This window comes from Uloborus diversus, chromosome 2 (genome assembly GCF_026930045.1).
Source record: "Uloborus diversus isolate 005 chromosome 2, Udiv.v.3.1, whole genome shotgun sequence".
Classification (NCBI taxonomy): Eukaryota; Metazoa; Arthropoda; class Arachnida; order Araneae; family Uloboridae; genus Uloborus; species Uloborus diversus.
The window spans coordinates 210,920,768-210,981,715 of NC_072732.1; the positions used below are offsets into that span (position 1 = coordinate 210,920,768).

At 34.8% G+C, this 60,948-nt stretch overlaps 1 protein-coding gene across 1 annotated transcript; it reads right to left on the bottom strand.

Annotated features, from left to right (window-relative positions):
- Positions 1 to 1,130: 1,130 nt before the first annotated feature.
- Positions 1,131 to 59,388, bottom strand: LOC129216782 (cytosolic carboxypeptidase 6-like). Its single transcript, XM_054850998.1, has 7 exons — positions 59,368 to 59,388; positions 56,537 to 56,705; positions 52,921 to 53,035; positions 50,374 to 50,485; positions 20,695 to 20,897; positions 4,130 to 4,248; positions 1,131 to 1,405 (listed from the first exon to the last, which is right to left on the bottom strand). The coding sequence occupies exons 1-7, from the start codon at positions 59,386 to 59,388 to the stop codon at positions 1,131 to 1,133; spliced, it is 1,014 nt and encodes a 337-aa protein (XP_054706973.1).
- Positions 59,389 to 60,948: the final 1,560 nt, after the last annotated feature.

A 60,948-nucleotide genomic window follows, 5' to 3' on the forward strand; every position in this document is an offset into this window, starting at 1 on the left:
GAAGGCTAATAAGAATTAAAAAATAATAAATAACGCCAATTTAATCTATATGTGTAGTGAAATACTCAATGTAAGTAAAATTGAAATGAAAAATAATTACTGAAGTGATATTGCTATATAGAGACACTTCAAAGCTTGAAAAATGTTTTGATTTTGATAAGTTGAAAACTTATACTGGTGTATGTAGTGATGGTATCAAGTTTTGATATCATATTTATAATAAATGTGATTGTATTATATTATTCATAAACGTGCTTGGTCCTCGTAGTTAAAATCTTATTTAAATAAATCATGTTTAAATTACGGTTCAGTTTACATGCTTCGTGAACAAAGATAAAGTATTTTTTGTTAAAAAATGCAAAAAAGTAAGCTTTATATCTTGCTTGAAAAAATGAAACCAAGTAAATAACATGGAGAAAAAAAGAAAGAAAACTTTGTTATAAAAATGAAAAAAAAAAAAAAAAAAAAGTAGCAAACGCGAGAAAAGGAAACCTTTGTAAATAACTAAACTTTGTAACCCCGGTAGTAGAACTTGTTTCAGCAGTCTGTGACGCAGATAAAAAAATAATCTGCAATATAAACCGAAATTAAGTTATTCGTAAAACTTAAATCGTCTCCAAGAAATGCTAAAAAATAAGATGCTAATACTAATATATGCTACCCGTGGATTATATATCAGAAAATATGGTACAAGTCTTCATAAGCTGAAATTTAAGAATTTTTTTCTGTAAAAATTTGTAGTCCTCTCTAATTAAGAAAAAGTCTGATGACTTTCTCAAGAATCTGCGACGAACGTCGCAGGGCTGTTTCTGCTATCGGGTTTGTAATTAACATGAAAAAAAAAAAGAAACTTTGTACCTGACTTCTAACGTGCGAAAAAGTAACCTTTGTAAATAATACAAAAAAAAGTAAATTTTGTAGCCAACATGAAAAAAAAGGAAACTAGTAACTAACATGAAAAAAAAAGCAAACTTTGTAAAAAAAAAATAAATTTTTACAACTGACATGATTAAAAAAAAGAAAAAAATTCAGTGACTAACACATTGAGCAAACTATTAACATAAATAACATGGTGGAAAAAAAAAAAAAAAAAACTCCACTGCCTGCCTTACAACGTCATCAGCTGCCAATTAGGCCTTAACTTCTTCGGTCTTTCCTTGATACATTACATTTTTGGAAGGTACTTTTGGTTTGACATTTTTCGAGGGTTGTTCTTTCCCTTTGCCAGTTGTTTGCTTGGTAGTCTTCTTTGGCGATTTGGTGATGAGGTGCTGCAGTCGGCTCTTGGCTCCTTTGCTGCTAAAAGTGTCATGTAGGCAGGCAGGAATGTCTTCTGCGGGAATATACTTTATAGTCACGTAGTAATCCAGAAGTGAGTGGCAAATACTTTCACCCAGTCGTATGTCTGAAAATGTTAAGGAAAACATGGAAACTTCATTTTTTCTCACTTTTAGTGAAACTGAAATGCTCAGATAAAACTTAAACAGTTGGTAAATAATACAAAACGGCTCAGCTACAGCATTAAGAGGCTTCAGCTTCGTCGCTGCTTCTGGGATTGTCTATGTGTGTGTGTGTGTGTGGAGGCTCATGTCTCACCTATTTTCATATTTTTTCCTGAAGTGCCCTTAATTTTTAACTGATTTGGAAGGTTAAAAATACACGAAAATCTAATTTTCAACTAATAGCTCTGATTGAGGCAGACAACAATCACGTAACTATACAGAGTGCAATGGCATTGATTATATTAATTCAATGTTGTGAAATCATGTGTGAAAGAAAGCAACACACGGCAAAAAGGCGATTCTTCAAAAATTGAGTTTAAATTTTTGGAAACATGTTGTTAACAATGGCAGCTCCTAAAGGAAAATCCTTATAACTCGAGAAATATTCCAAATATTGGCAACATCTCAGTATTGTTTGACAGTTTACAGATTGGAGAATATTTTAAAACATTAAATAATATGACATTTTTGCCTATTTTCGCTATTTTAAGTGTATATTCCTACACAAACACTTCCAATAAAGTAAGAGCTAAACCAAAAAGGTTGTTCCATTTTTAAAACTAATTTACATACATCTATAAAATTGTTGTTACTCTCATATACTAGATGTTAGTTTCAGAGGCAGCATGAATTTCTAAACATAAAGCTGTGCTTAGATGTTCGTTTGCTGATCAAACTGTCCTACGTTTCACAATAACATCATAATATTTTCATCTTTAAATGTTCTAAGTATTTAGAAATTTAGTACTTTGTTTCCCCAAATTGTTTGCAAAGTGTGCTTAGAAAGACTTAACTATTAATATTGCAAGAAATATTTATTGAATAAAAAACTTCATTTATACCTAGATTTTTATTCTTTCTTTGCATGAAGAAATAAAAATCCTTCTTAAGAAACTGGTTAAGCTTTTACTGCTAAAACATTTGCCTATAAGTATCTGCACTCATTGTAAAAGTTCATTTGTAGATCACGCAAATATGACTTACTGCAAAAAGCTTAAAAAATAATGGGAAAAAAAAATCAAACTTTATTTTTTAATTAAGCTTCGTTTTTTAAATGCGAATTTTTTTCGATAAAATTTTCGTCATGCAAAGTGTTCAAATATTTGATTGCTCGAAATGATTTGCTCGAATCTATTGCATTGCTTTTCAGGGACACGGGAAATGATTTAAAATAGTTAATTAATTAAATTAATGATTATTGAACAATCCTCGTGGACAACAGCTAAATGAAGTGTAAGTGTGTATTGGTGACATTTGATGGAATTTGTGAAGAAACTAAAAGAGCTTGACGATTGCTACAGTCGCCCCATCCTTTGGTTTGAATTGCATTGTAAGTACTTTTAATTGCTTCTTTAATTTTCTACTCCATTTGTCCGTTACCATCCAGGATTTAGGACACCTTGCATTCAAAGGCGGCTTTTCATATCTTATTATGTACTAGTGGTACCCGCACGGCTTTGCCCGTAATAGAAAATTAAAAGGTCTTTTGGTTCGCCTGTATATTTACATATAATATATGGTGAATTTTCTCGCCAATTGGCTTGGTTACGGTTTCACGTAATGATAATTTCGTTTTTTTCTCGTCCATCTTATGAGAATTGTGTTCTTAAAATTGGAATAGAAAAAGAACCACATCGAATTTTCGAAAAATCGCTTCGAAGTGCACACCCCCATGCTACAAACTAACTTTGTGCCTAATTTCATGAAAATCGGCCAAACGGTCTAGGCGCTATGCGCGTCACAGAGATCCTGACAGACTTTCAGCTTTATTATTAGTAAAGATAAAGAAGATAAAGAAAACACAAAACACTTTCAAACTCATTACAAAAAATGAATAATACACCGCGAGCTCAGTCAATTCCAATCAAGGACTGCAGTTTCGTGCTTATTAGCACTCATCAGCACGCCATAGAAAGTGTATGAGCCGGAGGTGGAAAACCTCTTAAGGAAGCCAAGACTGCCACACAAACTGGTAGCTAATACAGAATTAGCACTGACCAGACGAGTGACCGAAGCAATGGTTCAGTTCAACTCGAATATTGAAGGCAAGGCAGGTATGTTCAGTAAGTTACAGTTTAACTTACTGAACATAGTGCACCTAATGCTGTTTATAGTATATCTCCAATTATTAAATTATTTTGTAGATAGAGATTGCTTTTCAAATAATGATTCACAAAGAAATATATAGATATTATTAAAAAAATAAAAAATCATCGAGTCGAGTTACCGGAGTACTACCATGGGAAAGTAAACGCAGAATCTGCCGAAATACGATTTTGGGATAGTTGAAGAAACGCGTTTTAGATTTCATATTAACAGTATTGAAATGTTTGTATTTCACATTTTTTTCGGGCTTTATTTTCAGCTTAAACCAAATAAGCAAGCTTGTACAATAAAGCTAAAATACGATAGAAGACAAAAAATGCAAAATAAATGAACAAATAAATGAGTGAGTAAATAAACAAATAAATTAAAAAAATATATATTTCTTGTATTGCTGTTTATTTTTCCACAGTAAAGTAATAGAAATTTTTCTTTGCCAGATTTCTCATATGTTGAAAAGTTTGATTTGTTTTCACTGTAAACAAGATGCAGTTTGTTACCGGCACAAAAACTACTAAGGATACATTCCTCTTCGTTGTAGACGGTGACTGTACTGGAATTTCCTTTCAGTACTTCGTATCCATGGAAACTGACTTCCAGAGTATAACAGTTAACTTTATCGTTGAGAAAAGAGGATAGAAATCTGAAAATATAAAGTAATATTTGAAAAGAACAGCATTACAGAATTCAAGCTTAAGAAAAGATTAATTTTTCTTATCAAAACACAATATAACTTCAATTTCAACAGACACGATTTAACGATTCAACAAGTTTCTCAATCTAACGATATCGATGATTAAAAAAGATTACTTGACTTAACGCATTATATCCCCAATATTCGTTATATTTTGAAACCATATTTCAATTCAAGGAGCATTTTACCTTAAGATCTGGTGAAAAGTGAATCAGTTGGCGAGTTAGGGTTTGATGTACAATAGGGTGGTTCAAAAAAACTTCTTTTTAACTAGAGTCCAAGACATGCCCCATTTTTTTACACTTACTAATAGTATTATGCTGTAAAAGTTTTAGCTTCTTACTCAAATTTTAAGAGGGTGCTCAATGGCCCCTTAATTTACCATTAGCCGTAGCATAAAAACTGTCACAAATTTAGAAACATTAAATTTCCTCAGCTTTTTTTTTATAAATAATAATTTTATTGTACTGTATATTCATACTAGTTGTGTATATTATTATATGCAGCACAGCATTGTTTTTTCAGTTCCATGTATTTTTAACCTTTTTCCCCCCATACTGATGAAGTTTGGGGGAGGGGTTGAGCACCCTCTTTCAGTTGAAATAAGAAGCTAAAATTCTACCAGTATATTACTATCCATAAGGCTAAACATATTGAGGGGTGTCCTGTTATCTAGGAGAAACTTTTTTTTACATGTATTTTTGAACCACCCTAATGTGCAAGTGGTGATTTTGACAATTTTGTTAAGGAAAATGCATAAATTATGTCTCAAGTTCCGCAGAGAAAAGATTCTATATAAAATTAAAAGGAAGTAAAGATAAAGGTTGATAAGTTATTGCTCAAGTATCTATCTCCATGATAAAAATGATTGTATTGAAATTTTTGTGTTTTGCTATAAAATTTAGTTTCAACAGGGGGTGCCCACCTAGGAGGGATCATGGCGCAGACTGCGCTAGTGAAATTTTTAAAGGGAGGGGGGTTCAGGGGTATTTTGCTCTTTTTACGGGGATTCTTGCGTTTGGGGGGGTCTTTGAGATTTTTAGGGGGGTGTGCTCATCTGGAAAGGGGGGGGGACACCCCTGGCTTCAAATCAAACGAATTTCTGAAAAAGTAGAAACCCGAAAAGAACAACGGTGAACTACCGCGCAAGGAACAAATGTTCAGGACTTTTTTTAAAATCCCTTTAAAGCTTCAATACTCTTTACGTCACACCATAGAACTTTTAATGATTAAAAAACGAATATCTGGTAAGAAATATTTATAAAACGCTTTAAATAAACAAATTGTTAAGCTACTGTTTCCACCACAGTAGCATTACTGAAAATGTATTTCTTGATTTTTTAAAGTTTTATATAATTTGGTTCCATACTTATTTTTACATTGACTTATTTTTTTATCATAAAACTTTTGACGAATAAAAATAATAGATTGTTGCCAAAAAAAAACCTAAATTAGTAAAATGATTATCAATAATTGCAGAAGAGTTTCCTTCTTGAAGATAAATTTGTTTTGCTTTGATAATCATTTCTTAATTCGAACATTTAAATTTTAAAACTTATGAGAAGCGAAAACAGTAATTGGTAGAAAAAAAGTTTTGTGACATTCAATAGTCTGTGGAGCTACTTTTACACGTGACATTAATAACAAGATAAAATTTCTCTTGCCCTTTCCGATGCTACCTACTCTACTTTCGATGATTCATCTAAGAATTCAACTCTAGGGAAAGAATTTCCGTTATTGTTTCAACATAATTGAAAGATTCTCATGAGATATACCTTTGAGTTAATTTTACTCGTGATTCAGGTCTGGTACAAACCGCGCGCACCCTTCCAATCCGCATTCTTTAAATTTCGTAAACGTTCCACGGTCGGGGAATAACAATGCCGGATGCGAGCGGGGGAAGATGGAATTTCGAACCCCGAATGGAATTATTAAATAGAGAATGGCGGGAACGTAAGAATTCGTTCCGTGGAGTCTTAGAAACCCCTCTCACTCGATGATATTTGTCAAGCTTAAAATTTCGCTTCGTGCTATTCGACCGGGAAATTTGAATATTCTGTACGATCGTCACGTTCGAAGGAATAATTGCTTCCGCAATTCTGTATTTGTTATGATTTTTTTTTTTTTTTTTTTTTTTAGGGAGTGCGATATGGTTTGTGTTTGGAGTAGATTAAATGTTATTTTTATTGCATTTCCGTGAAATAATAGAAAGATTTTAGAGAAAAAATATGCAATATATATACAGGGTGCTCCGTTTTAACCTGCAAGACCTTTATTTTCGCTACCGTTAGTCCAAGATGTATACTTCCAATTGCAAAAATGTTCAAAATCAGATGCAGAGTTAAGGTATTGAAAGTTTGAAGCTAAAATGAAAATGAGTCAAAAATACGAAATTTAACTTTTTATACGGGCTCTAAGTTCTCTAACTAATATTTAGAGAAATAATCTCCATTAAAAACTATTGCTAACACAAAAAACTTGACATTGGTGCGACCAAAACTCTAGGAGAGATTCCAGCTTAGAGTTTTAAGGGACCACACAGAAGATGAAATTGGAACTTATCGCCCTTTCAGAAGAATGAAAGGTTGTCAAAGTAAGAGAAACAAGGTTATTATATTTTTCATTGCTATTCAAAATAAATGCAAATGTTATGCCGCGATACGCAAAAACATACTACGAAACCTCGAATAATTTGGAAAATCTCACTCTATGCACACATGTAATTTTAAGCACTTGTTAACCACTACATTTCTCCTCAAAAGGTGTTATTGACGGCGAGTGAGAAGTGGTGTAAGTCACAAAACGCTGCGTTTCATATATCGGTGAATGTTGGTCGTACTAATTTCAAACCTTTTGTGTTGGAATTATTTTTCAATGAAGATTATTTCCCTAAATGTAAGTTAGGGGACCTGAAGCCCGTATAAAAAGTTAAATTTTGTATTTTCTGACTCATTTTTATTTTTGCTTCAAACTTTCAATATCTTAACCTTGCATCTGATTTTGAACATTTTTGCAATTGAAAGTATACATCTAGAACTAACTGTTGCGAAAATAAAGGTCTTGCAGGTTAAAACGGAACACCCTGTGTATCATGATCAAGTGTTTCTAGTGAGAGCTTAAAAATTACGTGCAATATATAACTTTATACAGTGGCGTTCCTATCACAGGTGTCATCCAGGCGATAGTTTTGTGTTGTCACCCTTCTCCGAAAATATAAACAAAACAAAACATTTTTGATGTTTTGTGTTAATACGAAATTAGTATAATTTTCAGAAACAGCTCATTTTTATTATGTGGTATAGCGAAAGTTTAATTCTACAAGTGCAAACTAGGTCCGCAATTTATGTAAAAATTTCCCTAGTTCCAAATGTAACTGTCCATCCGCAGGAATATTGAATTCTATTTTCATTGGAATTTGATGGATTAATTCGAGACATATTGTGGGAACGTTTCAGTATTTATTTAAAAGTGTGGGTCGAGATTTTACAATTTTTTAAAATTATTAAATTTACTTTGAGTGTTCCCCCCCCCCAGATGAGTGTCTCCTGGGATGGGAAACCCTATCGCTTTCCCGTAGAGACATTACTCCCTTTCTACACGTATCTTCATCTATGCGTAAAAGTATCACACTTGTACAAATAGATTGAGCAAGACCCAAACCAGTCGTTTTCCACCTGTAATTTGCGAATCATTAGCAATCCGCGAGAAACTTTTATGTGATTCACCAGCAGCTAAAAAAAATAATCTATATAATTTTTAAAATTGTTATTAAATGTATTAAAGACAACCTTTAGATTCATTTAATATAATTTCTGTGAAAATATTATTTCGATCACATGTGGTCACTTAAGATTTGAAAGGGTACCAAGTGGTCCTCAGTGGTGCAAAGATTGAGGACCACTGAACAAAACAGTACTTTTTGAGTAATATGAAAGGAAATCTCCGGTGCCTGCTTTTCGAGTAGACCAACTTAGCAAAGGTTACCGAAACAGGCCGCGGCACTTCTGGCTGTTTAAAAAGACATCCCGGTGTGTTTTGAAGAACATTCCTGAGAGGAAGAATTTCATTCACTTCCCTGGAGAGGTGGTTTGTTCATCTCCTCATATCAGGTCTCTCTCTCTCGACTTTGAAAGAGGCGATCTCATCTCACGTAACCTTGATGCCGTCATTTGCCGGAGAGGACTCGGAAGATCTAGAAGAGGGAAGAAAGAATACCCACTGGTGGGGGGCGAGGGGGGGGGGAGAGGTAGAGCGACATTCAATCTCGTCTGTCAAGGGAGAGAGACGTTCCGTTCTTCGCCCCCGTTCCGGAACGCTCCAGTAGAGATCCTGATGCAAGTTAAATTTAGCACGTGCCTTGGTACGTGATATGCCAAAATGATCGTTTTTTAAGATGATTTTGCTTACCCAGTACAAAAACCGAGGTATTTCCAGTACGCAAAATCGCACCATTCGAGTATATGCCTTTTTATTTATTTTTTGCAAGCATCACTCTTCAAGTGTACAGAAGATGAGAAGGAGGAGAAAGCTTTTAATATTTAGTTAGCAAAAATACTGTGAGTTAAAGTATATTTTTTTAATCCTAATTTGGATTTTCTTTCAATATAATAGTTCCTACCTTAAAGAAAAACGATTGGTTCCTAAATTTGAATTTTAACATGTTTACTTTTAGTGTTAAGTTTTTCTCATAAATATTCGCTAAGAAAACGACGCGTGTTATTTAACATCAGAATAAACTACACTGGTGTGCAAAAATTAAGGACGAGACGGTTTTTTCAATATAACTTTGTACAAAAGCTTTCCAAATCAACACATTTAATACCGTAAGATCCCCAATACGTAAGGACATGTGTAATGTAAGCAACACTTACTAAAAGAGAAATCAGAGGGATAAAAAGAAGCTTTATTGAAAAAGTAGCATGGAGCGCAATGCGACTGAAGGCCGAAACATCCCTGTGATGGGTGTCCAGCAAGAAACATCCGGTCTTTAGTTAAGGATATGATCTCCCCCGACTGCTAGGCAGGTTTCACAGCGTCTGCCCATGCTGAGAATGAGGGTGTCAATGAGTTGTTGAGGCATTGCTGCCCATTCGTCTTGCAGCGCCAATCGAAGCTCCCGAATCGTTACTGGTGGTAAGGTACGAGCTGCCAAGCGTCTGCCTAGAAAATCCCATACATGCTCGATGGGATTGAGATCCGGAGATCGTGCCGGCCAATCCATACGTTCAATATCCTCACTCTCTAAGAGCTGTTCGGCAGCTACTGTGCGATGACATGGTGCATTGTCGTCCATGAAAAGGAACTGCGGACCCATAGCGCCTCTAAAAAGACGCACATATGGAAGAAGAATCTCGTTACAATAACGGGTCCTGTTGACTGAACCTGCGTCGAAGATGTGAAGGTCTGTACGACTACCAAGCATGATGCCTCCCCAAACGAGAACACCGCGACCTCCATACCTGTCCCTTACAATGATGTTCGAGGGATGATTGCGGCTTCCCCGCTCTCTCCAGATGAGTATGCGATGATAATCGCTATTCAGACTGAATCTGCTCTCATCTGTAAGGAGTACTCGTCCCCATTCATTGTCTCTCCAACTCCGGTGTTCCCCGCACCACAGAGAACGCCTTCTCCGATGGGCAGGCGTTAGAGGTACACACCGTATAGGGCGTCGTGCAAACAGACCACCACCGTGCAGTCTTCTGGCCACGGTAAAACGCGATATCGGTCGTCCAGTCGCCTGTGTCGTGTGTCTAGCGATTTCTCCCGCTGTCTGCCGCCTGTTTCTTCTGGCCTGTAAGACAACATACCGGTCATCTGCGGGTGTGGTTCCTCGTGGACGACCACTACTGAACCCTCGGATAGCTGTTCCTGTAGTTTGAAATTGTCTCCAACGGGGGTCGTGAAACGATGCTGTGAGCAATTCCGAACTCTGCAGCCACACTTGTCACACTGCAGCCTTCCTCCAACTTCCCAATGATTCGACCTCGGGTAAAAGCATCCAGATGTCGTCTAACAGATTGATTATTCGCCATTTCTCGCTGAGGCAGCAACTCGGTGTGATTTTAACTGCTATACGGCGTGCAATCTCTTTGCCAGAAATACTGATCTTACACCGACAACATGCTTTATACTACTCAGACACTCTCCCATTACGTCTGCCTGCATATCTGCGCATGTGCTACCGTACATCACCTTAATTAATCTCCTGATTGGTCTTTCTGTCCGCTCTGCCTCTTCGTTCAGCTGATATGCTAATTTTTCGACTTCGTCCTTAATTTTTGCACACCAGTGTACACTTAGATTTATTATAACAAATTTTTTCAAAAATTAAACACTTAACTAAAAGTTGTGAACTTTTATGCATATAAACGTATAAGCATTGCTAAAAAAATTCGTAAGCTTTTCTATTTGACATTAAAATAATTTTCGTGCATGATTTTCTCACCAATTGAAATCAATTTGGCAAATATATTGATTCCAAGCCCTTTTTTTGGGCAGGTGATGAGGAGGGGTCAGTTGGTCAATTGCTCCCCTCAGTTTGGGAAATCAGTATATTTACATGTAAGTGGGCATGGTTTTTGCTTTTTTTTTGTTGTTATTTACACTGAGTGTATATACCCTTTGCCACCCGGCCCCCCTCTCCCGCTGGAAAAATTCCAAATGATGGGCTTGATTGATTGTAATTAAAATAATACGGACACCTAAGGGATAACTGTGACTCTACGTAGTACACCATCAATTCAAGCACGACGCAAGACGGCCATAAAATTTGATCTCCATGTACTGTAAGGGCAGTAGGGTGGTTCAAAAAAAAAAAAAAAAATGTCAGCTAGAGTCCAGGACATCTTCCTTTTTTTTAATATTTACTAATAGTATTATGCTGCAAAAGTTTTAGCTTCTTGCTCAAATTTTACGAGGGTGCTCAATGACCCTTCAATTTAACATTAGCCGTAGCATAGAAAATGTCACAAATTTAGAAACATTTAATTTCTCCAGATGTTTTTTTTATAAATAATTATTTGATTGCAATGTATAGGCATATTACGCGTGTATATTATAATATGTAGCATTGTTTTTTTTTCATTTCAATGTATTTTTTAACTTCCCGCCTTTTATGAAGTTTGGGGGAGGGGATTGAGCACCCTATTTCAGTTGAAATAGGAAGCTAAAATTCTTCCAGTATATTACTATCCACAAGTCTAAAAATATTTAGGGATGTCCTGTTATCTAGGAGGAACTTTTTTTTTTGCATGTATTTTTGAACTACCTTAAGTGGCAGTTTACATGTCATAGATTTTTGTTTTCTGGACGTTGTTTTCTGTGAATAAAATTCTCAACTTTCAACAGGGTTCTCTTCTGCGTGCCTACCCTCCCTGAATCGTTTCCGCGACAGCATGAAAGGCTCTTCGGAACGCGCTTTGGGGCAGGGGATTGAAGTTCCTTTGACGGCAGCGTACGACAAAATAAGTAGCTGAGCGTGACTCTCTTTTAATTTAGAGAGAGAGAGGAGTTGAGTTATCGATTGCCTGCTTCCATGCAGAAGTTAATATGGTACGGAAAAAAGAGATATGAATAACGCACGATCTTTGACGAAAGGAAATGTCGGGAGGACAGATTTATGGCACAAGGAGAAAGAAATTTGAGGGGTGCCTCTGTGCCAGAGTTGAATGAGAATGAGAAGATTATATTGTCGTTAGAGAACAGGTAATCTTGAATTCAGAAGCACTGTCTGAGAGACATCAAATGTATATAGAGGGTGTCTCATCACGGTAGTTAAACTTTCAGGAGAGATAGAGTACACCCTAGAAGATTCAGAATCACACTACATTTCATGGTCAGTAACGCCTTCTTCATGCCATAGTGGGCGTTCTACTTGAATTCGCAAGAACAAAAGTTAGGTTAGTGAGTAATTGAAATAGTTTGTTTTAAATCGTGAAATCCACGTTATTAATCCACAAAAAATTGACAACATTTTACATACACGTGTTTCGGGCATAGCTCATGTTCAAAAAAGTTCTGAAAGCTGGAGCAAACCTAACTGGCAGTACTGTGAAGGCTGCGCAGATCCTAATCACGGCATTACAACGCTGCCAGATTAGGTTTGCCCCAACTGTAAAAGATTTGTTTTTCACTTATAGGAGTAGCTTTAACTATTTGCAGTTTCTTATGAAAGATTCGAAAAGATGTTCTTTCGTGCTGTCAACAGAATACTTCTGTAAATGACGTTACTTTGAACTTGACGCTATGTAAATGCATTTCTCGACGTTTTAATAATGTAGTTGTTACTGATCATAGTAACTATTTACGGTTGAGTACAGAAGTTAAAAAAAAATTCAAAATTTTGTTTGAACTAAAAATTGTTGCGGGAAAACGTCTGTAAATTACTGTCGTTGCTTTGTTTAGTATTTTACCTCTGAATGAGACAATACATGGATACTGTTTCCCAATGTTTCAAAAACGTAATCGTTACTAAACTAACAGCAAACTTTTCACAGCTTGGTATAAAAGTTTAAAAAAAAAATGTTAAAAAGAATTTGTTTGCAGAAAGCGATCGTAAATGACGCTGCTTTGTTGAACATTTGACCTTTGCATTTGATGTAGTGTGGTTATGTACATGCCTTTTTTTTGGCATTTTACAAGGCTGTAACTGCCAACGATTTACAATTTCGTTCAGAAGATTTAAAGTGAAAAAATCTTACTTGAGGTAGTGGGCATGTTTACACTTTTTAAAGTTTGGGTAAAAAGCGTTCAATGTTCTGACAATAGGTAGGCTTTTGTTTTTTTTTTCTAAACCATGCCGTACAACAGAATTTGCTAGGGCAATTAAAAGCATCTCTTGTTATAAAACAGATGAGAGTTATTCCTATCAGTTGTACAGTTATCTCCAAGTTCTAAATTTTGGCACTTAAACTCTCTGCTTCTAGTGCTTCTAAAATGACCGTCAACAGAAAAGGGCTCTAAATGACGTGACCTTGTTTATTTGTCCTTGATTTTTGACCCAGTGTTAACTTGATCAATCAAAGTTAGATGAGCACGGTAATGACATTTTTTATGTTTAAAAAACGAAGTCTTAATTATGGCAACGCAAACTTTTTACAATTCCGTTGAAAATTTAAAAAATAAATAAAGAAATAAATAAAAAATCCCTTAAATGTTAAAACAAAACCAAGAACCAGTTAATTTATTGAGAGATATGTAAATACATAACTTATTGATAGCACTAAATTTAAAAGCATCATACCCAAAAGTAAATGATTTTAATCTTTTATGATTTTTTATTTATTTAATTAGCTCATATTATTTATTGAAAACTTGCTCGTGATCATGAAACATGATAATTATTACAATCTAATCGAACAAAATCTCGATTAATTGTGATCATTAACTTGTGTATTTACACGAAAATTCATGCTTTTACCGAAAACTTTTAATGCGCTTACAATGAATAAAAAGTCACTCCTTTCAGGTATTCGTGACGTTAACGTTGACCTTGTGACTTTTTACTTCCTGGAAGAGAAGTTATTCTCCCTACCTGCAACAAACATACTTCTTTTTTTTAAGAATAGATGCGTCGAAACTTAGTGACATTGTGCTCACAAAAAATACTTTCACTTTCGCTTCTTGTGTATCGCTCTGTCACTAGCTACAGTTGCACGGATAATACTTCAATGATGTTAAAGGGGTATTTCCCCCTTGTATCATGAGAAATGATCTTGGAAGTACCAACATAAAGGGTTGATGGTTTACAGAATATTTGTAACATTTACGGTTTCATTGATCAGTGGTTGATTCCGTTCGAATTGAATTAGAAGCAGTTGACCAAGATTTTTTTGTTTTAAAATTTGACTGTGTGTTTTTTTTTTAAGTTGCCGTTGACATGAACTATTCTTTATTCATGAGATATGAATTTTTTTTTAATCATTGACTTGTAATATGATTTTGGAAAGAAATTGGAAAAATCGACCAAATTTCAGCCTACAAAGAGTAATTCAAATTGGCGATGTTTCCTATTTTCTTACCTTCAAGCTGCCAACGGTATCGCTAAATGTTATATTGCTTGATTGATCCCAAAAGGTAATCCCAAAAGGTATAGTAAAGAAATTTAAATAGAAAGGCCCTTTCTATGGATAAAAGGAGATGAAATTGAAAAGGAGTTCAAAAACGTTCTTCGTGAACTTGCAACAATACAGTCAAGTTCCCATACTTCGGACAGTATCATAACTTGGGACATTTTTCCGAATTTAGTTTTGAGGGCTGGTACACCTGTTGGTATTTCACCAGTAAGAAATAAATGGTGTTACAGAATAAATAATTAGTTATCTTATGCGGCTATGTGAGTTGAACTTTGATGTATCAGCTTTATAGGTTTTTTTTTATGATTTTGAAAATTTCGAAAAATTATTCGATTTTTAAGCATGAAAATAATTTGGTTACCTACTTACTAAGATAAACATAGTCAAAAAAAGTTTTTAGTTGAAGGTAGTTTACTTGCCTTTTAGTGCATTTAATTTAATGTTTGCAATTTTTCTCCGTGTAAAGAAACGAGCTGATGTGTGTGCATCACATGACTTCCTTTTACTCCAATTTAATGTCATTCTCTCATTATTGGCAGTTTTAAGTGATTCAATAGTTTACTCTCTAAATATCACCAACAGCGGCCAAATTGACACCAGATTTAAAAAAAAAAAAAAATTTAAATCGCCAAATTCGTAGCCAAGTTGGCAACAAAAGTTGGCGAACGAAAGACTGGCGATATATCGCCAAGTGTCCACCAAATTATAACACCACTTGAGTTTACATCGAAATTAACAATGATTTCCCCTCAAAAACGGACAAAATACCCCTTTAGAAACACTCGAATGCAACCAAAAAAGGAGGTGCACAACTAGACCCTACTAGGAGTCTAAATATCAAATTTCAACTTTCTGCGAAATTCCGTTCTTGAGTTACGCGACACACCTATGCACATACATACGTACATACAGACGTCACGAGAAAACTCGTTGTAATTAACTCGGGGATTGTCAAAATGGTTATTTCGGGTGTCTGTACGTTCCTAGGCATACATCCACGTGTGGTCGGGTTGAAAAAGAGACTCAACATTCATTCGGGGGTGAGAAAAATGGAAATTAAGGCCGATTTTTGAGTGAATTTTTTTTTGCGAATACAATACTTCCTTTTTTGTAAAAGGAAGTAAAAAAGGATCATACCCCTGATATTTTATTGAGAAGGTAAAATACTAGATAGAAAATGTAGAGTCCAAAACATACAATGAGACAGCGTTAATTCACTGTATACACTTATTTTTCTTTAATACGTCAAATTTTATTTAACTACAATTTTTCTCTTGTAAATTATTTTGTTTTGCTGACAGATTCGCGTTTTCAAATCAGTTTCGAAAATCAGCTGTTATGAAAGAATTTGAAAAGCGAATTAGATTACAGTAACCGGCGAGAACTGTATACATCGATGAAAACGAAAAACAAAACAAAAGAGCTACATTACAAAACTGATTTGAAAGAATAGCACTCCAAAAAACAGCAAAAATTCACAGAGACGAAAACTGCAAACAATTTGGCTTCCCATTTTTTCTTTAACAGAGAAAAGATGAGTTGTCGCTAGCTTCTGCATCATTTCTCGTATTCCCCTCACGTTCAAAGTAGAGATCGAATTCTCTTCGATTCCATTTTATTCTAGATATATAGTTTTCTGGACCACCGAGAAATTTTGACGGTTGGAAAATCTCGAGTTCGTGCAGCTACGACAGCTGCAAACAACAGCGCCGTCGACGAGAGAATCAAAAATCACACGCTGCTCGAACAATGACATTTTATTCCAAACGTAAGAATTGTTATGTAAAAGAAATGGCTCGTGTGAATTCGTTTGAAAGCTTTGATGTATAATTCGTTCTAGTTTTTATTTTCCATGCCCATGCATTTATTCAAGGAAAGAAGTCTCAATTGAGTAAAAGGAAATGCGATGTTTGGAGAATTAACGCACTGACTTTTAACTGAATTGACTGAACGAAAAATTGGAATTTTTCTGTTTGATCAATTATGTCTTCCAGTGAATTAAATGCTGAATATCTCAATGGTACGTTGTGCAAGTTCTGTTAAAAACAAAATCAATAAGTTTATGCCTAATTTCTTCTGTTAGTTTCAATTGTTTCTTGCATTTTTAAGACAAAAAGATTGGTTTGGGATTGAATTTGTAATTTTTTTCAGTACCAGAACGCCAATGAGAATCCTAAACCATGTCAATCGTTGAATCCTAAACCGTGACCGATTTCATGTGAAAGGCAAATTTTTTTCTGTTTGTCAATACCAGAATAACAATAAATTTGGTAAAATATGAGCACTTTAAAGAATTAATTGTATTAAAAACCTGTACGTTTAGAAATTTCTTTACTTATTTACTGAGATAATAGCATTTTTAAGCTCTTTCAAAGAACATTCATATATTCTTTTAGCATTACAAGTTTGCTCTAACTTGTAAATAGCTGGTGGGTAATTTGCAAGCGATGGTAAGTGGGATGATATTCCTCCATCCTATTCCTCTCTATACATTGGATTAGTAAAAAGGATTTTTATGTCCCATTTCTTTGGTTCACGCTGGAAACAAGCGTATATTAACAAGTAGTTAAGTAAGAAAAATCTACAAACTGTTTTCCCTTGTTTTGTGAAAAGAGAAATGCTAATGATCTAAAGTACAAAAAAGTTCATAAACTAGAATCGGTTAAGTGCGAAGAAATTCTGGCATTGTACAACGTTTTGTTACTTTCTTCTATATTTAATATATAGAAGAAAGTATTGGATTCGTGCAAATTTTCAAATTTCGAATTTTGACGGATTCGAACGTTTTAAAGTGTGCTGAGTACATTTCGACCATTTTTGGAAAATGTCTGTCTGTCTGTGTGTGACCAGTTTTTTGTGGCCGCTCTACAGCAAAAACTACCGCATGAAATCGAACGAAATTCGGTACACATATGTGCCCCTATGTGATCTTGTGCCCATTGGTTTTTGGCGCGAATTCGTCCAAGGGGGGGTGGAGCAATAGAACGTTTTTTTGAGTTACGCGTGCTTGCTATTCCTCAAGAAGTAACTGCCGGAATCAAACAAAATTTGGTCCATATGTTGCCATTAACAGGAAAGGGTGCTGATTCAATTTTGTTGTCAATAACTCAAACGGGGGTTGAGCTATAGAACGTTTTTTGTCGTTAATTGTGACTGCTGTATCTCAAGAAATAATGAACGGAATGAAAGAAAAATTTATCGGCAAGTAGCCCTTAGTGGGTATAAGAGCGGATTTCATTTTGGAGTCAACAGTTAAAAAGGGGGTAGCGCAATCGGCCGTTCTTTTTTTCCATTGTGAGTGCCCTATCTCAAGAAGTAATGCTACGTTCTGGTTCAAATTTGAAATATATGTGAATCCATATGTAAACAGGCTTTGGTTCAATTTTGACGCCAATCGCTCCAAGAGGTGTTGATTTTTTTTTTTTGCGAAAAAAATAGCTTTATTAATACAACAATAAGAAAGATAAATCGAAATAGATTGTCGTCTGCGTATTTCTCGTGACTTTAATTGTATGGAAATGATCGGAAATATTATCTCAATGATTATAAATTTTTAACTGTTGCCATTTTATGTTTGTTAACAAATAAAATATTTGTAATTAACTCAAGCAAGGCTTTTAAAATAACTTTTAATTTTCGCTCTTTGCTTTGCTTTTGCAATAATTCAGACATTGGGATGGTCGTCAAGTTTTTGCATGTGTAATTTTGTTTTTGTTGGGAATATTGCTTCCTCGTCAAGCATGGGGAGGGATCAGAAAAAAAAGAAAAATGTAGAAGAAAGTTTTGTGATGGCCAAAACATACTAGTTACATAATGGATTTAATAATAAGAGGTAATTTTGGCACATAACTAATTACAGTTTTTGTTTTTTAAAATTTGAGTACTTAATTGTCACAACTTCGCTCAATTTTTTTTAAATTACGAAATGTACGTTAATTTTTTATGAATTATTACGAATACTATTTGGTTTTTCTAGCGAATAGATCTCAATGGTACATTAAAAAGCTCTTTCGCTCTAAGCAAGATCTATAGTCTAGAAGTCATAATATTGTGTTTCTGTTTAGTTCCATGTGGGACTACAGGGTCATAAAAATACATTAACCCGTTGGAAACTAGGAACCATGATGGACTTTGAACCCGTTGACTACGACTATGATTTTAACTCCCTTTCAGGGGTTCCCAACCTGTGAATCGTGACCCCCAAAGGATTCGCGATAATATCTGTACATTTAAAAGTACATCATTGTATAGTTTAAAAACTAAAATACACAGAGAAATAATAGCATTTTAGAGCAGTATCAATATTTGAGCTCTGTGGAGAATCCAGTTGAAAGGCTATGGGGTTGCAACAACTCTCCCCCCTCTCATACCAGATTACCTGATTCCCCAACGTACTCTCAAATTGTATTACATTTTGGTTTAGGAACTTCCATCCCTACAAATTTCCAAGAAAGAATTCCGAATTCACCTCTCTCCAATGTCATCTAAAATTATCTAAAATTTCGTTTTTGGAACTTAAATTTCGAATAATTTCTGTGAGAGATTCTCCTATTCTGCCGTGCTAAGCACAAAAGCCTTATCTGCTTTTTTTTTTAGCAAAATTGAGTTCCGGTCATCAAGTGATTCTTTGTCACATATTTTACCTAAATACAATGTTTTATGGTCATTTGTAGGTGAGAAATATTTTCTTTTAAATTTCTGAAAAAGTTGCATCTCTATCAAACACATTTAGTCACACAACTTTAAACGGCTATTTCTCATTTTTAACTGAGATGTAGATTTGACTTTTGCACTTAGCACGGCAGTATCGTTTTTGAAATTTTCAAAAAATTCCTTGGAAGTACGACCAATCTTCTCTTTCCCACTTAATTAAAACTAGTCTAAAATTTAGTTTTTGGAACTTCGATTCCGAAAAAAATTCAGGGGAGAGATTCCAAAGCCAAATCTGTTTTCTAACGTTTCCAAAGATGGCTTACTTTTGTGTTTTTCGGACATCAAATTCTAAAGTTCTTGGAGAAAGGTTACACGAACCCATTCTCTCCTCAAAAATTGAACAAAGATGGTCTAAAACTGAGCTTTTATTGGAAGTCTGATTTTCATTTTCAAAGAATTAGAGAGCATCCCCGATCCCCCTCTCGTTAAAAATAATCAGAAACATCATTTTTAGGGGTTCAATTTTGAAAAGTTTCAAAGGCAGAATCTCTAAGCTTGACTTTATGAGATTTTTATGACCTCAGCTCCTCTGGAAAACAAATCCTGCATTTGCCGCTGCTACGATGAAAGGATATTAAAAGTGTCACAATGTGCGTTTGAGATTATATTGACAATCTTTTTTTAATTTCTACAACCATTGTGTGTTACACCCATTAAACTTAAAAAGGTATATCAAGCGCCTTGAGTTATTGTGTAAAATATGCTCGCACACACACACACACACACACACACACACATATATATATATATATATATATATATATATTCGGGACAAATAGGAGGTGAAAAAAGGGTAGCGACATGAAAAAGGTTGGGATCCACTGTTTCATACCACGTGAATAAAAATTGCGTGTTGGAAATAAAAAAATGAATTCCACCAAAAGATTTTTTTCCCTTAAATGCTCTTCAATCCACAGCCTGAGCTGAGACATATCTATATATTCCAGTCGTAGTTAGTATTTAGACACATATGTCCCACTTAAAGCAGTCAACTTACAGTTTGTTCCTGTAGCTATTAACCTACTATTCATTTGTACCTGAACAGCCGAAACACTTATAGCATCTGTAGCAACGACCTGCTACTAATACCTGCAGTAATTGCAGTAGCCGACGTTCCATTAGTACCTGTACCTACATCAGGTGACAATTAGTACCTTACCTGTAGCTATAGAACTGATATTAGTACCGTAATAGTCAACCTAATACCAAAACCTGGTCACGTTAGATGACGCAAATACAATTGCCCGATATTGATTTAAAGCGAAAACCATCAAGGGGGATCACCAAATATGCGATATACATACTCACGGAGACAATTGCCAGATTGAGGACAGGCCACTTAGGTGGCATGAAAATAAATGCAGACAATACCAGTACTTTGGTAAAATGTGGAAATTACCCTGGTGAAGAGCTTTCTCCAGGTCATATTCTCATGTCCAGCAATGCTGGCACTTCTAACGAACATCGAAGCATATCTATTTGACGGCAGTCAACTTACAGCCATCGATCTATTACTAGTAAAAGCATCAATCAACCTACATACATGTATTTTGGAAAACTTCGTTTATGAACATTTCACGAACGTTCTGGTGACCAATAACCTTACCTTCTCGATGTTCCAGACTTGCTTCTGTCCTTGTTGTAGGCTGTATTTTCCAAAGAAAAGTCCTGGGCACAATAGCTGAGGTGTTTTGGAAAGAGTGTATGTCTCTGGAAGCGGTATACATCAGTATAGCTATTGCCGTATACAAAAGCCCCCAACAAGCCTGTGTGTGCGTGCAAATCGAGGTACATATCGAGATCTACGTCCTGTAACAAAGGAAAAAGAAAAACGTTGTTTACGTTGGTTAGCTTATCGCATATATTTACAAACACGTGTTTTGGGTTTACAATGAATTTTTCGGCTTTCTACACACGAGGCGGTAAGTTGAGTCAACTTTTCAGATAAGTTGATTGTGCCTGTCAACTAGTTGACTGCAGTTCTTCGTTCTGTTCATACGAGGCAACTTAGCTCAACTTTTCTTTAAATAAGCTAATTCTGTATTAGCTACCAATTTGTTTGGCTTCCTTATGAGGTTTTCCACCTTCAGCTCAGTCACTTCTATGGCAGGCTGATGAGTGTTAATAAGCACGAAATTGCAGTCCTTGGCTGGAATTGACTGAGCTGGCGGTGCATTTCATGTATTTCTGCCTTAGCCCTCGGTAACTTGCTGAATAAGCCAAATTTATTCGAGATGCTGCTCACGAAGCTGTTAAAACGGAGCCAAGTTGACTTATCGAGTTTACTCGTGTGTAGAGCAAACGCTTGGCAATACTCTGATGAGTTGAATCAACTAAAAAGTTGATTCAGCTCATCGGGTTGAGAATGGTTGCTGCACATGTGCCTGATGAGCAGTTGGCTGTCGCGCGAAGGATGCCGGGGGATTCCTTTACTTTTCTACCTGGTTACATTTCCTGATAACCGCCTGTTCGAAAGTTGATTCAACTTATTGCCTCGTGTGTAGGAGGCTTTCTTCTCCAAAGAAAGTCATGGCAGAATGACTGATATGTTTAGGGAATCGCGTATGTCTCTGGAAGCGGTGTACAGGTACATCAATATAAATGACAAATTACATGTATTTGCTTTGAGTTTACAAGGAACCCATTTGCCAATGCATAAAGAAGTGAATTTCTGAACAAAAATCATTTTGGGGAAAGTTGCTTTACTTGTAGGCAATTCCATTTTAATAGATAAATCATTTGTTTCACAAAACCCCTTGAAAATAGTCCAAAAGTGTTAAATTCTTGTTTCATTGCATAGACTTAATGAAGAAAATGGACTACTCTTACGTGTACAGTATGATTTAAAAATAAGTGAACTTTTAAGCCATAGAATAAAATAAGCGTGGTAGTATTTATTCAAAATAGGATCCTTTAACTCAATACAACGTTTTGAACGTTCGATTCAGTGCAAACGTTATGCATTATCCAAGAAGTGACATCCATTCTTTCATTTGGCACCTCTATCGGCGGATAGACATTAACACGAGAATTACCAACTTCCCCATCAGATGGAGCCACCAGTCATGTCTTTAATACAAACTTGCACTTGGAATTTAATTTTGCCGAGAAGATTAAAATCCAAATGAATAAATACTTAGTAGGTATTTTTCAAGTCGCACAATCATACGACATGGGCGGTTTCAGTTCTTTGCTTCTTGAAAATCCACCTACTGGAAACAGGTTTGAACCTGCGCCTAACCTCTACACCACTCTGCTGGCAAGGGGAAAGCGCAATGAAATGTATTGAGAGCAATTCATTAGCAAAACTTAAACATTACATGCTTTCATATGTAGCAAAAAAAAAAAAAAAAAAAAATATGATAGCAAAATATCAGCAGGACGGTGCAGAATTCCCAAAATAAAATTCACTGGGCTGATTTTTCTCGTTTGTTGGCGCATGAAGGAAACCTAAAACATCTGATGATTCTGATGAGAAAAAGAACAATTGAAATAGATGAAACAAAAGAAATATCGAGCCTTTGAAGGACTGAGATTAGCAACTAATCATTATATCACTGCCTATATGGGTCAATTTTGCATGGCAACATTTCCTGAGACCTTGTTCTGCTTCTTGAGTTATAGCAACCTAGTTTAACAAAAAACAGTAAACGGCAGTTTGGTGTCAGATCCTCATATATATAATAGCAAATGAACGAGTAACGTTCCTGACGTCATCAACAATGAAACTCGCTCCACGGGATGATTATTTGATAATATTTTTTGGTAATGTTTGACTTGCAGGGAAATGCTTTATTTTGACAAGGCTGAACTGGATTCGATATTTTAACTGTTTTACTGGTAAGACTCATTTTAAGAGAATGAAGAAACGAAAAAGAGGGTCAACAATGAACGCTATCTACTGGAGTTTAGGGTTCATCCACTGGAGTTAGGGTTAAAATTTCAACTATCAAAATATCACCATACAAACTATTACTTCGTTCAAATGTTGAAGCAATTTTCTACCGTCACACCTTGACGGGCGAGTTTCTAGTACTTAATATGAACAAATCGTCAATAGTTCCTATCAGGGTCCTTCTGCTTATCGGATATCGTTCAATTATTTTTCTTAGGGCACTTCCATGGCCGTTTCTTTCTCTTGTGCTGTAAGTCTGTCACGTGTATGTCCGGAGGCAAGGCGTTTTTTACGCTGTCTTCTATGGTATATGAAACTGTTTAGCTTCTATATAATTAAATTAAAATAATAATAATAGTTTAAAAAACTAAAAAAACACGCTTTAGTAGCAAAATGAACTAAAAAGTTAAAAATAACCTTTGGATGACAAGTATATAAAGTAATTGACCAAACACTTAATTTTACTGTAAAAAAAAAAGAAAGAAACGAGCTGATGTGTGTGCATCACATGACTTTCGTTTACTCCAATTTAAAGATAATAGTGCCTCGGAGTGAGCAAAAAAAACACTTGAAATACTTTCATTCCAAGTCTGTTGCGAACCGAAGCAAAGAAAACGTTTTATACAGATTAATTTTCCCAATACTGGCAATTTTAATGTGATTCAATGGCTTACTCTCTAAATATGGCCAATTGAAACCAAATTGAAAAGAAAAAAAACCGCCAAATTCGTCGCCAAGTCTAAATGTCACCAACAGTGGCCAAATTGAAACCAGATTAAAAAAAAAAAAAACTAAAAAAATCGCCAAGCTGGCGACAAAACTTGGCGACCAAAAGCTTGGCGATATATTGCTAAGTGTTGGTCAAATTATACCACCGCTTGAGTTTATATTGAAATTAACAATGATTTTACCCCAAAAAGGTGTAAAAGACCCCCTTTGGAACATCCGAATACAACCAAAAAAGAAGGTGCACAACTAGACCCCACTTGTAGTCTATGTACCAAATTTCAACTTTCTAGGACATACCGTTCTTGAGTTATGCGAGATACATACACACATACACACATACGCATATACGCACATACATACAGACGTCACGAGAAAAATCGTTGTAATTAACTCGGGGATCGTCAAAATGGGTTCTTCAGGTGTCTATACGTTCTTAGGCATGTATCCGCGTGTGGTCGGGTTGAAAAAAAAAAAAAAAATCAATATTCATTTGGGGGCGAGCAAAATGGAAATTAAGGCCGATTTTTGAGTGAAAATTTTTTCGCGAATACAATACTTCCTTTTTTGTAAAAGAAAGTAAAAAAAGCGTGTGGGGTTGCCTATTTACATTTTTGCATTGATAACAAGTGGAAGAAATTTAAGACAACTGATAAGAAGCACCCCCCCCCCATGCTTTTTTTCTATTTCAGTAAAATTAAGTGTTTGGTCAATTACCTTATATATTTGTCATCCAAAGATTATTTTTAACTTTTTAGTTCAGTTTGCTACTAAAGCGTGTTTTTTGAGTTTTTTAAACTATTATTTTATTTGCATCAGACATTTTAAATGCTTTCTGGTAAATTCATGTGCAAACATTGTTACACTTCGCAGCTCTGATTTGTACGTTGTAAGTAATTCTAACAAGCCACTGGCTATTTGGCAAAGGAAAGTTGAACCCACAAACATACAAGTTAAGGTAATAAAAGCGTGTTAATTAGAATAAACTAATAACTTATCGTTAATAAATTAATTTGATTATAGAAGATTGCATTGTCATCGGGTCTGAGGTTGCATTCCAAATTTTAAAAGAATCCGATCACAAAAAGTGTGCGAAAATTGAGTTGCAAGATTATAAATTTAATTTCGGTGTAGACGGGATTAGAACGCAAGCCCAATGATTCCCGGAGGTATACGTCAGCGAAGATCCGCGCTTTAGACCGCTCGGCCACGAAAGCTCATAAAGCGGTAGAATGTACACTAGCTCTTAGTCCAAAGGAGAGTTACTCACAAACATACAAGTTTAGCTAATAAAAGCATGTTAAAAAAATAACTTTTTTTTTCGTTTAATTACTTACATTACGTTCTGAATTACTGCTCTGTAACTAACGTGTTCACACATTCTCGCACCGACATTTTGTATATGTATATGTACAAAGCTATTTTCTTAACAATACAACACGTAAATCTATCAAAACTCAGAAACTAAAAGTTCTCAGAAATCTCAGTTTTCAGGGTCCTCGGTAGCGCAGTTGGGAAGGGCGTCGTTGTAGATCCCCAGGCTGTGGGTTCAATTCCCGTCCTTTGTCCTGGTTGTAACTTCCTTCTCTCTGCTGTAAATTCTGTCCTGCACTATGTTCTTGTATTCTGTTTTATTGGACGTGAGTTCATAACCGGGTCCTGTGTGACCAAGTACACGAACTCGAAGTGTACGTTACCAATAAACCAAACCAATTTACAGTTTCCACACGGGAGCGTTTGCTCACTAAATTTTAGAGAACAGCATGCGCGCTAGGCTTTTCACCTCCGTTTTTTAACATGTTATGTCACCGACAGTTTATTTTAGGGATCTAACGGTCTTTTACATTCTTTGGAAATATAAAAATGGAAGCTCTTGCAAAGAAAAGAAAAAAAAAAATGTCGTGGAGAAGCATTTAGAAGTCCATTAAAAAACCCTTTTGCTTGTACTCGCAAAGAGCAACCATTTGCATCAGTTGGTGGATTAGATGACGTCGCGGTGAGTGTCCATAGAATGCTTTCATTGGTTTCATTTGATTTGAATTCGAGTCTTCTGACTTCTATATTGTTACAGGGCTGCGACTGTTTCACGCCTAGCCTCTACTACCTTGTGATGTGATGTATGTCTCAGATTTTCATTAGTTTTCACTAGCCGATAGATCTATTGGAACGCGCTTGAGGTTAGTCACCGATTAACAGCGGTCGACCGGTTGATCTTTGCGAACACAAACTTTGAAATTTACATAAAGTCAGCCTAGTAAGAAGTAAAGTGAAGTAAACTTCTTCCTTGCACGCGCCTTGACGTCAGTAAAAGTTTGAAATATAATAGACGCAATGCGTACAGCGTTCTTCTTGTTCTTTGCTGTGATTAGAGTTAACAGTACAAAATGATCGAATCGTTAACGCCAGAGATGATCGCTGTCTCGGAACCCTCCATTCCGCCAAAAGGCAAAAACTGGTGGACTGACATTCCATTGCGTGAAGTCATCGATTGCCAACGTTTTGCGTACGATTTGGATTCTGCCAAACTCGGAACAGGCTTCGCGAGATATGACAAGCCCTTCGACACTGAGGATATCAAAGCTTCATCTGGAACTTCAAAAGTTACCAACAGGGATGATTTATTTCAGATGGAATTGAACGTTGACGCTTTCAATGTCCATGAGCTTAACGTCAAACAAGTCGGAGAATTCCTAGTCATTGCCGGTCATCATGACGAGAAGGAAGAAGGTGGGGGGTTCGTGTCCCGATCTTTCAAGAGGCGGGTCCAGTTGCCACGGGAATGCAACCCAGCTGCTGTGACATCTGTTTACAAGCGAGGTACTTTAATTATTCTAGCACCGAAATCTGCAAGAGGGGCTCCTGTTATTATTCCATATGAAGAAAATCGAGGAACATCAGTAACGATAGAGGCTGAAGGAAAATAAGTAACATTTTTTTGCCATTTCTTTAAAATGCAAACTGACTTAATTTACTGTGCAAGTGCTTGAAAAACATTTGTCTGGTAACTGTGTTCCTGACAATTAATCTGTAGAAAAGTTGACAGAGCTGCACGATAGGAAAGGAGTGTATAGAAACAACATTTTTGCTTGGTTGAAAGCAATAAAACTGTAGATGAAATTCGCCGGAAATTTTACCATACTCCTACCAGTTCAGGTGATAAAAATTTGAAGAATTGTTTGCAGCTTCTTTAACAGCAATAAAAACTCTGTTCATTTAATGTAACAAATGAAAATGTTTCTGATTAATATTTGGGTTTTTGATTAAAGAAACTTTTTAAAAACGATTCATGTACTTTATCTAAAAAAAAAATAGGTACTCGTCATAAATACAAAATTATTATACTTATTGCAAAGATTGTTTTCAAGACAAGATTTGATTTATAAAATCCTACGTTCTTCAGAAATATATAGTTCTGAAAATGCTTAGGCTTTTAGATGTGGGAAATATGCCTTTAAAATGTCCTTTCGGAAAATTTAAATAGCTGTACAAATCTGTTAAGTGCTTAGTTCTCTAATCTGTTTTATCAAATGCTAGTACAATGAAATAAACTTACAACGAGCTTCAAGGAACCGTAGATTTTGCACGTTATGACGGTAAATTCGTTGTAACAAAGTCAGTTGAACCTGAAAACTTATTTCGGTGCACTGGTATATTCGTTAAAATGGGATTTCATAGTGAAAATTTCGTTTTCTTTAAACAAAACAGAATCTTGAGAAGCTTTTCGAGGTAAACGGTTTTTAGTTCAGTTATTGATCTCGCTTCATATTGTTTTAAAATTCTTACTCATAATGCTGAAATGGTATTTTAAATTTTAAGCTATACAGTGTTTCAGATAAGATTGCTTTAACTTTTTGCGATTGATCAGAGATGTTTCATCGATTAAAGTTTTTTTAAATAGTTTTAGAACTTTTTCTTTGTAGGCTTCTCCACTAATATTCCTAAATGTATTTTAAGAATAATTTTCAGTTTAAAAATTTAAAGATTACGAAATTTAATTATTTCTATCGATCTAAAGTAAATAACTTTCGCTCTTTCTAAGACTGAAATTTTATTTGTAAGAATACAATTTATAAATATGTTGATTTAATCACTGTCAAGTATGCCATTCTCTGAATTAGAATCTTTCTACAAGCAGACTAAACATGTTACAAAAATTGAAATTTAGTGAACTATTCTTGCATTTGAACGTCGATGGATATAATCAGGTGGAAGGCCTTTTTAAGGAACTTTCTTTTAGTTGATTTTCTGCTTGAATTCTACTGCGGATGCTTTAAAGTAAGCAAAATGACTTTTTTAAAAAAATTGTTTATTTCTATGCATTAACCTTTTATGACCTCAATTTCATTTCGAAGGAAATAAAGCTTCAAACTTGCTTAGTTTTTAGCCATGATGAACAAAACGTTAAATTTTGTAAACAATATAGACTATGCGTGTATCCGTAGACAAGTGAAAACTTTTAAGATTACTTATTTGGCAACAAAAAAAATTGCGATTCATCCTCAAGAAATGCTCTACTTACTGGAACACTCGATAATTCCAATTGGAGTTGCACAGGCAGCAATAATTAAATTTCGAAGGCCTATGTCTTTCGGTTGACTTTTAATGTAATTAGATTTCGATTACTTTATAGATTAATCTGTATACGAGTCAAAGAAAATGTATACATTAATTTGCTTATTAGTCTTTGTAAAAAAGGTAAGAAATTCTTTCAAAAACGCTGTTAAGTGCAGACCAACTGGTACACAAGACTGAATTGTTTGAACTATTTTTGAATTTTCGAAAGACTAATATCATTGATTGAATACTTTTTCAAAGCAGAAAAAATACTTGTGATATTATTTTAGTTTTTTCTCGGTATGTTACAGAAAGTATTCTTGTAAAGTAAGCAAATTTAGTTTGTTCCGGCTGAAAAAATTACTCATCGTAATATAAACCTGAAATATTTCAATTTATAACCTTTGACATCCCTGAAAAAAAAAATCACCGCATAGGAGAAAATTAAGGTTTTACGCAATAGGACAGTTAACTCTTATAATTATCCACGAGGCAATCGGGAACATTTATTTTCGCAGCAAAATGAATACAGATAGCTATTTTTTTTGTAGAAAAATTGTAAATTTAAACTGTTTTCTCTTCCTTCATGGTACACATGGTTCGTTTGGTTCTGCCAATATCCAAAGTTTTGTAAAAGCCTCTTTTTTCCGAGTCGCGACTGAAATGACAAAATCAAAGTTTGTGCGTTCATTGCTCGCGACCTAAGATGGTTACAATACTGATATTTGGTGATCCTGATAAACTTTTGGATTAGAAGAGCCTAGTAGTCGAGCAAAAGCTCTAAGCATGGTATATTTTTCACGATTTTAGTCATTTTTGAGTCACAGCTGGTTAAAAAGGACAATGTAGTTTAAAAAAAAGTGCGTCATTCCACGTGAAAACTATGAAAAATATTAGACCTTACAAATTCATGTCAAATTTTAATAAAATTTATGGGATTCACTGTACCGGGGTTTTGACAGGATAAAAACTGTTTTAGATATTTTTGACCCTTTTTAGTTTTTGAGTGAGTGCCTCTCCACTTTTCCCATTTCTCGAGCTTTTGAAGTTCCAGTACGGTCGGATCCCGACTTACGCGAGGGATGCGTTCCACGACTAGTCGCGTAAGTCGAAATTTCGCGTTGTGGGAAAAATGTTGTGTATATAATTTTTTATTAACATACCCAATCATTTTAGACATTTTAACACACTTTTTAAACTGTTTTAGACTATTTTGTAAATATATATTGCCGTTTCTTACATAAAGTGCTGAATTTTTACCGTATTTAAAAAAAAACTGCATTATTCAACAGAAAATACAGTTACGATGCACAAAATCAATGATCAATGGGCGAGAGAAATAAAACAGTACGGTACGTACAGCATGTAGTAATGATAAAGCACTGCACTGTAAAAGTACTATACAGTAGATACAATAAGTTACATTTATAACATATAAATTAAAGATGATTTATACTGCGCAATCTGATCGTCATTCTAATATTTTTAAATACAATAGCTTCGCATTTACTTTTATAACATTTTACATCTATGGTAACACCCCTCTTTCAGGGTCTCTGTAATCTACATTACAAGAGCAGATTCCAATTTCGTAGTTTGCGTTTTGCTTAAACACTACTCTGCGAGGTTCATAATAAAACTTAAGGTCTGACCTTATTTATACGGATTGCCTTCTCTTGATTTTTAACTATGCGTCGTATGAAAGATTCACTCATACCTAATTGTCGTGCTACTTTCGACCCACTTTTTAGTTGTTCAAGCATATCTAGAACCTTTACCATTTCTTAAATTGTCACAAACTTTCACTTTTTGTTTCCATCTTCAAACTTTAGATGAAATCGCGTGTCTAGGTGCCACAATATTTGATCACCTTTCATATTTAGAATAAATGAATGAAAAATGAGGAGTGATGATACACTAATAAAGCTATGTTTAAAGTTCGGTGTGGGAATTTGCTCAGTCAGTAATGCTAAAAGGACGAAAGTACATTCACGAAGTCAGTGTTTAGTGATCAATAATAAAGCCGAATCTTAGCATCACGATTCCTCTCCAAATATTTTCGTGTCGAGAGCGAAAAATTCGCTTTAGCTCTAAAATTCGTTGCTCCTGAAAAACTCGCGTTATAGCCATTTCGCGTAAGTCGGATCGCGTTGTAGCGGGAGTTGACTGTACTTAAAAAACTAATTTTTCTCAGCTCGTATGAGAGCTAGTTTTTCACTGGGTATTATTTCAAAGCTCTTGAAATAAGATTTGATATGGTACGTCACTGCGGAAGGTTATGAAAAACTAATATTTAAAGGTCATAAAAAGCATTTGATATTTTCAAAAAAAAAAAAAAACCCCACACATAACTAATGCAATGCGTTCAGTGGCTTAGTCAGGGGGAGGCTTTGGAGTCAACCCCCTCCCTAGAGCACATGGTTTTAGCACATATTTACAACCTTAATGTGGCAGTTTAAATACAAATAAAAGTAGCTATGACCCAAACCCTCCATTCCGCAGGTAATTTCTGACTGCGCAACTGGGTGTATATGTGGTAAAGAATTTCAGAATGGGATTGCGAAAAGGTAATAATTCTAAAAAGTAATAATAAAGCTTTTAGATTCAGAAGATTGCAATTTTTCCGCTATAGGTTTGCTGATCGATAAACAAAAATTAAAAATTCATTATTTCCATTGTTCCTTTTCTAAGTTCAAGGCAGTAAAAGTATACAATATGAGGCCCCTAGTTTCAAAACCGGATACTTGTAGAAAACCAAATTTTACAGGAGACGTAAAAGTCCGGTTTTGAAACTGAGGCAGACCTTCCCGCCCCATTTCAAGGGGGAAAGAAGCGGTTTTTGAACCTAATATTGAGCAGGCAAATAGGCCTTATGATTCTCTAAAAGATTAACAAAAAAAAGAAAATCGAATTTTTTGCAAGTATCCGGTTTTGAAACTAGGGGCCTCATATATAGTAAGATAATATAAGTAGTAGGTTTAAGGTATTGGTCAGAACTCTAGTCCTTTATGAAATCACAACAGGGACGGGATTACATTCTCAGTATAAAAATAGTTTCAGTTTTCCTAATCTAGTCACTATCAATCAAGATATTTTGGTCAAAACGAAGTGGATTCCTTTTTTTTTTTGTGGAAGGAACATGGCAAAAATTCGTGTGGCATTTAAGGGACTGCTGGAATAATTTCAGTGAGAGCTAATTTTAATTGACCTTCATTGTCCTTATGGGGAGATAACATTTCCGGGCTTATTGGCCGAGGTTTAATTGGAGTAGAAATTCCAGACGTTTCGGCTTGCTTTAACCGAAACTTTTTTCGGCTTGCTTTAACCGAAACTTTTTTCGGCTAAAGCAAGCCAACTTGCTTTAGCTTACTTTTTTAATGATGGCTGCAGCAAAGCAAGCCGAAACGTCTGGAATTTCTACTCCAATTAGACCACGGCCAATAAGCCCGGAAATGTTATCTCCCCATATTGACGCCGGCCGTGAAAGCCTTAAACATTATTCATTGTCCTTGTTATGATTCCACAACATTGGTTTGATAAGGCAAATGAACAAATTAGGTTAACACCTTTTCAGCACAGTACAATTGTACAGCAAAACCAAGAAGATGCTTTGAAACACAACATGACATTAAGAACTATGTCGGGTACACACAGACTGAAATCTTTTATTCCACTGAACAAGAATAATAGGCCAGTGCCAATAGCTTTGAAAATGGTAAAAAGTCGAAAAAAAATTCGAACAGGATAAAACCAGTTCGAAAGGTAAGAAAATCTAATAACATTAATAGGAAAAATAAATTACGGGCGAGTTGAGTTCGGGAAGGGGGGTGTAGGGGGGTTTAAGGAGGGGAAACGGTTTATCACGATTTCTGGAAAAACTAAGAGTTCTATCGAAAAAAACTAAATTACAAAGTTGTTAGTAATAAAAAGATCTACAACTTTTGTATTTGCACTTTTCTATAAATTTAAAATATACGCGAAAAGTTCAAAAACCGACTTTTTGGTTTTTTATTTTTATCTCCCACAAAATTTTTTTTTTTTTCACTAAACTTGATGAAAAGTTACCTTATTATGTCCCAAATACACTGTAATTTTTTGGATTTGAAATATTTATTTTTTCTCCTTATTTTGATTCAGTATTAAAAAAGCATCAGAATTTTCAATCAAATCTCACTTCAAAATAACTGATTTTTTTTAAAAAATCGGAGCAAGTTTTTTTCGTTGGAATCTCTATTTTTTGATGGTATAAAAGACAATATACAATACTATGGAAGCTTTTCACAAAAAATGAAGAAAATCAAAAAACTCGAATTTGAAAAAAAAAAAGTCATATATATGTAAAAATTTTAAGCTCGTTATTAAAATGTACACTTTAATTACTCGAAAAATGAAATTTTCCATGTTCCATTGACATAAACTGAAAATAAAAATATACTACAATAATTAAAAATCAAGCTACAGCATGCGTTTGTTTTACACTTCTCATCCACCATTAGACGGTGACTGCAGCGCTCCCTATAGTTTTTTGAGTTGCGAATAGCAAGCTACACTGTAAGATGGGATAAATGAGCTACTTCAGCAATTTTTAACTGCGTTACCTTGAATATTATGAAAAATAATCAGTTTTCCAATTGTGTTTGCTGTTAATTATTGTGTTTGCTGATAATTTAATAGCTTAAAATTTTACATAGTGATGATTTTTTTTTCAAATTCGATTTTTTCTTTTATTTTCTTCATTTTTTGCGAAAAATTTCCATAGTATTGTCTATTGTTTTTTATACCATCAAAAAGTAGAGATTTCAACGAGAAAAATTTGCTTCAATTTTTAAAAAAAATCAGATATTTTGACGTGAGATTTTTTGATTGAAAATTCTGATGCTTTTTTACTACTGAACCAAAATAAGGAGAAAATATAAATATTTTAAATCCAAAAAATTACAGTGTATTTGGGACATAATAAGGTAACTTTTCATTAAATTTAGTGAAAAAAATATTTTTTTTTTGTGGGAGATAAAAATAAAAAATCAAAAAGTCGGTTTTTTGAATTTTTCGCATATATTTTAAGGTTATAGAAAAAAAGTGCAAACACAAAAGTTGTAGATCTTTTTATTACCAACAACTTTGTAATTTAGGTTTTTTCGATAGGACTCTTAGTTTTTCCGGAAATCATGATAAACCGTTCCCCCCCTTAAACCCCCTACACCCCCCTTCCCGAACTCAGCTCGCCCGTAATTTATTTTTCCTATTAATGTTATTAGATTTTCTTACCTTTCGAACTGGTTTTATCCTGTTCTAAATTTTTTTGGTCTCAAACATTATTGGCACTGGCCTATAAGGGGCAAGTAAAGTACTAATTGAGGAGTAGGGAGCATGACAATTTTCGAGGGAGATCTTGAGTGCTCAAAATTAGTTGGATTCTTGATTTCTGCTGCTATGTTGGAAAGTGATGGTAAGAGTGGGTTTTGGACACGATTGAGGAAAATCGAAGAGTGGAGGAAAGATTTTTACATTCATATGGAATTTCATGTTCCTTTTAATACCAGAACTTCGAGAATTTTCTTAATGCACCTGTGACTAAAGTTTTTTCAAAAGTAGACTGAAAGAGAAAAACAAAAGGAAGTGAACCACTTAAAGAAAGAAGTGAACTATGCTTACCTTATGGGTATTAAGAGTATTTTGCCCCCTGCAATTTTCTTCAGAAGATACTAATGTCTATGACTCACTACTTAACTTGAGTAAGTTAAGTGGTGAGACAGTAAAAGTCATTTTTTTTATCAATCCCAGCCAATTTTAGTCAATTACAATCCCAGTCTGAATTTTCATCTGAGGTAGTGAAAGCAGTTACTGCTTCTCACATTTTCAATTACATGGCGGAAAAAATTGCAATATCTAAAAATATCTGTAAATCTCTATCGTAAACATTTATTATATCTTTCTGGAAGGAAACTTTATAATCCTATTCTGAAATTTTATACCATATATGCACCACGTTTACTATTATATTTTAAAAATATCAAATGCTTTTTTATGACCTTGAAATATTAGTTTCGCATAACCACCGAAGTGACATAACATTTCAAATCTTACTTCAAGAGCTTTAAACTAATATTTGGTGAAAAACTCTAGCTCTCATACGATCTGAGAAAAATTATTTTTTTAAGTACCAGAACTTCACTTTCTCATTTCTTGATTTGAGTGGCCCTCACTCAAAAACTAATGGCCAAAAATATCTAAACGTTTTTTTTCCTGTCAAAACCCCGGTACAGTGGATCCCCTAAGTTTTATTAGAAGTATTTGACATGAATTTGTAATATCTAATATTTTTCATAGTTTTCACATGAAATGATGCACATGTTTTGGAACTACATTATCCTATTTAACCAGTTGTGTCTCAAAAATGAAACAAACATTTTATAGTTCATAAAAGTGTCTTTTTTGATGATATGATGAAAAACCAAATTGAAGATGACCCTTTTGAGAGATTGCTCTTTGAAATTGAGACAAAATTGAGGAATTTTTTTTGGCTGGATTTTTTTTGGCTGGATTCGACCTTGGATAATTCGGCGATTCTTTGAGCTATCAAAATGCCGCTTGCATACCTTTCGGACATAACTACAAACGATTAGATTCAGAAAACAATTTTCTCAACAGATACAAGCCGGTGATGTATGGTTGGATGTTGTAAAAATATGATTTTAAGTCTACTTTGGCAGCAAATCGTGAAAAATATACCATGCATAGAGCTTTTGCTATACGGCTAGGCTCTTGTATCTCAAAATTTTATCAGGATCACCAAATATCAGTATTGTAACGATCTTAGGTCATGAGCAATGATCGCACAAACTTCGTGATTTTGTCATTTCAGTTGCGACGCGAAAAACGAGGTCTTTACAAAAACTATGGATAAATTGGCAGAATCATACGATTTATGGAGGTGTAATTTGGCATAGCTTCATGTAAATCTGATATGTACATCCAATAAAAAATTTATGAAAATTGGAGAGGGTCGTGGGGATTAATAAGCTCAACCCAGAGTTAAGGCATTAGAACGTGTTTTAATCATTTGCAGGGCCGGATTTAGACTTAACGGGTCCCTAAGCTATTTCATATATGGGCCCCCTTTTGTAGTTTGAACAACGTTTCTCTCGGTGGTGTAAGAGGCAATTTTTTATTTTTTTTTCCCTTTACTGTGTTTCTCTTTCCTCTGATACATACAGCAGTACTTATACTTTTTTGATCGTTTTTTTAATGTGTTTTCCGTAATGTTCTTTTTGGATTGACTTTAAGAGGGGGAATGGTATCAAAAGAGTGACTCAGGACTCCCTTTTGGAGTCTCCCAATTGTAGGGGGCCCGGGGGTTTCTCCCCCGGAGGACATTTTAAAAAATAGATATAACATTCTGCATTTTGAAGCCTTATAGATGTAGTTGGAACTATAAAAAATGTCAGGACAAAAGTAGACAAACAAAACTTTCTTAAAGTTATATTATTTTTCGCAAATTAAGATAATGCACAGTAAAAATTGTTTTTGGCAAACCAATGACAGCAGTTGACAGAGAAAAAGGCGCGGGAAGAGAAAAGAGAATGCATTGTTACTTGCTCACATTGGTTTTCGGTACAATTAGTTTTTAATCACCCCGCCAACCCACCGATCGATACAACAATAAATTAAATGTAAAATGATCAATAGTAAAAAATGATTTAAAAGAAATGGTGTACAGATTTAGAAAATAGGTTATATGAGAGTAACATACCGCCCATTTGAATAAGTCATAATTTATACACTTGATAAGAAATAAAATTGGAGCCCACTTAGCTTAGGAATTTTTAGACTTATCTAATTATTTTCAAGAACTGTATAACAGTTAAAACTATTTAACGCGCTTCATTTGTACTTTACAGTCTGATATTTTAGTGCTTGATTGTAAATTTTTACGGTCATGTTCTCAGTTTGTAAGAAACAGCTATTTTAAAAGAAAAAATAAACTAGGTTTCTCATGACAAAAACTTTTCTTCAGTTTGCAAGTGGGGCAGAAAAGGAATAGAGGTAGCGTTTTTATTTCGTTTATGTTAAACCGATTGACAATATGCAGAAGTAAGAAAAAATACTGCATTCGGAATTATATAATAATATTTTTATTTTACGCGGTTTCGATTATACGCGGTTTAAGATTTGACACCTTTATTTTATTTTACGCGGATGAGTTTCGGTTTTACGCGGATGCGGCGATGCAAACAGATAAAATTATTCCCTCTTTTAAAATCCTAACTCCTAAAGATTGCAGATTACGCGTAATCAACTGCATTTTAGTATACTAATAATCGAGCTTCGGCCACTGGAGATATTTTATGCGATGGGTTCCAAAGCTCTTTCCAGAAGTAAAGTTATTAAAATTACACAGTTCAGAACTCACTGGAACAAGAGCTTTTAGGAGTGACAAAGGAGGCCAAAACCATCGACGATACCGAAGTCGGTGACGCACAACCAAAAACTTTCACATTTAAAATGTTGAGCCATTCCTAGACAATAGAAATTAATTTATGTTTTCTTTATTCATGTTGTGCATAAAAGTCGATATAAGTGCACATTAAACTTATTATACAATTAGTCATCACTGGAATGAAGTATTTTGTTATCTACGGAACCAAACCCCGATTTGAATACTATTAATAGGTCTCAATTTACGCAGTTTCTATTTACGCGGCATTTCCGTGGAACGTAACCCCAGCGTAAAACGAGGGTCTACTGTAAGATAAATAAATACCTTTGTGCTGAACAGTAAAGTAAGACAAAACAACGTAAGTAGGTCTGCTGTAATTTACAAATTTGTGCTTCTACTTACGTTGTTTTGTCTTACTTTACTGAGGGTCTACTGTATTTGGTACAAAGGGTGTTTTCATGTCACTGTGAGAAATGATTTTTAAAAGATCTTTGAAACCCCTCCCTTTGTGAAATCCTGGACACGGGTCTGCTTTGCCCTCTAACGGCGAAATATTCAATTATAGAATCGCTGGTCTTGCAGTTTTTTCCTTTTTTTTTGATATGCCATAATTCAGTAGTATAACTCAAGATCGCTAAGTTATGAGATATGACGTATTTAAAATGAGTGAGCGAAATATGGTATCTGCGGAGGAGCTCAAAATGAAAAATTCATGATCAAAATTTCACAACCTGTTTCTATGATTTGCGATTCTATATAGTATTCAACTCACTGCAGTCGTTTTGTACACAACTTTGCAAATCTAACCTGGTTGCGTCGTAATGCTGTGATTAGCTCCTGCGTAGCCTTCAACAATGTTGTAAGGTAAGGTTTGCTTCAACTGCAGTATAACCTACACGACTGCTTGCTTTTGTAAAAGTCTTTATTTAGAATTAATGAATGTAGTTACTGCCAATTTTCTTTTGAATAACATTTTCAAATACCAGGTTATTTTCACCGTAAGTAACTATTACTACTCATGTTTTCCCCCTCAAGTCCTGCAGGCCGTCTCAACGTGACGAGGGGGTGTACCTGGGCGGAAAGGGCAAAGCACGTCGGGAGAGTTTTCTCCTGGTAGGGTCACCCAAGACGTGAAGGCCGTTCCATTATGCTCAGCTAAGGTCTGCAGGCACAAGAGCAAAGTCAGACTTCTACCTTTTAGTGCTACAGGTACTTTGTACTTTCAGAAGATGCACAAATACTCCTTGACCTCCTGAGCATCCATGGTATTTTTGCGAGGGTCCTGGTGCTTTCCTTGGATTTGAGGGTGACAGGAGAGATCTAACTGCTTTGACTCGCCTGAGCACAGGTCATCTAAAAACCCTCAGATTTTCCCATGGTAATAGGACTTTCCCAATTTGCACCAAATGTCATACTGAAGAGGTCACTGCACAACATCTGATTTTTTGTGCTGGTTTGGCACGCGAGGATCTACTGAAGAGACCTGCTTCTGTTTTGAAATTGTTTAAGGCGAACAACCTCATGGATCTGATCTGATTCAGAACAGAGAGATAAGTAAGAAGAAGAAGACTCATGTGTTTTAGGAGTATCTTCACAGATACGACAAAAATAGCTTTGTGAAACGATCTTTAGTAATACATTAAATTATTAAATATTACTGAAAACATCTTCATTTGGATAATAAGAGACTTAGCTGTCGCTTTATCTTGTTAACACAAATGTAACAGAATCTGCCTTCCGATAAGTACAATCTTTAAAATTTCAGACATTTTGAATTGTGTAAACCACAGTAAATTTCTTTTGACATCAGACGATAATTAATAATTTTAAAACAAACAAATAGTAATAACATTAAAAAAAAATACCAAGCACTTTTCATGATGCACTCAAAAGGACAAAATAACTTTTCTGGGTCAGAAAGCACAATTTAAGAATTCCTGTAGTTTTCGAAAATTCCAAGAAAATAACACCACAAACGAAGAAAAGAGCGGCTCAAGTCATGAAGAGAATTTATTATCGTTATCTAGCTTTCAATCATATCTTTGAGTGTTGAAACATGCATATTTTTCTTATTGGGAAAGTTTGGTTTGAAATGACTAGAACCGCACTTTTCTTCGTTTGTGGTGTACTTTTCTTGGAATTTTCGAAAACTACAGGAATTCTTAAATTGTCCTTTCTTACCCAGAAAAGTTATTTTGTCGTTTTGAGTGCATTATGAAAAGTGCTTGGTATTTTTAAAAAAAATTCTGTTATTTTATTCTTTTAATGTATTTCAGAAATAGAATAATTTTACCCTCATGAAACTTCACCTTATTTTTTCATATAAATCCTCGGTACTAAAAGGGAAAAAACCTATATACTTGTCTAAAACTTTATGTAGTTGGCACTAAAATTTAATCCTTGTTCGTCTCTAGGATTTATGCTTGATAATTTAATGATTGCTTCAGAGAAGCCTTAATTCAAAAATTTCATTATGATTGCTTTTAACGTTACTGTTGCAAGGCAACAAAATTTGTAACAATGGGTTTTATATTTAATCATTTAATAGGGAAATTACATGAAATTTGCTGTTTTCTATCCTAACTGAAACAATAATTTTATTTTAGAGTTTAATTTTTCACTGTTAAGTTGTACCTTAAGATTAAGAAAATCGTTTAGTGAAATCCCGAAGTCTCTAAGTGGTCTAGTTGCAGAGATAGAAGCAAAACCAGGCCTCAGATTTGAACATGAACACTTATGCAAGGTCGTATTAGCTTTTATTAAAGCCCCATATCAACTATTCAATAGGTAAATTAAATTTAGTACTTTGTTGCAATAAATTACTACATTATTAAATGCTGCGTTGCTAAAGTATAAAAGTCTTACCAACATCATTACTAAGGAAACGAGCTGATGTGTGCATCACATGACTTCCTTTTACGCCAATTCAATGATAATAGGGCCTTGGAGTAAGCAAGGAAACACTAAATACTTTCATCCCTAGTTTCTTGCCAACCGAAGCAAAAAAACGTTTTACTCAGATTTATTTCCCCATTATTGGCAATTTTAATCTGATTCAGTGGTTAACTCTTTAAATATCACCAACATTGGCCAGATTAAAACCAGACTTAAAAATTAAAAAATAAATAAAAAAAAATCGCGAAATTTGGCGACAAAACTTGGCGGCCGAAAGCTTGGTGATATATCGCACAGTGTTTAACAAATTATAACACAACTTGAATTAGCAATGTCCCAAAAAGGTGTAAAAGACCCCCTTAAAAACATCCGAATGCAACCAAAAGGGAAGGTGCACAACTAGATCCCACTAGGAGTCTAAGTACCAAATTTCACTTTTCTAGGACAAATCCGTTATTGAGTAATGCGAGATACATACGTGCGTACACACATACGCACATACATAAATACGTACATACAGACGTCACGAGAAAACTCGTTGTAATTAACTCGGGGATCATTAAAATGGATATTTCGAGTGTTTGTACTTATCCACGTGTGGTCGGGTCGAAAAAAAATCTCAACATTTATTTGGGGAAGAACAAAATGGAGATTAAGGCCGATTTTTGAGTGAAATTTTGTTTCGCGAATACAATACTTCCTTTTTTGTAAAAGGAAGTAAAAATGGGTAACTGTAGCAGATACCACCTTAAAGGTTTAGTATTTGTCACTTACGGGGTTCGAGTATCTTTAGAAAACTTTGCAAAGTATGCAGATATCACGTTTTTCCTACAGCTTTTTTAAATATTTCGCATTCAAAAGCAGCCAAAAAACTTGAGATTTTGGTAAACTAAATTGCTAATGATCACTCGGTGACAATATCAATTTTGATAAAATGTGCAGATATCTGGGATTGCGTACCGATCACCCCCGCGTAAAATGGAACTCTGCGTTCGAAGGGGCGTGGCGAAGTGCCTTCTCTTGAAAAACGGACAATAATGGGTTTACGCTGTGAGGTAGAGAAAGTCCTTTAGGGGACCTCAGTGGCCGAACGGTCTGAGTCTCTGCTTGACATTGGCGCACTTGAGGTGGTGGGTTCGACTCCCACCCTCGCTCCAGATGTACTTTGCTTTCTATGTGCTGTAAAATCTTTCATGTTCTGTACTGTATGGAATAAAAAAACAGAACATAACGTATGTAACGGTGGCGAAACATTTATTGTGATTGTTATCCTCATGGATTAAAGGTTGCCCTCGCATACCTCAACCGGTTGACCGGTGACTAACCGAGGCGTTCTATGAGAGCTGCCGGTTAACTGGTTGTTACCGATGTCGTTCTATTAGCCTCATCGGTTGATCTACCAGTCGACCGATATTTAAGCTGGTTAATTTGTTCATTGAACAAAGTGACATTTTCGACCAATAATAAGCATTTTTCACCTGTGTGTTATCTGTCTGCCGCATGTCTGCGCCAGTAACCGGTGATCAGCCGAAAGCGTTCGATGAAGCATTGGTTGGTATTTGGTTAGTAATCGCTGACGTCATTAGCTGTCCTGTGATCAAACAACCGGTAACTACCGGTAGAGGTATGCGAACGCAACCAAAAACTAAGCAATAAACTCCGAGACGAAGAAGAAGAAGCGGAAGAAAGTCCTTTATAGGCAGTGTTTCCTGTCGCAGGTTTGCAGTCTGCCAACTTGAAACGGTAAGAGTTACTGGACTGGAATTAGAACTTTCGGTTAAGTGGTAGTTTTTGTGTATATACTCCGGGGGGGTTCACGATGAGTTCGCCCACTCCGCCACTTCGCGATCAGAGATCACTTGATTTTTTTGAAGAGATCCAGCGAAGGAAAATACCAGATCCTACGCTGCAAGGGGATCAAAGATTCGCCTACGAGATCCAGAAAAGGCTAGAAAACCAAAGATTCGCCCACGAGTTGAACCTGAAGGACTTTTTCGAACCAAGTGAAAGTGGAGAGTTCAGAATAACCGAAAATAGATTCCGCAGGTTTAACGGAGCGGCAAGCAGATCTGATAATGGCTTTTGTGATTTGCGTATGTGGGGAGGAAGAAGAGAAGTTTTGCTATTCAGAAAGCCGTTCGACCGTTTTGGTATATCTGTGAAACATGTTGGCGATTCCTTTGTGGTACAAGCTCGTCATAAAATCCTCTGGGAATTTTTGGAAACTCCAGCCGTTTATGAGGGACGAATTCAAGTGTCCTCAGATAAAAATAGAGTGAAAGAAACTGGCGTAATTGCCAGGACACTCGTACGGCGTTACATGCTGCCTAAAAATTGCGAATTTTCGAGCCTTAGATATGCATCAGAAAGTAATCTGACCTCGATTTGTGTCGAGACAAAGCCGTCTACGCCCCCACCAGAAAGGGATATCCCCATCGTTGTTGAAGACTGAAATGCTCTGCGCTGGGATAGTATTTAGCAGGTTAGTTTTGACTTTCGAAGTTTTCACTTGTTTCTACTTCAAAGAAGATTGTTTTCCCTGCTGTTCTACTTTGACGTAGTCAAATACTGCCAGTTCGTATTACAACTGTTTGGAAGTTAGACTATTCCTAGCTTCCTGGCTGAAATCTCAAATGAGTTTTAAAGATCAAAAAGTACAATAGGATGACCAGTTTTAGCTTTGTCAAAGAGTCGAACCAATTTCTAAAATCCCCAGATCAAAAACACTTAAGTTCTACAAAACAACTGTTGCATATCCTTTCTTTACAATCTCAAATATAAGTGCTGAAGAACTTCATTACTCATGAACCTTTTTCAACTGGTTTTAGAAAGGGTGAGATTGAAACTATTCGAATTCCAAAGGTTACCAATCAGATGTTACAAAATGTACTGCAGATTGAAACTAATTATTTTAACTAAACTAGTTTTCTGCTATAAAGAATAACATTATAAACGATTATCAATTAAAAAAAATATATTTAACAGCATTGTTGGTGTGCATCTTCGACAAACTTCTGAAAATTTGTCTGTCAAAAAATGCAAAATTAAAATTTTTACTAGATGTCCTTGGCTTGTTACCAGTATTTCGCTTTTCATTTTAGTATGTATTGCAAATTGCCAACGTTTTATGTAAAAAAAAAAAAAAAACTTTAATGGTATTTTTAATATAACAGTTTTTTTTATAGTAATATACTTTAAGGCTTGCAATGCGAAGTAGTAACTTATAGTCCTACAATGTTGATTTAATAAAACCTGCATTTCTATGCAAACGCTCAATGTAGGTTTTTTCATGAAACATATGTGAACTGTTTTTTAATTACGCTTGTTTATAAAAGATTTTAAGCAGATAGTGCCGCTTCAGATGTAGAAAAGTTGGCATTATAAATTTAATGTATTTGTTAAAATGAGTATAATTTTAGTACATTAAGTATGTATGTTTTCATTTAAAATTCAGCAGGGTTAGAAGACAAATGTTGTTAAAGTGTTCCTTAATAAAGTGTTGCGGATATACGTCATCTGTGTTTCTGTTTTTTTTAAGCTTAACTTGAATATTGTGTGCAAAAGTAGCAAATTTTAAAGTAAAATGTCGACAATGTGTGTAGTAATTGGGGGCAAAATCTAAGACTGGGCTATGAGGAAATTAACTTTTGTAGTTCCTACGCACCTTTTTCAATAAAAATCTTGTTCCTACGCACCTTTTTTATTTAAAAGAATCTTGCTCAAACGCACTATTTTCATTTAAAAAATATTGTTACTACGCACCCTTTTCATTAAAAAAAAATCTTGCTTCTGCGCATCCTTTTCATTTGAAATGATCTTGCTGTTGTAAAATTTGTTATTATGTAATCTCAGATTTGCTGCAAATCGGGCAGGGCTATGCCATTTTGTTCTTTATTCCACCAAACATCAAGCCTTATGAACTGATTGGAGTAACTCGGATACCGTGAAGAATATTTAACGCAAATTTTGGTCTTTATGAACAATTATTTTGCTTCGGTATTTGAACAGGAAAGTAAATTGCAGAAAGCAATGTGAATATATTCAATTTCCTAACATTGAGCGATTTTCTTACATAAAAGTAATATTTTGTTACAACGACCGAAAAGGAATGTGTATAAGAATCAGTTAAGGTAAGCGAACACCCTTCATTGAACCTTCCTAAAACTTTATACAATTGTTAAATATGACATAAATAACCCATTTTGACTACTTTTTGTTGAAATTTTTTCTATGGGTTTTTTAACAAAAAAAAAAAGCAATATTTTTTAGCAAAAAACTACCATTACTTTTACTCTTCCAGTGCATTCACTTTTTCATAATTTTTAAATGTTTTATTGTATATCCCTTTGTTAGCTACCTCAGAGTGATATAACCCTCCAATTTGGTGTTAATCTACTAAAAACCTGTTTTATAGGTAAATGTTTGAAAAATTCCACAGAAAAACCTGCGTTTTGCTCCCTAAATTGAATTGATTATTTCAAAACCATATATTGCACGTACGTTAATTTTTTGAGGTTTATTTCACAGTAGTATCTTCAATTACTACTTTTGCAAAGTTTGAAATCTTTACAGTTAGAACATTTTTCGCTCGAGATGTTGGCGTCAATAAAAACTTTGAGAACGTAGTTATGAGAAAATCAAGGGGAAAAAAAAGTAAATTTCAGTCATAAGCAGTGCATTTGAGTTCAGTAAATTTGTTCTAGTTTTCTCACTAGTTCATCGATTCGAAAAACAATTGCAGATTTAGTAAGAGAAGAACTGGGACTGTTTAAATTTTTCGAAATTCATCACGAACATCAAAGTGGAATCGGAAAATGACGCTTTTCATTTTGTTTGTCTAGTAATAGGAAATTTATTCAGTGGGGTTAGTTTTTAAAAATAAGTTATTGGATGTAGAACTACGTTGCAATTTGAAACCAAAGGTATTGAAATTACACAATTGAGAACTGCCAGCAGGTATTTTGAACTTATTCCTTTTCAAGTAAAAATAAATAACAAAATATGAAGATATCTTTAGTTTCTTCCATAAACTTACGTTATTTTTTCAATGAACAAGGGGTACATTTCAACTTCAAAACCGGCGTCTGAAATTATTTCCAGACAATGTGCAAAGTTGGGATTTTTAGTTTCAACTTATCGAGAAAAAGTGAATTTTTATATTCAAGTTGTATCTGATACTTGGATCCAAATATAATTGAGTTCCTAAAAAAGCCCCCTATATTTAAGGTTTTAGAGCTGAGCTATAATAAAGCCTTTTCTTTTCTCCTGCTGCATGTTTGATCACTTCCGCAGTATTGAAACTTATAAACATTTAAAACAAGAACGTTTATCGGTATAACGCTGAATTCACTTTACAAAAAGTACTGTTTCAGGGTCAAGCCAATCGGCAGTTGCTTTTAAAAAAGAAAACTACTTGGTCCTCGGGTGTATCTGTAGAAATGTAAGTTTATGTCATAGCTTATTACGTGTTTATTACTTATACCACTGTCTTAGAAAATGCCGAAACGCCTCGAGTGGGAATAGTTAGCTAGTCGATTAACATATTAATAAAAGTTTTTTGTATTTATGAAATTGAATTTTTTTTTTGATACTATAAGAAGGCGGGGGTAGTTGGAAAAGCTGTTGATTTCTTTAATTTCAAATCATTTCCAGTATCTTAGATGATTTCTGGAGTATTTTGTGCATTTCATTCAAGGCCGTAGGATTCGTAAAAAAGATTTCAAGGGGTCAAAATTTGACTTTGTTAGAGAAATTAAACACGTTGTAGGCAAGTAGAATCTATATGGATTTTGAAGTTTGGTTTACCAATAGGAAATTTGTTTAGTGTGGTAATTTTCTCAGCTAATTATTAAACTTTATCTAAAACTTAAAAACGTCAAAACTGCTCACATATAACTAGAATGTGCCGACACTTTTGTAGCTGGTCAGCATTTTTCAAATTGTGTTTCGTCGAACTATAGTCGCGAACTACTTCACCTTTATAGTTACTAAATTTTTAAAGGATGAATTTTGAATTCATTTCTTTTAACGTAAAGATTTTGTTAAAATATTATTTCTGTCGCATGTGGTCTGCTTTGAATTCGGAAAGGGTACTAAATGGTCTTCAGCAACAAAAGATAAGAGTATGAAACATTAATTTACACTTTCCAATTGATGCTTCAGATTATTATCTAATATTGAAATTATGTTAACAAGTACTATTGCATACCAATTTCAGTTTACGATGAATTGAATGCAATTTCGTACTTAGGAATTAGACCAAAGGGAAAAAATGCAAAGATCTTGGAAGGAGGGGAGGGGGGGGGATTTTTTTTTTTCAAAAAGAAAGCAAAGGTTAAGTTAGTAAAGACTGTTAAAGAGTGAAGAATTTGTTAGACAAATTTGGTAAATTTTAAAATTTTAAAGAAATGTCTATCAATGTTATTTTGAACTTCAGAGTTACTCCAATGAAAATCAAGATTTGAATTTCAAAAAAAAAAAAAAAAAATAAAAAAAAAAAAAAAATAAAGAGAAAATAAACGTAACTACTTACAACTGACAAAAATTCTTTTCGCAAAGATTTTATTTGAACTGTAATTGTTACCTTGTTTCAGTAGTGTTTTGTAGGTGTAAAGTGAGAGATTAAAAAAAAAAAAAAAACATAGAATGGGGATCATCAAAGTAGCCTCACATAATTACATGACCCATACTATGTCTTGCTTACTCATCATTTAATAAAATAACATGGTGAAGTTTCCGCAATCATAGTAAAATTGCTCAAGTAATCAATTGTACTTACGATTTTTCCGTAGATTCGGAGAACGTTAGGATTCTAAAAATTATTCAGCAACTATGAAATTTTTGTTGAGTGTAACATTGTTGAATTGATGTTTCCTTTTATATGTTATGAAATGGTTTTGAATGAATCCTATCTGTATGTTCAACAAATGCATATTTGCCTTGAGGGGATATATTCCATTAATTGATCACCTTTGTAAGTTTTAAATACTTTTTTTCTTTTAATTGAAATGAGTATTTTCAAAGTAGCGAATGCGTTAGTGAATGGGTCATCGCTTACCTCTTATGCAATTTTGATTGAGCATTGGGTGAAACCTTGTTTTATTAGAGAAGGTTTTTTCTTCAATATTACGAAACATTTCTAATTTTTTATGATCTGTATGATCAACAAAGTATGCGTGTTTATTTATTTTGAGAAATACATTTGATTTCAATATTTGATTAATTTTTAAGCCTTAACTGGCGAGTTGTTTATCTTATATGCCCAAGTAAAGTTTAAATTCTGAAATACTCGTATTGCCGTTTTACTCTACTATGTTTGCGATGTATGAGTCTACCCACCTTTAATTCAAGCCCACTTTGTTGAACATGCAAGTGACTGAGCATAACAAGTTAGTGCTAAATGTAGAGTTTAAAATATCGCACCGATTTCGATCACGTGGGATTTCGGGATTGTAAGTAGCCAATCCCGCGGGATTGTCTGTATTCTTCCAAAAGCTCGATTTAAATGTCAAAGAAAAAAAGTTGTCCTTTTAAAAAGGGATTGCTTTTGTTACTTCATTAGTTTTTCTCGAATTCCGTGCAAAAATTGAAAACTACAAAGTCACTTCCCAATTAGCTACTATTGTTTGGTATGCTCTCAAATTCTGATCCGTCTTAACGAACTATCGTTCGTATAGGATGGGAAGAGATTTTTGCGCAAAAAATAATGCTCTTGATAAAAACGGGAGTGGCTTCACTTACGTTTATTTTGCCGAGATTTAACAAAGATGAACATTTAGCAGGGGCCGTGGTAGCCTGATCGGTAGGGCATTGGACTCGGGGCCGGAGGGGCTCGGGTTCGATCCCCGCTGGTCGAAGACCCACCGTCGTCATTAAAGGGGACTGGGCGACGTTAAATATGCTCGTGGTCTCAATGTCCTCCAAGTGAAACGATACCTCTGGGGGTGCTAGTACCAGGTAGCTATTAGCTCTTGGACTAGTTCTAAATTCTCATTAACTGTTCGATTCGGTGATGGTGCTGCCATCTATCGGTATATAAAATAATGGAGGCAAGGCACTAGTATGCAGACCTCGACATAAAATACAGTTGAAGTCAGTTGTGACTCTTGAATAGAATAGAAACATTTAGCAGAAGGTCCCCAAAATTCATCACCTTTTTTCTTAGAAGGGTAAGGTTTTTGCTCAAAGACTGCATGTTTCGGATGAAAACGGTGGTAAAAATATTGGCAAGCAGTTTTTATCAGATTAAAGAACGTGTGCTGTTTGATATTTTAAACCGCGACCTTCCTCGAATTTGCGCATGCGTCAGATTGCTTCTGATTTTATCAAAGTAGGGGAGATATTGATAAGAGAGGTAACGAATGTGATGGGATTTATTTATTTTTTGTTTCGTTTTGTTTTCCGTTGGATTCATTTATTAGAGGTGTTGGTTTGAGTTGACTTTACTTTTTTAAATTTATTCCCCTTCCTTATCAATAACGCAGAAATGCTGCCATGGAGCATTTTCTTACCAAAAAGAATCCAGCAAGCAAAATCTAGCATCCAACCCGTGTCATTCATTTGAATTTTGAGTTCAAAGTATGTTTTTCGCAGTTTGGGATTGAGGTAGGATTCAACTAGTTTTGTTTTTAACCCTCGACACACAATAGAAGGGGGTTATAAGTTTGACGTGCCTGTGTATCTGTGGGTCTGTCTGTGGTATTCTAGCGCCTAAACGGATGGACCGATTTTGAAGTAAAAAAAAATAAAAATATTCGAAAGAGTTGATCGAGAGTGCTCTTAGCTAGGTTGAATCTTTGGATGACATTAATTAACGAAAATATTAATTAAAACCTCTAAAAGGTTTTTCGCGATTTTTGCAATGAAAACAGTTATTTTTTTTTAAATTTAATACCAAAATAAAGAGAATTATTTTCCGCGTCTGATAGAATGTGTTTGGGACTTCCATGTTTCATAGAATTCGAATTATAACGTTTTTTCAAAGTAGATTTCAATAACGGCTAAGCCTTTCGTCATGTGATTGATAACGAATTTATTGTTGGCCGACAAGGAAATTAAAAGCAATGATTGAAAATTTTTACCTGTTTCCAGTTTCTATTTACTAGCAAATAAAATACTTTGATTTTTAATAATGTATGGCTTTTAAAAGGAGTTTCAATTTTCCCTCTTGATTCTACAAATGCGACTCAGTCGGGTTTTTTTTTTAATTTTACCGTTGCTTGTTACAAAGGGCTCTTGCCGCAATTATAATTGCGAAAAACATAATTCGAATTCTAGACGTTAAAATTTAAATGAATGGCAGGACCTGGATGCTGGATGCTAGATGTTATGTGGCTGGATGATGTTTTTTCTAAAAACATTTGTGCAAAGACGAGAGGGTAGGATATAAATCAAGTCGACTCCGAGAATCGTGGATGAAAAAGCCAGCGGAGTCACCGCCCAGGAGAAGCACCCGCTCGTTTAGGCTCGTGGACCTCAAAAACGACAGGACGCTACTCAATGATCAAGCGCAAATAATAAGCAATCGTATTTGGCGTTCGGGTTTGAGCGCCCATACTAAAAGCATCGATATATTTTCAATGAAACCAGACACCACTGTTTGAAAAAATTTGTAACAGTTGGTTGCTAAATAAAATTATCAATGTTCATATTTCAGTTTAATAATAAATAGCTTTGGTGCATAAAAACTATTTTATGTAAAATATAGTATTGTTTTTATAACCCATTTAAAAAACTGTTACTTCGGGATAGCTCTGATGAGATTGGATTATTACGAAAATTGAAGGGGGCAAAAAAATTTCTTTATATAAAAAAGGAGAAGGGGTGCAAGTACAAAAAATTTAGAATCCACTGATTTTAGCTGTTAGGCATTTTTCTCATTTAATTGACATGACTTCTTTCAATGCATGTATTGAATTATCGGACTTCGCTTAGCACTTACGCACTTTTTGTAGTGCATTAAGACAAAACAATGCATTTGTAATTGCTTACTTTTTTTGTAACTAAACTGCTCTGTAGTTCCACGATTTATTAATTCAATAAATGATGAGTAAATATTTATTTTTTTAAGACACACTTTTCAATATTTTTTCTCAATTTTTTTCAAAAGGTTTTTTATGCTCATTCATTAATTTGTCTCCCCCAACCTTTATTTGAGAGAAAAGCCAATACATTCCGCTCATTTTGTGGATGGTAGTTATTTAATGTCGCAGAACAACGCTTATTTCAATTCATTTGCGAGGTCAGTGGTTATTGGCAAACGAGCATATTTAGTGTAAAGGAAAGCAATTTATTTTGTGATTTATTGCTCTAAAGATTTTTGCTGACTTGATTAAGCTCCATTGTTATATTTGAAAGAACAATCGGTTCAGTATCGAATTTTAATTTAAAACATTTCCTAGCTTGTTCTTCAGCTGAAATTTCGACCAGTTTATTTACTGACGAATATCAGATAATATAAAAATTTTGATACAATTAGTTCTTATACAACGAGCTTTAATAGAAAGGAAAGGGACCAAAACTTTTACGGAAGCGGTAAGGCAGGGGTTATTGATAGTTTGTTTCAATAAGAAAAAATTATACTTTTATTTATAGGAGTTATATTTCTATAATAACACACAAAAACAGTTTAAAATATTCATCATTTTATTTTAAAGTACAAATGTATCAGTTTCATAGCAGGGGAAAAATACCTACCCACCACTACAGTAAAAACACACTCAGTTTAAATTCTGAGATGTTCTCAAAACTACAAACTTTTTGTAGGAAGCACTTACCTTATCTGAAGATAGGGATTCAATGACAGCTTTTACTGCAGCTAGTGTTGGATACGCATGCGCAGACGTTTCCGTCCAACAGCGGTTTAAATCTTGTCCCAAGATGCAGGTCCTAATAAACAGAGAGAGTGTAATAGAAAATTAATGAAATTTTATGTTTGAAAAATAATTTCAATAGTATTTCTTAAAAATATAAACAGTATAAAGCTACAGTTTACCGTCTCGTTGCCGTTACTTAGGTAGAACCGAAAACAATATCGATTAGCTTAGATACAGCATCTAGAAACCGCAGTTTCAGCCTTAGTTAAGTTTTATCGATCTGTAATAAATATAATCGGGCTGCGGGTAAATAACCTCATGTAAGCGCCGAGTATATTTTCATACCGGTAGTTAAAATATTTTCACGCAGTAGCGAGATATCACAATCTTCGTATGGCTTCACTTCGAAAAAATAAAGATAAGGGCTGCGGTATAAAGCTAAGAATTAATCGTCCATTAGCCGGAGCTAAGGCAGAAATGGAAGCAATGCTAAGCTAATTAGTTAAAGAACCTGAACTGTAGGTTTCGTCGTTATTTAGGGCGCAACAGTTTGGAATAGTCAAAACCGAACTGCTGGCGAACCAGATTATACGCATACAGGGTATCTTTAGCTTGCTTAGTTATTTGTGCTTAATACTTCGGTATTTTCACAATAGTGTAATACTGAACAAAAAAAGCTATCTACTGTTACTGACTACTTACGCGAGGGATGGGTTTCAAGATATCTCGCGTAAGTAGAAATTTCGTGTTGTGGAAAAGGTTATGTACACTACTGGCCATTAAAATTGCTACACCAAGAAGGAGTTGTCAGAATGAAACAAAATTTTGCACACGTGATGGCAACATTGACACTAGAAAAACGATTACAAAATGAAAGCAAAATGATCATTTATTACTGGAAAAATCTCACATGAATGGAGGTTTAAGTACCCTGTTGCGCACCTCCAGCTGGAATGTAAGAGTCGATACGGTCGAGCATTGAGGTACAGCATTTTCGTACGCTGTCCTACATCTTCTCGTACCACAGTTGCTGTAAACGCTCCTCTGATTCGATCAAACTTATAGGCTGTCCAATTTACAAGTGATCCCACATATGCTTGATTTGTGCCAAGTCAGTACATCGCGCAGACCAGACAAAGTGATAATGTGGAAGAGAACGTCCCTTGACACCCTTGCTGTGTGTGACCGAGCATTGTCATGTTAAAAATGGCTCCTGGGAACCCCGTCGTGAGTGCTAACACATGCGTATGAGTTTGATCGAATGAGTGGCATGTTTACAGCAAGTGTGGTACAAGATGACGTAGGATATCGTAGGAGACTGCTATGCCTCAATACCCGAATGTATCGCTTCGTGCATCGTACATTCACGCTAGAGGCGACTTAACAGGGTATTTAAACCTTCATTCATTTAAGCTTTTTCCAACAATAAATGATCAATTTGCTTTCATTTTGTAATAACTTTCTAAAGTCAATTTTGCTATCACGTGTGCAAAATTTAGCTTCATTCTAGCAATTTCTTCTTGGTGTAGCAATTGTAATGGTCAGTAGTGTATATGAATTCTTTATGAACATGCTCAATTATTTTAGACACTTGTAAACACCTCTATTAAAACCATTCTTTAACTACAGATGAGATAGTACTAGTAGCCCTGGTAGGTGCTGCTCAACAGTATAAGAACTTTTCAATAAAAGCCTACCTAGAATTGGAAATTTGAACTTGTTTTTCTCAAAACTTGAGAATGTCCACTTATATTCCTTTGCTTCTAACAGCCTCATATTATCTTTTCTTTCATTAAAAAATTGAATTTTTACTGTATTTTTACAAAAGCTTTATCATTCAACATAAAATACTGCAACGATGCACTAAATGAAGTATCAATGGGAGTGATATACATAAAATAAAACAGTACAGTTCGTTCAGCATGTGGCGGTAATAAAATCCTGCATTATAGTAGTTCTGAACAGTAGATACAGTAATTATATTTGTAGCTTAAAAAATGAGGATGGTAGTGGTGGTGATGATGATAATCTCTAGTTTAATCAGATCGTTATTCTAATACATTTTTAAATACAGTTGCTACGCCCTTTCTTTTATAACATTTCCATTTATGGTAAAATATCTCTTCCTGGTCGTACAAATGTCAAACGACATTATACGGGATTATTTTTTAATGAAGTTTATTTCTCTAAATATAAATTAGTGGATCTAGAGCCCGTATAAAAAGTTAAGTTTTTTATTTTTTGACTCGTTTTTAGTTTCGCTTTAAACTTTAAATACCTTAGCTCTGCATCTTATTTTGAACATTTTTGCAATTGGAAGTAGGCATCTAGGTCTGACGGTTGCGAAAACAGAGGTCTTGAATATTAAACCGGAACACCCTGTATATCTTGGCTATGTCTACATATAGCTATTTATATTTGTATATATTTATATCTATCTGATGAATAACTAAGAAAAAGTAATAAGGTGCAGTTTAAAAGACTATCAGGTTAAAATGATCCATTTACCTATAGTTTCCAACATACGATCCATCTGGGTTCAGCATGGGTATGAATTTGAAGATCACGTGGTCTCTGAGCATCTTAGCAACGGGATGATCACTAACCAGGAACTGAATCATGCCTTGAAGGAAAAGCAAAAATTATATTCGTATAGAATTTAATGTGTTGGGGGAGGGGGGGGGGGGTTGGAGAGAATGTACGAATTTTTTTTCGCTTCTCTATGCATTTTCAAATTGCTTTGTTCAACCACACTTATTGGCTGACTAACGTTCAATCTGCACCTTTTCCTATTTGGTGAAGTTTTTGCCATGATACTACTGGAAGGAGAGTAGGTTCAGAATTAATTAAAACGGTCTTCTATAAAGATAAATATTGTGTTTTTGGTGCGGGGGGGGGGCAATCTCCCATGTATTCTGCCCTTTATCTTTATACATAAATGGCTACTTCTGTATGTATGTATGTCCGGGGTAATCTTTAATACTACTTTACCGATTTTAACCATTTTTTCACCATAGATAGCTACATTATCAGGGAGCAACTTAGGCTATAATTTATTACTAAAAAAACTTTGTTTAAAAACGTTATGATGGAAAACAGTAATTGTCATGCAACTACCCCATTAAATGATTAAATATAAAACCCATTGTTACAAAAATTCGTTGTCCAACAACAGCAATATTAAAAGTAATCATAATGAAAATTTCGAATCAAAGCTTCTCCGGAGTAAACATGAGTTTAAAGTCATTTAAACATTTGGAAATTCTACTTTTTGCACACTTAGGGGAACATAGTAGAGAGCTTTTTTTTTTCTTTGTGTGTGTGTGTGTACTATTCAATTAAATAAAGCGCACGGTTTTTTTAGTGATCTTTGTTTTTGTTAGTTCATATTTTGGAAATTCTTCAAATTTTTATATGCTTCAATTCATGCTTTCGTTTCTAAATGAATAGTCGTTCGTTCTTTATACTTATTGTTATTTGTTTTTTATGGGTAAGGAAGAAGCTGGATTTTTAATCACGTCAAAGCGATGTGTTTTGAGTTCTTTCAGTTAAAACAGAAAACGAAAGAAACTAGCGATTGTTTTTCACAATTATTACTGGCCCAGGCAACGCCGAGTATTTTTGCTAGTTATTTCATATTTCATTTGTATTTGATTTTGTAACTATTTCCAAAAAAGGGGTATTATACTAAGAAAAATATTGAATGTATCTTATTTGTCAAAATTTTTACGTTCATTCATTCTTAGGGTTTTGCAAGCAATGAAAAGTTTCTTCAAAGAAATTCCGAAGTAGAAAGAAATGCGTTTTTATATCATCGTAAACTTTAGTATTTTTCATCATTCTCAAATATTCAGACTATTGTAAGATATTGTAAGCTTTCAGATGCTATTTTTTCGAGAAATATTTGCTTTTTTTAAGCAATCTATCGTTTTTTTTCTTAAGACTTAATTTTTTTCTTATCAGATAAACGAAGCATTTTGTTGGACGTTCTGCTGCTTACCTTAGGAATAAAAATCTTTCAATTTTTTCCGGGGTTTGGCTGCTCAGTAGTTAAAGCATCTGATTCAGGATCGGAGAGGATCAGGTTTAATGCCAGAGTAGCTGATCGGCATAGTACATGCAGGACATGTACTGGTTATATATACAATGTAATATGTATAATATTAAAGGTACTACGCAAAATACTTTATGCATATCCGAAAGGTATGCGTTCGAGAGATCGCGTAAATTCCTCCTCTTTTAGCGCAGTGTCTAAATTATGGAGATGTGAATGACTGGTGAAGCCAACTCTCAATGGTTAAGCCAGTTCTGCCTGGATAGGTAAAGGGCCGTAACAGCAATTATTGAGCAATCACGATTGCTTATTGTTCTCATTTGACCGTCTTTGGTGTCCGTGCCTTTCCCCCCACCGTCACCTGCAGGCGCGACTCGATCCTCCGGTAGCTGCTCCTGGTCTGTAGCGTCCATGTCCCACACACATGCACGCTCATACATATACGCACTCACACACATACACACATGCGCCTTTGCACACATACACACGCCAACGTTCATACACACAGGTCTACGCACACACAAAAGCCTACACATACACAACTAGTACACACGTCTCCGTTCAAGAGGAGTGGTAGGCTTGAAGGGACAGGAGCCGTGTTCTAGAAACAAGTGAGTAGAGTAGTAACCAATGAGTAAGGGTCCTGTCGCAACTTGTGATTGCGAAAAACATAATTTGAATTCAAAATTTCATAATTCAGATTAATTTTTAATTTTTATTTTTTTTTGCAGTTTTATCATCTATTGTGCGTTAGCGTTATTGTAAAGCTTATTTGGCTTTCGTTGAAAAAATGCGAGACAAATACCGTCCAATTCCAACATTTCCCCGTTGTTAGAATTTAATCCAAAAAGCGTTTCTTCAAATACCTCGAAAACGCATTTCTGCAGATGCTACCGTATACCTGCTCACGGTAGCATTTTATTCTGTGTTGGGGCATTGATGTCACACCTTACAAAATGACTATCACTGTCGTGTGATTGAAATAGGGAGATAAGGGACAGGGCTTTTTCGTTTGTAAACATACGGCATGTTTTCACTAACTTGCAGTTTCAGATTGATTCCTTCTTAATCTGAACAAAAGGAACAACTAACATAAGTAAACAAAATATCTAAAAAAAACAAATATAGTAGCTATTTTGCTCATATGGTGGAGCCCCTTTATCAAAACAATAACATTAACATATAGAAGTCAAACTAACGCGCTCGCTCGCTTTTTAGATATACGCCCTTATTTGCAGTTTGAATTTTTAAAGTTCTCTATTATTCAAAGGGCTTGATGGAAAAAGGCATCGGATTACTTTTTAGAAAATTTGAGTAAAGTTTACAGGTTTAGAAAAATAATTTCAGCGTTTTCGTGCAAATATCGGGTAATCAGAAAATGAGTATACATTTGGAAAAATTAGCAGAACTCGGAAAAATGTATGTAGATAGGAAAAAATTGACACACATGCTTAAAAAGACATGACTTACGAAAATAAATTATATTGAGACATAGGCGTTGGAATTATCTTTTAACATCCTTATTGATGTCGGTCGATCGCTATAGGGTAGACTACTGACTTCAGGTCCTCGGAGCCAATAAGCAGATGAAGTGAGATCTAGGGACGTGAAAGGTCAAGCATGACGAAAATGGCGGTTCACAAGCGATCCAAAGAACGTGCGCAAGAGATCTTTCACACATCTAGTAATATGGAGAGGAGCGCAATTCTGCATAAGAAACCAGCCTTTTTTTCGTGGGTACAATAAAACTCCATGTCATTTAAAGCATGCTTGTCAGTTTTTACCTATCTACATACATTATACCACGTATTGCTAGTTTTTCAAATGTATACTCAATTTCTGACCACCCCGGTTGGTTCTTCGGGCTGTTTTTTAGCTCAAAGACAGACGAAATATGTAAGTTGAATAAGAATAAGGAAATTTAAATATTCAAATTTCAAATTTTTTAATAATTTTCCACAATTATAGGAAATGGGAGGGGGGAGTTCTCTTCTTTGCTACAAACCTTTCTTTTATATCGAAAACGAGACACGCGTGGCAAAAATTTGATTGGTCAGCACAGCAACTAACCTTGACAGACGTAGGAAGATGGAGTTTCTCCGGGATGTATTCTCGCACCTACAATGACTATTTTCTTCTTTTTTCCCATCTTTTTCGTCTGGTTGTTTTCCAAAGAATCTTCAATTTCTTTGGATTCTTTTTCGGCTGCGATGGTTACCATATCAAGTCTGCGGCCATGCTAAAAGGAAAAAAAAATGTTAAAAGAAAACGAATTTTTTCGTAATATTTTAAAATTCCAACACAGAGTTATATTTCGCGTACATGTGTTCATCTTGTAAACAAAAATCACCTGAAAATTTTGTCATTTTTTCAAGATGGCACCTTTAAATAAAAATAAATTTGTACATGATTTGTTACTTAAAGTTTGAAATGTAAATACATTTCGCTCTATATCCTGTTGAAAAAGTTTTGGGCTTCTTGGTAATAATTTTATTTTTAGTTGTAATGGTATCTTATCTGTGCGTGCGTGTGTGTGTGTGTGGGGGGGGGGGGAGAACGTGAAGTGTGGCACTTTATGAAAAAGAGGGATGGGAGTCCGATAGTGTGACATTATTTTTGGTCAGAACTTCAGTAAAACAGTGGGATACAAACTGAAAAAAAAAAAAAAAAAAAAAACTTGTTGTGAAAATCAGATTTCAATAGGTTAAAATTCCTACATGGTTAAAAAGGTTAACTGCTTTTTTAGATGCATTGACTAAAATCTTTTCTGTTTAAACCTTAAACCGTTTTTACATTTCAAAGCTCTAAGTTCAACCTTTGGCAGCAGGCGCTTCAGAACCTGCATTAAACATCAAAGCCATTACATAAAAAATCATTTTTCGGAATTTCACCTAAAGTCATCAGCTGCCGAAGACTGATTCCTCTTCAGTCACATTTCAATAATGTGTGCCGCTCATTCCCACCAAAGGACCTCCTGCCGAACAAATAGAAGGTCCATGTTTATTCAACAAGCACCGAAGTCTTGATGGGGCAATAACCGACCCTTAGATGGCAACTCATAAGTCACTCCTGTCGTCACCATCCCCGTTCGTACCATCGAATTTCAATTTCGAAGCCATCGGAGGACATTTTTCGTCGAAATGACGCATTTGTTGTTGATGCTGCCGCTATGGCTGTGCAACATTCCTCGCACGAGGAAGAAGACATCGTGCTATTCCGATATTTTCCTTTATTATTTATTCTGGATGGTATTGAAATCGGTTTAATAATGCTCTTCGCGTTTGAGGGGATACTTTGGGAAGTTTGGAACGTTCGAGGGACAGTTTTATTTTCTTTGCATCTCAACTACAATATTGAACGGTAGCGACATCTTCGATTCAACATCGTCAGATGTAAAGAGTTTTTAATTGAGCTGGACCAAATTCGATTAAAAACTCTTTACATCTGACGATGTAAATGTTGTTCTTTAAAAGCATGGACCAGGGATGTTCCGAACTTCTCAATATGCCGAATGGTTCTCGAAATTTCGCTGAATAATGATAATTTTGCCGAATAGAACTCCAAATTTTGTCGAATGTTGATAGTTTTACTGAATCGTCAGACAAAATTTGCCGAATAAGTACGTTTTTGAGAGTCACAGTGACCTCTTGTGACCTCCCAGCGGGGGTGCCACGGCACAAGTTACAGTTTCATCCTTCAAAGAGGCAATTGTCAATCTGAATTTCATATCTTGAACGAAAATTATTGGAATTTGTTTCCAATTGCGGGGGGGGGGGGGGAGATTCAAAATTTGTAAGGATAAATAAGAATAATAGGTAAAAAGTTTTGCAACTGGATATTATTATTGAAGCTTAGAAACAAATTCAAAAGTTGAAGACAAGTTGGTTCATATGTTTTTCAATCACTATAACAATATTGCTTATTTTACAAAATTTCTAAAGTATTCACCTGTAAAAGTCAAAAACTGTAATCTTTAAATGAGGTTAATGATTTACGTATGCGTTTGTATGAATTTATTTATCATAAAACACTGCATTGACAACGAATGTCTATTGTTTTTTCAATTTTTATACGCGTGTATATGCAATCGCGCAGAACACCTGTGCTCTGTTAGTTGGAATAAAAAAATATCTGTCCTGTAACAAACGTAATCGGGCATCGGATTCGTAATCAGGCATCTGTGGCAGCACTCGCACATTTTTGTTATACTTGAAATTCTTTGAATTTCACTTAATTGAGGTAAATTTACATAATTTACTATTTGCTTATTTTATCAACTTTGATACGAAGGAATTTTGGTTCTCTTGTCTCCTTTCTTTTCTAGCTGATATTATGTAAACAACTTCATCCCAAGTTTTATTTGTACGATGTTCTTTTCCTCGTATATAGTGAGGCATCATCGCTCTCAAATAATATACGTCGAATAACTCGCCATCATCGCTCTCAAATAATATACCTCGAATAACTCGCCAAATAATTGTGCTTGAGTGAGATTTCCCGTTTTGGTTTGAATCCAGCGTATAGTAATAGACAGTAGCAGAAATAAAAACCCCCTTAAAAGCACAACTTTTCAAAAATTTTCCGGCACGTGTTTCAGGGTTTCAGACACGTGGGTCATTCGACGAAAAAGACAAAATTTTGTCCTGCACGTGGCATCTCATATCTTTTATTTAAAAGCAGTAATTTTAAGAGATAAAGAACAAACGTTTTGCTTGGGAAACCACACATAAGCTTCTGATTTCTTAAGCAACAAAACTTTGAACTTACCGTATTAAATTTCTATTTTTAATAAAATATTTGGGCTTTGTTACGTGTATGACAAAGTATCCGTTTTTCCATAGAATGACCCATGTAAATTTATAGATGTTACGGTTATTCGAAAAATGTTTTTTTCTAAGAACTTTATATCCATAAACTCGCATCTTTCTCCATAGGAAAAAAGGGTTTATAGAAGTTTTGAAGCACATGCCTTACATTATTTTAAAAAAATTGTGCTTTAAGGGTGTACTTCTTAATTTTTCATCGGTGCACAAAGGTATATATTTATTTCAAATACATCATGAACAACTATCAAAATAGATTTTAAGCTCTACATTTGGCCTAGCATTTAATGTTTTATGCACCATAGCGATTTTCATTAAAAATAGTCTATAGCTTATCTCGTTATTTACTTACTGTTAAAAAAAGAAATTGAATGATTGAATATGAGATAAATCACTAATAATGGTAACAGATAAAGGCTTTTTCATGCTTAAACCCTTTTGTCTATATACACACTTGTGTGTGCGTCTATGTATGTACACATATCAGCACAAACACAGATGCACATTTTTTAAATTTTTTTTTTTTTTGTGTGTTTTCAGAAATTAGGCAATTATGTTTGTAATAATTAAACGAATGCACTAACAAACGTATTTGAACTTTAAAATTAAATTATTTCTGTATACTGGATGAATTGTTGCATTTATGTATATGCATGTAATGTCACGGGTAACTGACTCTTTTTGAAGCTTTGATGGACATTTTTGAAGCCACACATATTTTGTAACATTCAACGCAAAATATATGTTGTGCGAACGATCTTTTGCCCTGGAATATTATATTTTTTAAGCTGAATTGAATGTTATTATTGAATTCCCGAAACACATTTTGGATGATTTTTAAATAATGTTTGAAAGCATGGTAACTGACATGGTAACATGACATTTTAAAAAGAAGTATGACAGTCAATTACCATTCTTTTTGATAATGTTTTTTAAATTGTCCAAAACGTATTTTGAGGATTTAATGATACCATTGCATTTAGCCTAAAAAATACATTATTCCAAGGGAAAAGATTTTTTTTTACAGTGTATATTTTGCGTTGATTATTACAATACACGTATTGTTTTGCTTCAGAAAAGTCAGTCAGTTACTCGTGGAATAGTCGATGTGCGTTGTATCGCACAAACTAGATGCAAAACCCTTTTTCATACCTATTTGCTCCCTGAATATTTTCTGGAGCTATTCATAGCCATTACCTCTATTGTCGTTGTCAGGAAAGGAAAAAGAACCCTTTATTTCACCTGCGACACTCCAGTTCCAAGGCGCAGACGAACTCCTTAATATCATTTTTGTCTTGTTTTTGCGATCAAGCGTTGAAATATCGCTTATTGTTATAGTAGTTACCCGTCAAGCTCTACACCTTCATGACTCCACTTTGTATTCGCTTTTCCTTTATTTTCCTCCCGCTTTTCCTGCAAGCTGTGTGATCGAGTTGTGGCCGCGGAACAAAGGGCATCGTGATGTCTAAGGTTTTTTAATGGAGGAATTCAATTTTTTGTTATGGGTCGTATGTTAAGGAAGTAATTTTATCACTTAGTTTGAGTTATGTGAAAGTGACGGGAGAAACTTTACTTCGATAATTTGAATATTTTTCGTGTTATCGCTAGAGTGCTGCTTTGGTATTTTTTATGGTCTTTGTTTTTGTGATAAAATGTATT

What these genes read in the sequence shown, in the direction of transcription:
- LOC129216782 (XM_054850998.1), bottom strand. Translation starts at nt 59,388, where the DNA reads ATGCGAGTTTATGGATATAAA. An exon ending in TGCGAGTTTATGGATATAAA is followed by an intron (nt 56,706 to 59,367) that starts GTTCTTAGAAAA and finishes TTTTCCTTTTAG; the next exon opens with CATGGCCGCAGACTTGATAT. An exon ending in AATCCCTATCTTCAGATAAG is followed by an intron (nt 20,898 to 50,373) that starts GTAAGTGCTTCC and finishes CCTTTGTTACAG; the next exon opens with GACGTAGATCTCGATATGTA.